At 40.9% G+C, this 72089-nt stretch overlaps 1 protein-coding gene across 1 annotated transcript; it reads right to left on the bottom strand.

Moving 5' to 3' along the window:
* Positions 1 to 25361: 25361 nt before the first annotated feature.
* LHX8 (LIM homeobox 8) lies at positions 25362 to 52291 on the bottom strand. The gene is made up of 9 exons (XM_004369066.1): positions 52225 to 52291; positions 50427 to 50513; positions 49875 to 50036; positions 46029 to 46150; positions 43753 to 43973; positions 43131 to 43234; positions 38028 to 38123; positions 29894 to 30077; positions 25362 to 26082 (listed from the first exon to the last, which is right to left on the bottom strand). Exons 2-9 carry the CDS (start codon positions 50499 to 50501, stop codon positions 26006 to 26008), a joined length of 1041 nt encoding a protein of 346 aa, XP_004369123.1. The 5' UTR covers positions 50502 to 50513; positions 52225 to 52291; the 3' UTR covers positions 25362 to 26005.
* Positions 52292 to 72089: the final 19798 nt, after the last annotated feature.

Here is a 72089-nt window from a genome sequence, read left to right as displayed (position 1 = left end):
ATAAGGAATCTGGGAAGAGCTAATTTGTAGAGAGACGATGAGTTTGGTTCTAGCTTCAAAGGCAACAGGTTTGGGGTTCTTTTTGTTTTGTTTTGTTTTGTTTTTTTGATTACTTGCTTTATTATGGGGCAGTGTATCATTTTGTTGTACATAGGGTCACCATGAGCTGGAAATGACTCAACGGCACCTAACAACAACAACATTACTTGCTCAACTGCAACTTTTTCGGAAGAAGAAAGAGTAAAGAGGGACGATCCAAATAAATATCCAAAGATATTTATTTTTTTATTTCTATTTATTCTTTGAGTTTTTAGGGGAGAATTTTGCAGTACCTCCTGACATTATCCACAGTGTCCACAGTTGAGGGGACCACACAAATGGAGTCAGGAATCCCTACTGAAGATACTCAGAGGAAATTCTAACTTATTTTTAAGGGATTGGGGAAACCATTTTCAAAGTGCATCACGTAGAAATAGTCTCAGCACTGACGTTGTCAGCAACAGTGGATAAGTGGGGGCCTTTAAACAAGCCACTTAATGAAACTAGTAGGCCTCTCAGTGGAGTTTCTCAATGAGGCAGGAAGGAGAATAAAAACAAGCTCTAATCACCAGAAAGTCTTTAACTTGTTGTATTTTTATTACATGCTAGAATTTGACACTAAATTGAACTTAGGTTAATGTAAGTAAAAAACTACTGTATCAACCTAATGTCATTTATTCTACAAATTCTGATGAAATTTGAAAATCTCTGGAAGGTTGGGGAATAATTGCCTTGATGCTGAAATCTTGCCTTTTGCCACCCTGTCAATAAATTATATTGTACATACCAGCTGTACATGCCACATGTAGTGAAATCAATAGAATGGACTCCTAGTCCCTTTTTCTTATTAAGACTTGCATGCTATTTGAGTTATATTTATAATGATAGTTTATAAATTAATGGTTTGTTTGGCTGGCCTAGTAACTTGCATTCAAATCATCTGAATTTTGATGGCAAACTTTCTTTTTAGAAAACTAAATACAAGAAAACAAGGAGAAAGAAAGGATCATAATTTTGTTTATTTGCTGGTGACTTGTTTTCCTTTATCCCAAGAAAGAAGAAACCTGCTTATGTTTTGATACTGCTGTTTATCTGTCAGATGGTGCAGGCAGGAGCCAGCTGTTTCCCATAAAGATATCTTGGGAAATAGCAATGGAGCTGTCTACAATGGCAGTTGCTAAGTTGCTATCTGATACCATTTCTAGGGGGTAGTTCCTGTTGAAACGTTGTAGGAGGGTTTTCTAAAGAATAGGCCAATATGCCAAGAAAGGTTAGTGTTGATACATGCCAAAGTCAATGCAAAATAAGTAGAGAGAAAAAGAAAATCTTCTTTGAGGGAGGAAGGAAAGGTTCAGAAGATGGTTTAGACAATGTCCACGTACTTTGGGAGGGGAATTGGTTAAACAGGTCTGGTATTAGGGATGAAAGTTGAGAGCTATGGTTACAGCCACTGATGCCCAGATCTTAGCAGATGTTTTCATAACAGCAGAGGTGCTTGGGATTTGAGCTTGACGACGGAGGGAAGAGAAAGCAAAGCTCAGAAGATCTTACATGCCTTGGAGCTGAGTAATTTTACCTAGGTTGACTTTCCACTGAAGAGCATTAAGGAATTCTCCCAGGAGTCACCAAAAAAAAGAATAATGCCTCCACAAATGGAGCCCTGGACACTGGTATGGCCTCCATATGGCTGGAAGAAGGTAAAACAAATGTAGCAGTTCCAGAGGAGGGAGCCCAGGGAAGGGGAACACTGAAACTATGTTCCATGAGAAATGGACTTGGAGAAAAAGAGTTCACGCGAGACAGGACAAGCTTTCCCCAAATGTTTTAAGAGCTATCATGTAGAAAGTCTTATCCTATGAGTTTCTGAAAACTAGATTATAACACACAGGAAGAAGTCACAAGATGTAGATTTCATCTGGACAGAAGTAAAACCAATATGTTGGAGAAGCAAAATGTGTGGGTATAAACATAAATGAAAGTTTACTTTTGTCCCCTAATGTCTCATTAAACCTGCTCATTGGGAGCAATCATTCCCTGCCTTGAGTGAAAATGGGCAAGTGCATGACTTTTTGGTCCCTTTTAGCTAAAAGAAAGTTCTACAGACACTTAAAGTCAAAAGTACAGTCTCAACCCAGTAATTACAGTGGTGGGGATATTGAAGGGAATGGCACTCCTCTATTTCTCTGTCTCTTGCTTCTCCTTCCCCAGCTTGTTCATTGTGGTTTCTGCAAGGCAGAAGCAAAGGAAGGAAGGAGTGGTGAGGGGGCAGGAAAAGCCATACTTGGCGCTCTGTTACAACAGCTTCACACTGTCTGGGTCTGTATGACTCTTTTGCGTGTTCCTCAAGGGTCCTTCCCCATTCCCAGTGGTCTCATGTCTGCAGTTCCCTTTACTTGGGTGAATGCAATCTAGTATGGCAGTCACTCCTTTCTCCTCTGCCCTTAGGAAACTACCTCCAATTTCTCTTCTGTTGGGGGCCTAGTGTCTTTTTGTGGCCCTGTTGAACAAGACCTAAGTAAACACCCACACCTGCTTGCTTTTACACACACACACACACTCTGAAAATGCAGGTCCTTTTCAATGGTGCAGCATCTTTCCTCTGCTCCATTGGCAAAGAAGCTGGCGAAGCTTTTCTCTCTTTGTCCTCCCTTGATGGAGTCTGACTCCTGCCCACTATGCCCGCCAACTAGAGGAAGCAAGTGTCCAGCTCTCTAAGTGGACCAATTGAAGCCCCTTTCATTTGAACTGAAATGATGGGAACGGAGGGACCCTCCAACTCTTTCCCCACAAAATCCTTTTCAGTAACCAACAACTTGATCCTTTTATGCCCTCTATGTTGCAGACAAGTCATCTAACAATTTCTTGGCCATAGGGTCTGTCTCATAACTCATTTTGGAATGTGGCAAGAGAAACTGAAGTAAGAAGAGTTCCATGTTAATACTTTATTACCCAAAGGGGAAGTTTTTCATATAAATAATACAGTATTTATCATGTTGAGTTACGGGCTGGATTCAATTGGCGGTTTCCAAACTATATGTTGGTCAAGTTTTGCAATTTTATGGTAGTGCCTTGGGGACAGCAGGGAGCCTTAAGTAGTGCTCCAGCTCCTCCACCTTCCTTTCAACTGAAGCAAGTCTGCTTTTATCTGGTTTGTATGTTGAGTTTTTATGTAACATTTCATTGGGAGTGGCTGCAAACCCAGCAGAATCATCTTGACCAATTCATTCACTTATTTGCCAGCTACAAGCAGGCACCAGGCTGAGCCCTTTCCCTCCGATCCTAGGAGTTCAGAACTGCTATGTCAGCTAATCAGAGTTTCCAATTACAATCAAAATAGACCTTTTTAGATCAGCCACTTACTGGAGGAACTTGAGGGAGTTACTGAAATACTCTATATCTTAGTTTTCTCATCTGTTAAATATCTATCTAGTAATATTGTTTTTAATCGTGCATGTCAATTGCAAAACATAGTTATCAATTGCCTAACATAGTTATCATCATTGGTTCTCAGGAAATCACAGTTATGTGGCCTTTCAAGGCTGTCTTGGAAATTAATGAGCTAAATTCTCAGAACCATCCTCTACTGTGTCACTGGTTTGAAGGAATCTGCTTTGGTGACACCTGTGCCAAGGGGGTTCTGTGTTCTCTCAAACTGTTCCCTTCTCCTACTCCCTAAGTGAGAGACTAAAACAGAGAGTTTCCTTGGAGCTTTTTACCATGAGTACAGGGCACAAAGGGCCCAGCTGGGCAGCTGTTCCTAACCAGAAACCTGAGCAAACCTCATTCCTGGATAGCCCAGAAATGTTCTCCCCAACTTAAGTGCAGACCAGCCAAAAGGCATTAGAAGAAAGCTCTATAAAGATAAAAGAAATTAACAACTGTTAAAAATTCTGCTTGGAAATTGCAGTCACCTCAAGTCTACCAACTCCCAACATCTCTTAGTGCCTCCAGGCAGTAATCTCCAATACATAACTCCCAGATGAAGGATGGATCCGATCTTGGTAGCCCTCACAGTACCTAACACAGTGCTGAATTGCCCCTTCTTGGGTAGGGCTGATCATTCCTTGGACATAAAATATAGCAAAAGTGGCAAAAAAAATTGGGCTTATCTGTAAAAACACTGCCCTGGATTTGACTCTGTCCTACCACTTACTATCTGTACCAGGCTCATCTTTGGTGCTGCCTCAGAGCTGCACAGCTCTGCCCACCTTCTAGGCCACTTGACCTACTTCCTGCTCTGAGCAGCTCAACAACATAAAGCCCAAGGTGTTCCCTTGTGACACTGCCTGTGGTCTCTGCCTCCATTGAGCCCTCTGTGGCAGAACTCATAACTCCAGACCCAGGTCTTTTCCAAAGTGGTTGCCCATAGGGGACAGGTGACACAAACTGAAGTGCAAGATAATTAATGCCCAGATGTTGATCAAAGTGACAGGAGATAGGAAGGAGACATCAGATAAATTGCTTGCTCTCCCTCCCCGCAATGGGTTGTTCCATTATGCAGTGGTTCCAAAGGGTCTCTGCAGAGACATCCCATGTGACCAAGACAGCTGTGTCTTCTGGAGTAGCTGTGACCAGCTCAGGAAAACACCACCTTGAATTTTCTTTCCTTCCTTCCTTGCCTCACTTCTGCTTTTCCTTCATTTCTACTTCTCTGAAATTGCACCCCGAATAAAGTGTTAGCACGTACGTTTTGTTTTCTAAGGACTTGGAATAAGACACTAGTTTTGTGATCTTAGTAAATTACTTAACCAATCTCAGCTCCAAATTCCTCATCTTTAACATGGAAACAATAGAAGTACCTTCTTCATAGGGATGTTTTGAGGATTGGATGAGATAATGTACAGACAATCTTGGGGGAGTTTTTGATCAATGATAGCTATTACTGTTGCTCCTCTAAGCAGTGTTAAAGAGGCATTCCCCACATAGTGGAGGGACTAAAGCTTTCCAGTGCTGCCTGTGACCCAATGGCTTAATTTGTCTAATTCTGTGGTTCATTAATAGGAAGCTCACTGCTGCTGCACAGCTAAGCCAAAGTCAGCAGAGCAGAATGCCTACTCCCAACAGACAGCTGGCTTCTAGAGAAAGCAGAATGAAAAATTAACCATTCCTAGTATCTCTCCCAACCTTACTCATCAAGTATCTCTATTTCTGTAGGGAGAAGTAAAGGGTGGGACACGAAGACAGAAGTGTTTATTAGAGAAAATTCTTCCCCATGAATACCAGCAGTGATTAAGACATATTCTATCTGCTACCATGCATTGTAACACTTTATTACGTCCCACCTTGAACAACAAGTTGAGGTGGGAGGAGATATCTCAAGAGGAAATGTCATTTATTCTGGAGCAGGAAATAGGGTGACTTTTGAGGCAAAACTTCAGGGTTAGGGAAAGGAGTTAGTCCTTGGCTCAGTATACAGGTAAGATTGCATACCTCTCCAGACCATTGCAGATGGGTGGGGGAAATGACTGCGGGATATTTGTGTGTGTGTGTGTGTGTGTGTGTGTGTGTGTGTGTGTGTGTGTGTGTGTGTAAAATAGACAAACTATAGAATATTGCTGGGAACTCAGGTTTATTGGAGATGGAGAGAGACGAAAGCTGAACATACCCAGGGTGTGGTGATCAGAAGACAGACATCCTCTTCTCCTTTACACTTAGAGAATCCCCAGCTGGACCAGAGGAAGGAGTGGGGGCCTGATGTCGCCAGGGCCCTTCCTCATTAGACTGGGGTTGTACCAAGCTTTAGAACTGCCAGGTTGGTGGGAACGTATGACCAAGTCACTACGTTTCTGGAGTTTCAGTGACAGACACTATGTGGCACCAACAGCAGCCAAAGAATAGGAGTCTTCAGTAGAATGAAAAGTGTTCTCTCTTCAGAGCCATAGTTATAAAGACTGACTCCTTGGACTGAGGAAATGTAACGGTGATTCTAGAAGCTGCCATGATAGGGAGAATCTCAGAGAAGGAAGGATACACTTGTGCTGGTTAGGATGAGGTCTCAGAGTTACTTCATTTGAATATAAAAAAGAACAGGTCCTTCTTTTTCCCTCTGAACTGGTAAATTAAGATGGTTTCTGGCTTACACCATTGTTTTTTGGAGACAGGATAGCATAGTGATTAAGAGTATGTATTCTGGAGCTCAACTGCCTGGTTTTAAATCCTGGATCTGCACTTGGAAGCCATGTGACCTATGATTCAGTCTCCTTAAATGTGAAATAGGGGTGGTAGTAACTAACTCATGGGGTGCAGGGAGGATTGAAGAGAGTTAATACATGTAAGCACTTGGCACAGTGCCTAGCACATACTAAATGTCCTCTAAATGTCAGGTGTTAGTATTGATATTGCCTTGGTGCTTTTCCTAGAAGTTCAGCCTTCCTCAGTGGAAACGGAGGCTCCCAAAGGGCGTCCAGAGCAGGCTGAGCACACTCACAATCAGCACTTAATGACTGAGCCCTTTCTTCAAAAGAAAGAGACTGAGCTAAAAAGAAAGAGAGTGCCAGAATTCAGAGTTTGACACTAGGGTCCTACATTTCCAGCTGAGAGTTATTTTAAGGTCTGAGCAGGGAGTGTCATGAGCACTTGGGAGCAGCTCTGTAACCCCACAGAGAGACTCCACGGGCATGCAAATCACTGAGCAGAGCCCAGCCCAGCGTGTTCCTCGGAGATTCAGGCAGGGGTGCCCAGAGTCGATGATTTTTGTTTCCATTTCTAAGGAGAAGCTGGAGGGAGGGGAATTTGGATTCAGACAGTAAAATGAGGGGATTGGCTGAGATGATCTCTAAAGACTGTTCCAGCATTTTGTAAGGCACTGAGTCTGTAAGCATGACTAAAAGAAGGGAGATTAAAAAAATGTTCAAGGCAGGAGACTTCAGGCAGATGCTGAGGAAAATACGTCCCAACCAAATTCCTGCTGAACCTCAGAATACCCTGGTAAGGGAAATGATGCGAGTCTCACACCCGGAGTTATGGAAAATAAAATGAAGCCCATAAGGCTGGGTGAAAATCTTACACTGGCAGAATATAAGCTACTTTATCCTGCCAATCTCTCCTCATTTCACCATGGCTAGAAGTTATGTTTTGTCGAAGAAAGCTTCAAGAGGATTCGGATGGACAGTTTCAAGCGGCTACAATCAAATTATCCCTATTCTCTTTTGAAATCTCCTATTTGAACAACGGTTATTAGGCTCATTAACAGGGTAAAATAATTTGTGAATTACATTCAAGTTGTGACTTTCTGAAGATCTCAGCACACACATAATGGCCATGTTTCTAAGAAGCAGTCCAAATAGCTGTGATGTGCAGTACAGTTTGCGTATTACAAAGTCATGAAATTGGGCTGTAAAACTCCATTCAATGGATAAGGATATTAAAATGGAATTAAAATATTGTTGCAAGAGAGGAATTCTTGTGCCTCAGGAGATGAAAGATGTGGGAAACTTTGGCAACAGCCAGGATGAGACGAGCAGCTGCTGTACAAATCTCCTTGCTATTGTTCTACCAGAGAATCCCTGAAGTTTCCAATCCAGGATCTCTTGCCCTACTACACAAGCACCAATTATTCTGCCAGGATGTTGGCTCAGCACTCAACACAGGAGCTGAAGCCACTCTAGCCCGTCCACCAGCAAAGCCTTAGGCTCACCATGCTTGTTCTCTGTTAGCCATTCAGTCTACGATGGCCTTTGTCACCCTGCTTATCATTCCTTCTTTGATGGAAAAAATAAGGAAAGGGAAGAGAAACTGTATGAGATATCATCTGAAATCCGAGACGACGGTCTTCCTCTAGTGCTGCCTATGCCGCTCATGCAGGTTTCAATGTCGTCACACCCAGCACAGTTTAGTAGCATTAATGTTAAGGCTCCACCTAGGGCAATCCTCTCTTGAGACACAGAAGACATGCCTATTAGCACAGATTCCCTTTATCTCCAGCTGTCAGACTCTTCAGGAAAGGGATCCTCATATGAAAACAAAAATGAGCTCTAACAACACCAAATATATCAAGTCTTTCCTATATGGGGGGAGTCCCTGGGGGTGCAAATGGTTAACACACTCGGCTGCTAATCAAAAGGTTGGAAGTTCAAGTCCACCTAGAGGTGCCTCAGAAGAAAGGCCTGGTAATCTATTTCTGAAAAATTAGTCAATGAAAACCCTATGGAGCACAGTTGTACTCTGACACACAATGGTCAGAGTTGACTCCAGGGCAACTGGTTAGTTGGGTCCTGTTTCAAGAAGAAGCAGCCGCATCCATGAAGGTTAGCACTCCAGGCAGTGGAAATATAGCCCCCAAAACAATTTGTTGTCCCCATCTCTTGGTCACTCAGTGACTCAAATTTCCCACCTGAAAATTAAAAAACTTAGGCTCAAGCCAGTGTCTCTGTGACCAGCCAAAATGCCTGAATATTTGAAAATATGTGGATGCAGGGTACCAAGTGCACTCATCCAGATGACTGACTCACATTTTGGCAATAGCATAATGCCAAATAGCATTTCGGTCAAAGATTTCATGGAATTAAAAAAAAAAAACAGCAAAAGGAATTTTTGGTGTAAACAAAATAGACCCAATTGTCTGTTATAATTTTTTGAACCCCCAGGGCTGGTTTAGCTCTGAGTGTATCTTGGTTCATTTGCTCCCAGGCCACCTTCCTCATTCTTCCTCAACCTTTACTGTAACATGTGCAGTGAAAAGAAGATCAAAGACCTGAGTTCAAATCCCAGCCTACTATGAAAGCTTTTTGGCCTCTCTCAGCCTCAACTGTATCATCTGTAAAATGAGAATGAAAATAACCTATCTTGAGGCATTCGTTGTGAGAAGTAAACGAAATGTACTTTAAGTCTCCAGCTCACAGCAGACATTCAATAAATAAACAGTAGCTTAATGAGGACAAGCCCAGCATGAATTAGCACCTGAAGAGGCAGAATCATTTATCTTGAAGCTGCAGTTTAAGCTCCCTCCACAATCCCTTTGAGCCCTGGTGGTGCAGTGGTTAAAAGCTCAGCTGCTAACCAAAAGGTTGGCAGCTTGAACCCACCAGCTGCTCGTTGGAAACCCTATGGAGCAGTTCTACTTTGTCCTATAGGGTCGCTATGAGTGGGAATCGACTCAACAGTAACGGGGTTGATTTTTTGGTTTTATGATCCCTTACTGTCTGTGCTGTGATTAATTACTTTTTTGTGTGGCCTTTCTAGCCATGGTCTTGTAACTCCCACCCAGGTGAATGTGTGATAGGGTAATTGTGGCCTACCAAGAAGATTGGTCATTTTTGCCTTAAAAGAGAGCCAATTCCAAGGCAGAAAGGAGGAGTCCACCGTCACCAAGGAAGAAGAAACCAGCAGGAGAGACAGGGCAGAAGTAGACAGCACGGTGGGCTTCAGCCCAGAGAGAGAGAAAGCTGAGTGCCTTTGGGCAGAGACTGAGGGCCAGGGAGAGGCGTGCCTGCGAGCATGGCTGGGAAGAGGCTATCCTGATGGAAGAACTGTATCCTGAGTGTTCTTGAGCCTGAATTGTAACTGTTACTTCCCTAATAAACCCCATCATCATCAGTATGGTCTGTGAGTTCTGTGTGGCCATTGCAATGAATTATCGAACCCAGTAGAGTGTTGTGGGAGGGACGGTTGGTGCCAGAATTTACCGGTAGAGATGGCAGAGAGAGGAGGTATGTCTGACCCGCGCCTCATAGGAATCAGCCTTGGGCTGCTGATCTTGATTCTCCCTTCCCCTTGTGAAGTTGGAGGAGGTCAGAACTGCCCATAGGGTTTCTAAGGCTGTAATCTTTACAGAAGCTGACTACCACATCTTTCTCCTGCAGAGCAGCTGGTGGGTTCCAAACTCTGATCTTTCAGTTAGTAGCTAAGAGCTTTAACCACTGTGCCACCAGGGTTCACTACTATCCTAGTGTTTCTCAAAGTGTGATCTCTGACCATCTGCTGCAGAAACCCCCAGGCAGCTTATAAGAGATGAGACTTCTGGCATCCACCCTAGATGTGGTGAATCAGAATCTCTGGGAATTACCATTTCTAACATCTACCCCAGCCTCCAGATGACTCTTGAGTACCCTAAAATTTGAGAACCACCAAGTTAGAGTACTGTTTAGATCTTGTTGTTGTTGGGTGCCATCAAGTCAATTTTGACTTATAGCAACCCAATATGACAGAGTAGAACTGTCTCACAGAGTTTTCTAAGCTGTAATCTTTATGGGAGCAGATCACCAGGTCTTTCTCCTGCAGAGCTACTGGTAAGGTTTGAACCTCCAACTTTTAAGTGAGCAGCTGAGTGCTTAACCATTGCACCGCCAGGGCTCCTTATTTAGAACTTATTACCTTTTTTATTCATTTGTTTGTAAATATGGGTCATACGTTTCAATGACTTTTAAACACTCTCTATAGTTCCTGAGTCCCAAGCTCTACAGGTCCTCTGAAACACTAGGTAATATGGTCAGTTGGGATAGTTCAAAAAGCCAGTTAAGGTAGTTCATAGAGAAACTCTTTTTTTTTCCTTGACTTACTAGCCAACTGAGTAATTTTGTGCTCTCTATCATTTAGGCACAATATGCAACACTTATCTAATTCCCTGGCCTACTAAACGTAATTTTATGTTATTTACTTATTTAGCTTAATAAAACCCTAACTACTGTAGAAAGTGTCTGGTCTAAAACCACTCATTCTTAGACTTGATGATCTAAGAGAAACTCCTGACACAGGAGCACTGAAGTCTTGAGCTGACAGTTGTATAGAGAGAAATTATTCAGCAGGCATGAGATATTGGGCTAATGTGGATACAGGTTAGTAAAGATAAGAATCCGAGTAGCAAAAGCTGGCCACTTACTTGGTAATGGAATAATGCAGCCCTGGGAGTAACCAGTTTAATCAACCAATTACTGTGGAGTTGATTTCAATTTATGACAACCGCATGTGTGTTAAGAGTAGAACTGTGCTTCATAGAGTTTTCAGTGGCTGATTTTTCGGAAATAGATCACTCAGCCTTTCTTCTGAGGTGTTTCTGGGTGGACTTTAATCGCCCACCTTTCTGTTAGCAGCCAAGAATGTTAAGCCTTTGCACTACACAGGGACTCCAGCCCCGGGAGTATGTGCTGAAAACGTAAAAACGGAGCTGGCAGAGCTGTCAGGCTGCCAGAGTGTTCATCTAGCAGTGAAACCAGGGAAGCACTTTGAAGCCTGAAAATTAAGTGAACCAATTTCTCTGGCAAAGACTGGGAGCCCCCTTTCAGCATGAGTGCAGCCTTTAAGAAAATGGGCCCCACAGCTGAACTGTGATATGGAGAACTTGGAGAGAGGCCACAAAAGGCAATCAAGATGAATCAGGCTTTGGAGGAATGAATTCTTCTAGGGACTGGTCTTCAGACTAGAGTGATAGCACTGTGGGCTGGGAGGGTGGGTGTACAGGGGAGATTAACAATGCTTTTAGATAGTAAGCAATAATTAGGAGTTTCAATATTTCTATTAAGAACATCAAAAGAAAAAGCTTGGGCTGAACTTCAACAGAAATTATGCTTGAAACTGAAAGACTGGGAGCAAGGGAGAGTGTTACTGTGTTTTATGGAAAGCTTTAATGCTGCTTTCCCACCTCAGAGCACCCAATTCTCTCTGCCTTCCACTCACCTCACCCCCTCACTCTAGTAGTACCACTTCTTTATTTAGGGTTGATCATATGCCAGAGTCTCTGGGTGGTACAAACGGTTAATGTACTGAGCTGCTAACCAAAAGGTTGGAGGTTCAAGTTCAAGAACAAATCTGGCATCTTGGAAGAAAGGTCTGGAAATACACTTCTGAAAAAGCAGTCACATATAGGGTCAACATGAGTCAAAATCAACCTGAAGGCAATTGTTTTTTTTGTTATATTCCAGATACTGGGCTGATTGCTTTATATTTATTATCCCATTTAATCTTCATGGTATTAAATGTGGGTATTGCAAGGTTAAGTATTGGCATGCTCATTTATAGAAAACAGGCTCAGTGAGATTATGCAACTTTCCCAAGGTCACATGGTCAGAGAGTGGCAGAACCAATCTGTCTCACTCCAAGTCTCTCAACACTATTTTATCCTGCCTACTTATCTGTGGCTTACATTTCTTGTTGAAAGTGAAGAGGACTTGAAGTACTTACTGATGAAGATCAAAGACTCCAGCCATCAGTATGAATTTCACCTCAACATAAAGAAAACAAAAATCCTCACAACTGGACCAATAAGCAATATCATGATAAATGGAGAAAAGACTGAAGTTGTCAAGGATTTCATTTTACTTGGATCCACAATCAATACCCATGGAAGCAGCAGTCAAGAAATCAAAAGATGCATTGCATTGGGCAAATCTTCTGCAAAAGACCTCTTTAAAGTGTTAAAAAGCAAAGATGTCACTTTGAGGACTAAGGTGAGCCTGACCCAAACCATGGTATTTTCTATCACCTCATATGCATGCAAAAGCTGGACAATGAATAAGGAAGACTGAAGAAGAATTGATGCCTTTGAATTATGGTGTTGGCGAAGAATATTGAGTATACCATGGACTGTCAGAAGAATGAACAAATCAGTCTTGGAAGAAGTAGAACCAGAATGCTCCTTAGCATCAAGGATGGGGAGACTTCATCTCACATACTTTGGACATGTTATCAGGAGGGACCAGTGCACGGAGAAGGATATCATGTTTGGTAAAGTAGAGGGTCAGTGAAAAAGAGGAAGACCTTCAACAAGACAGATTGACACAGTGGCTGCAACAATGGGTTCAAGCATAGCAATAATTGTGAGGATGGCACAGGACTGGGCAGTGTTTCATTCTGTTGTATGTAGGGTCGCTATGAGTCGGAAATGACTCAACGGTACCTAACAACAACACTTCTCTGTGGAGTCTGTAGGTGGCTCAAACAGTTAAACACTGAACTTCTAGCTGAAAGCTTGGCAGTTTGAACCCATCCAGAAGCACCTTAGAAGACAGGCCTGGCTATCTGCTTCCAGAAGGTCACAGCCTTGAAAACCCTATAGAGTGCAGTTTTACTCTGCAACACATCGGGTTACCATGAGTTGGAACTGACTCCATGGCAACTGGTTTGGTTTTTTTATTTTCTGAAACTATGCTTTTTGTGTGTGTGTATGTGTGTTTTAGATGAAGGTTTACAGAGCAAGCTAGTTTCTCATTAAACAATTAATCCACCACGTGTTGGTCAGTTTGTTGTACTGTAGGGGCTTGCGGGTTGCTGTGATGCTGGAAGCTATGCCACTGGTATTCAGATACCAGGAGGGTCACTCATAGCAGAAAGGTTTCAGCTGAGCTTCCAGACTAAGATAGACTAGGAAGAAGGACTTGGCAGTCTACGTCTGAAAGGAATGAGCCAGTGAAAATCTTATAAATAGCAGCAGAACATTGTCTGATACACTGCTGGAAGATGACCCCCTCAGGTTGGAAGGCACTCAAAAGACGACTGGGGAAGAGCTGCCTCCTCAAAGTAGAGTTGACCTTAATGACATAGATGGAGTCAAGCTTTCAGGACCTTCATTTGCTTATGTGGCACAAGTAAAAATGAGAAGAAACAGCTGCAAACACTCATTAATAATCAAAATGTGGAATGTATGAAGTATGACTCTAGGAAAATCAGAAATCATCAAAAATGAAATGGAATGCATAAGTATCGATATCCTAGGTATTAGTGAACTGAAATGGACTGGTATTGGCCATTTTGAATCAGACAAACATGGTCTGCTATGCTGGGAATGACAAATTGAAGAGGAATGGTGTCGTGTTCATCATCAAAAAGAACATTTCAAGATCTATCCTGAAGTACAATGCTATCAGTGATAGGATAATATCCATAAACCTACAAGAAAGACCAATTAATATGACTACTATTCAAATTTATGTACCAACGACTAAGGCCAAAGATGAAGAAGTTGAAGATTTTTTTACCAGCTTCTGCAGTCTGAAATTGATCGAATATGCATTCAGGATGCATTGATAATTGCTGGTGACTGGAATGCAAAAGTTGGAAACAAAGAAGGAGGATCCATAGTTGGAAAATATGGCCTTGGTGATAGAAACGATGCCGGAGAGCCCGTGAGAGAATTCTGCAAGACCAAGGACTTCTTCATTACAAATACCTTTTTTCACCAACATAAATGGGAACCATACACATGGACCTCACTAGATGGAATACACAGGAATCAAATTGACTACATTTGTGGACAGACAATGGAGAAGCTCAATATTAGTCAGAACAAGGCCAGGGGCTGACTGCAGAACAGACCATCAATTGCTCATATGCAAGTTCAAGCTGAAACTGAAGAAAATTAAACAAGCCCATGAGAGCCATAGTACGACCTTGAGTATATCCCACCTGAATTTAGAGACCATTTCAAGGTTAGATTTGATATGTTGGACACTAATGACCAAAGACCAGACGAGGTGTGGAATGATATCAAGGACATCATACATGAAGAAAGTAAAAAGACAGGAAAGAAAGAGAGGACCAAAATGGATGTCAGAAGAGACTCTGAAACTTGTTCTTAAATGTTGAGTAGCTAAAGCAAAAGGAAAAAATGATGAAGTAAAAGAACTGAACAGAAGATTTCAAAGGGTGGCTCCAGTAGACAAAGTAAAGAATTATAATGACATGTGCAAAGAGCTGGAGATAGAAAACCAAAGGGGAAGAACATGCTTGGCATTTCTCAAGCTGAAAGAACTGAAGAAAAAATTCAAGTCTTGAGTTGCAATAGTGAAGGATTCTCTGGGGAAAATATTAAATGACACACGAAGTATCAAAAGAAGATAGAAGGAATACACAGAGTCATTATACTAAAAAGAATTGGTCGACATTCAACCATTTCAAGAGGTAGCACATGATCAGGAAACAATGGTATTCAAGGAAGAAGTCCAAGCTGCACTGAAGGCACTGGCGAAAAACAAGCCTCCAGGAATTGACGGAATATCAACTGAGACGTTTCAACAAACAGGTGCAGTGTTGGAAGTGTTCACTCATCTATGTCAAGAAATTTGGAAAAGAGCTACCTGGCCAACTGACTGGAAGAGATCCATATTCATGCCTAGTCCCAAGAAAGGTGAGCCAACCAAATGTGGAAATTATCAAACAATATAATTAATATCACACGCAAGTAAAATTTTGCTGAAGATCACTCAAAAGCGGCTGCAGCAGTATATCAATAGGGAACTGCCAGAAATTCAGGCCAGGTTCAGAAAAGGACGTGGAACCAGGGATACCACTGTTGATGTCAGATGGATGCTGGCTGAAAGCAGAGAATGCTAGAAAGGTGTTTTATCTGTGTTTTATTGACTATGCAAAGGCATTCGACTGTGTGGATCATAACAAATTATGGATAACATTTCGAAGAATGGGAATTCCAGAACACTTAATTGTGCTCATGAGGAACCTATATATAGATCAAGAGGCAGTCGTTCAAACAGAACAAGGGGACACTTCGTGGTTTAAACTCAGGAAAGGTGTGTGTCAGGGTTGTATCCTTTCACCATACCTACTCAATCTGTATGCTGAGCAAATAATCCGAGAAGCTGGACTACAGGAAGAAGAATAGGGCATCAGGATTGGAGGAAGACTCATTAACAACCTGCGTGATGCAGATGACACAACCTTGCTGAAAGCGAAGAGGACTTGAAGCACTGGTGAAGATCAAAGACCATAGCCTTCAGTATGGATTACACCTCAACATAAAGAAACAGAAATCCTCACAACTAGACCAATAAGCAACATCATGATAAACGGAGAAAAGATTGAAGTTGTCAAGGATTTCATTTTACTTGGATCCACAATCAACATCCATGGAAGCAGCAGTCAAGAAATCAAAAGACGCATTGCATTGGGCAAATCTGCTGCAAAAGACCTCTTTAAATTGTTGAAAAGCAAAGACGTCAGCTTGAAGACTAAGGTGCGCCTGACCCACCGCATGGTATTTTCAACTGCATCATATGCATGCGAAAGCTGAACAATGAATAAGGAAGACAGAAGAAGAATAGACACCTTTGAATTGTGTTGGTGAAGAATATTGAATTATACCATGGACTGCCAAAAGAATGAACAAATCTGTCTTGGAAGAAGTACAACCAGAATACTCCTTAGAAGTAGGGATGGCGAGACTATGTCTTACATACTTTGGACATGTTGCCAGGAAAGAAGGATCAGTTCCTGGAGAAGGACATCTTGCGTGGTAAAGCAGACAGTCAGCGAAAACGAGGAAGATCCTCAGTGAGATGGGTTGACACAGTGGCTACAACAATGGGCTCAAGCATAATGATTGTAAGCATGGCGCAGGACCGGGCAGTTTTTCGTTCTGTAGTACATAGGGTCACTATGAATCAGAACTGACTCGACGGCACTTAACAACAACAAACAATACATACAGTGTTGTGCGACATTGGTTGCCAACCCCACGATGGACATGTCAACACTCCCCTTTTCAACGTTGGATTTCCCATTTCCATTCGTCCAGCTTTCCTGTCCCCTCCTGCCTTCCTGTCCTTGCCCCTGGGCTGGTGTGCCCATTTAATCTCGAATACATTGTTGAGCTACACATATTATTGTTTTATGGACCTGTCTAATCTTTGGCTGAAGAGTGAACTTCAGGAGTGACCTGAGTACTGAGTTAAAAGGGTATCCGGGGGTCATACTCTCAGGTTTTCTCCAGTCTGTGTCAGACCAGTAAGTCTGGTCCTCTTTTGTGAGTTTCAATTTTGTTCTACATTTTTTTCCAGTTCTATCTGGGACCCTCTATTGTGATCCCTGTCAGAGCAGTCAGTAGCGGTAGCTGGACACCATCTAGTTGTGCTGGACTCAGTCTGGTGGAGGCTGCGGTAGTTGTGGTCCATTAGTTATTGTTTTTTTCAGCCATCTGTAGCCCAAGAGGCCAGTGTGGCTGGAAGCCAGTGAGTGAGTTGGGGAGAGGATCAGAGATGAGGCCAGAGCAGTAATGGGATGAGAGTGTAGGTGGCACCCAATGATAAGTGCCCTTCGAGGCCACAGAGGATGTTGGCTTTTCTTCTGAATGTGAAGGGAAGCCATTTGAAGGGCTTTGAGACCGAGAATTGCTAACTTAAGTTTTAAACAGATCTGTGTGAACAGATTTCGGGGAAGGAAGGGTAGAAGCCAGGAGAATAGTTGTACTGCTATTTTAATAGTCTAGATGAGAGGTGGTGGCTTGTATCTAGGTGTTAGTTGTGAAGACGGGGAGAAGTCAGTGGGTTATAGAGATATTCCAAGGGTAAAACAAATACTCTGTGCTGATGAATGATAAGTGATATGCCCAAGGTCACACAGCTAGTAAGCGACTGGGCTGGGACTGGAACAAGAGTTTGACTATCTGAAACCAAACCCTGTGATCTTGCCACTAACTTCTATGAGCCATGGCCACAAGTTACAGAGAAAGGGATTTCCTATACCTAAGGCCAAAATATAAGACGTTTCCAGCATGTGATATTTATAACCGAGGTGTGTGTGTTTCCTATATGTCCATTGCCTCTTCTCCTCTCATACAAAAGAGAGGAGAGCTGGCAACAGATTCTTCAAAATACAGGTATAAAAACAATTACTACCCAAACATTTTTTCCCAGCTTGAAGACTGACGGTACAAGGCCAGCTGCTGGCCTAGAACAGCTACCATGGGTCTTGGTGAATGGTGAATTTTATGTTTTAAACTGTTAAAATGGTAGAGGGTGATAGGAGTCACTCAATAAATGAAAGACTTTGTGGCCACATTTACACAGCAAAAGCCAAGTGGAAGACTGAGCAATTACCTAGTAACTGCAGGCTGGGGAGTCATCCAATTTGGGTAACTCAGATAAAAGCATGTGCCTTGGCTGCTTCTCTCACCTAAATTACTCAATAATGGTCCATCTGTCTGTTTTGCTTAGTTGTAGCGAACAAGAAACAGGTCTATCCCAGTGAGAAACCTTCCATGGGTCAGAGTGTAGCCCAGGCTGAGGGAAAGGCTGCTCTCAGGATAACCTGCCTCCAAACTGGTATGTGATTGTTAACTATGGTAAAGAATCTGCTCTGTCAGTGCCCTGTGCTATTGTAGGTTCTAGAGACCCTGAGATGAACAGTCTCTACTCTGATGCTTCTCAAAGTCTAGCATTGAGATCAACTTGAGAAAGGATAATTATATTAAAGGTTATTAAACCAAAACCAAACCAAACTTGTTGCTGTCAAGTCAATTTTGACTCATGGTGACCCTACAGAATGCAGAACTGCCCCATACGGTTTTCCAGGAGCAGTTGGTGGATTCCAACTCCCAACCTTTTGGTTAGCAGCTGAGCTCTTAATCACTGTGCCACCAGGGCTCCATAAAGTGTATTAGGTATAGAGATACCCTTTGGAGATATGATGAGAACACAAAGTGGGGCAAATGGTTAATACACTCAGCTACTAACTGAAAATTTTGCATGTCCAAGACCACCCAAAGATGCCTTAGAAAAAAGGCCTAGCAAACTACTTCCAAAAAATCAGCCATCAGAAATCCTACAGAGTACAATTCCACTCTGACACAGATGGGGTCACCATGAGTAGGAATCAACTCAACAGCAACTGGTTTTTAGTAGCCCACACTGGGGTGGGACACTGGGTGGGGAACAGGTAGGGAAGGCTTCCTGGAGATGAAGCCTGGGTTGGGTCCTCGAAGATGAGTAGTTATTAGCCAGGAAATGGGAGATGGGGGAGGGAGAGGGAAGGCTAATGATGACTGGTGACATTTTTTCCTCCGATGGTAAAGAGTTTAGCAAATAATAGTAATTCAGGTTTCATTATGCACCAGATACCTTTCTAAGCACTTAGCATGCATTATCTTATTATATCTTCACAATAATCATTTGGGAAAGGTGATAGCATTATTCACTTACATATGAGGAAGCTTATGCACAGAACAGTTCGATACTTGCCCACAGTCACACAGGTGGGATGTAGCAAAAGCAGGACTCCAGACTTGTGACTACAAAGCCTTTGCAATACTTCTGCTTTTCCTGCCTTTATCTTTAATGCAGCTTCTGCAGCCCTGGTGCTGCCATGCAGCTTCCACAGATGTCCATGACAGATTAAGCTCATGCTTCTCAGAGGCCAGAAGTCTGCTCTGAGTAGAATCCTAGCAGAAGACTGACCCATAGAGGCTGCCAACTCTGCCTTTGACGGGCCTGCTCCTGCGCCAGCTCAGCACGGCCTCAATTCTGCTCTTTGGCCCCTAGCATCTCGTCCTATGCCCCATGAGCTCAGCGGGCTCCTTGTTGTTAGCTGCTAGTGAGTCAACCCCAGATCAGGGGGCTCCTTAAAGCTCATGAATTCCCTGCAAAGTCTGGCTGCCTGGACTTAGTTTCACCATGGTCGCTCTCCTTCCATTCTTAACAGGAGGATCCGTGCCTTTGTTAGAGTCTTCCTGAGCCCTCTCCCACCCTCCTTCCATTACTGATATCCTACAAGTGCCAGGCTCTATGCCAGGTGGTGAAGAGCCTGCAAAGCTAGCTTTGCCCACAAAGAATCCTGAGACATGCTTTTTACCAACTGTCATAAAATACACCAATATTCTGAAAGATAAATGATGAACTAGGAGAGTTGCACATGGTCTCGCTTGGAGGAGTTTCAACCAAAGATGAAATTTTGTGGTTCTGAACCATTCTGGCAAAGTAGCAGACTCATTCCAGTACATCCGAAAGAAATGAGCTAATAACTAGTAGTGGTTCTCTGGAGACTTCTCCCTGGTTCCGGGAAGTAAATATTTTGAAATTGAATTTGTAACCAATGGTTTCCATTTTCAAATATGGTATCATAATTCCTTTGGGCTTAATTTTTTTTTTTTTTTTGTGAACATTCAAGTCACCTCTGCAAGTTAAACTATATAGAGACTTTCTATACCCAAATTACAGAAGGTGACAATCTCTACTTGCCTGAGTAACTCTTTAAAATCTGAAGGGAGCTTACGCGGGTAACAAATAGATGTTTTCTATCTATACTGTTGGGATAAGAGAAAAACTTCAGCTGAGAACATGGAACTCATTACCAGCACAGATATTCCACTTCCGACTTTATTTAAAGAAATGGACAAAGCTCTGTCCTCCTGGGGTAGGGCAGTTCTTGCCAGACTTCTGGTGCTCCAACACAAGTCCAGCCTTGATATGCCTGATTGCCTGCCACTAGCCCCACCCTCCTAAATTAATATATTATGTCCATGTCTTTTCCATTCAACATCTCCCTTTAGCCTCGTAAAAATCTTCCTTGAGGAAATCAGCATCCAGGGAGGCTAGATGTCCTTGTTACACAGTTAACTGGCATCAGAGAATATGCTAAATTCCAGGTGTCCCGTGTTTCATGCTGAATGATGTAAAAAGAATATAAATTGCCATAGGTGTACAGAAGATATTTGCAGAAAGAAAGGAGAATATTTTCTTTAAGAATTGAGAAGAGCTCTTTTAGAATTTCAAGTAATTCTAGGATGCTCAACTCAAGCCAGGAGTATTATTCTGATTGTTCTACTGCCCTGACAATTAACTCATTCAATCAACAGTATTAACTGAATGCCTACTCTGTGCCAGGCACTGTGGATGCAATGGAAAGCAAGAGACGTAACTTCTACCCTCCCAGGCAGTGGTGTCACTAGAGTTGCATCACCCAGTGCAGGAACTCATGGTGTCACCTCACCCCCATGGACCTCTTCCCGTACCAGACTATACCGAATCCTTAGTAATGTTAATATCAATTTTAATCATGTGATAAATATTGTTGTAAACTGTAATATTTCTTAGATTACATGAATACTAACAAACTTATTTTGTAAAATCTTTCCACAATGAATTATAACATTATTAGTAATAGAGCAGAAGCCTTTTTTGGTTTTTCACCCTCTTTTCCTTTAATTACTACTTCATTCTCAAAAGTTACTGATGTAGGTTCACAAATACTAATTACCACAATACTGTAGCTAAAACACCACAAAATTTGACAAAATCAGCGACTATAAAAACATGGTAGCAACGAAAACAACAGAGTGTGCTTGTAGCAGGGGCAGAAGAAACCATGTGATTCAAAAGCATTGCTGTAATTGGGTAATGACAGCTCTGACCAGAGAACATTAGAAGGTTCATAAAGTAATTCAGAATAGAGCTTTTAGCCTTGTAGGTATATTGATACAGTAGTCTCCTCCCTTATCCACAGGGGATATGTTCCAAGACGCCCAGTAGATGCCTGAAACTGCAGATAGTACCAAACCTTACATATGCTATGTTTTATCCTATAAATATATATGATAAAGTTTAATTTATAAATCAGGCACAGTAAGAGATTAGAAATAAGCTGGACAAAGGGATGATGCACGTCCCTTTGTCACGCTACTCAGAATAGCAGGCAACTTAAAACTTACGAATTACTTCTGGACCACAGCTGACCATCAGTAACGGAAACTGCAGAAAGCACAACCGAGAATAAGGTGGGACTACTGTGGGGTTGCTATGAGTCGCAATTGACTCAACGGCAACAAGTTTGGTTTTGGTTTACTGTACATGTAAGCTGGGCTTACAAAAAAATTTTTTTGTTACAATTAACTACAGGGATATTTTTAATAAAAAAATTTCTGCTGAAACACTGCACAAGAATTTTATAAGAGTCATTTTGGTGTCACTCTGACAGTGTCACCCAGGGAGGTCCACACCTAGAGACGTCACTGTTCCCAGGACTCCCTATCCCTTTTTTATTTCTTAACATTGCTTCCTCTAATGCCTCCCCTCCTAAATCCCACTCTCAGCCCACCTCCAGGTACAGATCATTGGTAGATACTTGGTTAAGTATTGCACTTGTTGATACCACTTAGAAAGGGAAAAGAGGGTTTCCTGCAGTGGTTTTCACATCCTCTGAGCCTGTGGAAGTCTATCTTCACTAACTTTGAGTTGCTTATAAAATCCAAGCAATCGGGAACCACCTATGAATCGATTCTCCTGATACCTCTACACATTTTTAAAAATAATCTGGTGCTCTGGAGTACCTTTGCATATTAAAACTAAATGTCTAATTATATTAGTCAAAGTTCTTTAAATTTAAGTTGCCCTGTCTGTTGAATGGGGACATGATGATGTACAGGAAAGCATCTGAGAAGTGTGAAGGGCCATGTAAATACAAAGTACTGCTATAACCATCAACAAAGCTAATATTATATGATGGTATAAAGATTTCTAGTCATTAAAGTAAAATATTTAATATCTCAACGGCACAAATTCCAAACAATGTCCACTTTAGCCATGTATACAGAAATAGCCAAATAATGGTACTTTTGGTATGAAGGAATAAAGGTCACAATAGTGATCACTTGTGTTCAACTTTACCCCCTTTACAAGAAACTAGTTCTTTAAAACATAAAATTTCATATCAAGTAATAAATGCAATATAAAGTCTTTTAAAAATTACCTTTTTCACTATCAAGTTGGAAAAATAAGATAATAAGATTTGACTGGTAGGCAGGATAGAAAAGGACTCTGGAAATAACTCTTCTCAAACTGCTGGTGGAGATGCAAATAAGTAAAACATTCTGGGGGCAGCTAATGAATTTAAAAAGTAAAGCTATGCATGCACATCCACTCCACTTCTTGGAATGTACAGTAGAGAAGGGTGGGAACAGAAATAGAGCTATGAAGATGCTCATTACAGTGCTATTCAAAATAGCAAAGCATCGTAAGTGTAAATAGTAAAGCATTGTGTAAACAGTAAAGCAAGAATGTGGTGTCTGGAGCCACTAAGCTGCTGAGTGCAAACCCCGGCTTTGTTGTCACTGGGTATCTAGAAAACTTTAACCTTTTCAATCTCCACATTTGTAAAATGGAGGATTTGAGAATAAAACCTATTTTATGATATAGATGTGACTATTTAGCAAAATACAGCTAAAGCACTCAGGACATACTGACAGTGCTCACGATGCACTACAGTGAAAAATTGGACACAACTTATCTAACAAATCGTTTCATCCAAGCAATGTAATGCTATTTATAAATTAGAATAATGTTGTAGATGAATGTTTGACTTGGACAGATGTTTATTTTGTATTTACAATATGATTGAATCCAAGCAGATGTTTATTAGAAGTTATCCAGTGTACCTGAACTTGTTTCAGGTTGAATCCATTTCTTTATCTGAAAACTGATTTGTATTTCAAAAGTCCAAAAATAAAATAGCACTGATTTCAAATCCTTTACTTCCTGGCATAGGGGCAATTGAGAATTTTTTCTGGGTTAATATACTTTTGGTACCTAGTGTACTGCAATCCAAATGACTTCTGTTATAATACAAGCATTTCTTTTACTAAAAGGTAAAGTCCTCCATGTTATAACAAAAGCCCAAGATCCCACCAAGTTTTGTAATGCTACTACTTACATATTTTACCAAGTCAAGAAATACAGCTATCAGCTTTCAAATGCCTGCAACAATTTTTAGAAGCATAAACTGAGATTCTACCTAACAATGTTTATTTATGGCATATTCAAAGCAGATGTATTTATAATATACAATAAGTAATGTGGAACTTTGAGAACATTTGTAATACACAAAATTATTACTACCTTGTCCTACTACCAAGAATTGCTTAAGGAGGACTTAGTGTGACCTCTGCATCAGAAAGTTTCAGCGTTTGAATAGGATTCTTGATTTGTGTTGCAAAAGTTACCTTTACCCTCTTACAGCTCATAGTTCTCTTAATGCAGAAGAGATGACTGTTTGTAACCCAGGTGTTTGCTATTCCAACAATAAATGTTTCTTCTTCCAATCCTTAAAAAAGTCGTCTGACCACACCTCACCCCCACCCCCCGCCCCAGTTTCAATCAAATAAGTATTGTGTCTGCGAGATTACAATGAATATCAGTAGCATGGAAATACTTTTTAAGTTATAAATTTAGGACCTCTGATTTCCACCAACAGAAATGAGAACACAGCTCTACGTTTATATTATATGCAACTTTTAGTACCGTCACATCTATCTCATTTCACTACTGATGTTAACAATTTTATACGCAGGGTGTATAAATCTCACAAATTTTTAATGAGAAACTATTTGTTCTGTAAACCTTCATCTAAAGTACATTAAAAAAATTTTTAAAAAATCTCACAAATTTTGACAGCTTTGAACCTCTCTTATGAAGAAAGTTCTACTTCACTTTGGGCATTCTTTTTTGGAACTAAAAAGGGTAGTAATGTGGTTTATAAAAACACTCCATATAGTCACAGGACGTTAAGCGCAAAAAAAGACAACAGAGAGAGGAGAACGAATACTCATAGCAGGCACCTCCTGAGCTAAAGGATGCCAATTATATCCAGCTGGGAAATGCTATAAGCTGCTAACAGTACAGAGCTTGGCTCGACTACAAGAATTTCCTTCAACATCTGGTAAAGGTAAAACTGACCTTACCACTTCATGCCTGGGACAGGTAGACAAAAACCCAAGGAGATTAGCATCAATCTCACAAGATCAGGTAAAGTGACTGTTGGCAAACTTTGTTTTTGGTTAAAGGATCCTAACTGGAGTAGCAGGATTAAAAAAAAAAAAAAAAAAAGTTAAAAAAACCCACTTTCCCTCTTTCCTCCCATAGTGAAACTTAGATTTTGTTGCTTCTGATTTGAGGCCGATAGGGAGTTTACTTATGTCCACATGATTGCTTTCTGGTTGCATTTACGATTACTAGAATTACAAATACTCCACTGTTACTTCTAGTCTTCAGCCATATGTGAGTCTGCTAAGTTAATGGAAAAAAAAAAAAAAATCTCAAGTTTTTGCTTATCTTTTTTTCCCTCTGACTGGCATATGAAAGACAATGATTAAGTTCCTTAAATTCAAAAATTAATGAGGGTGCTGTTACTCACTTTTGTAATTCAGAGTCAAGAGTCCACTGCTACATAAGCTAAAGTCCTGAGGTCTAGGTTTCAGCTCTCAGAAGCATGATCATTAAAGGGTATTCACTAGAAAGAAAAAGTTGAGTCCCAGCTCCAGCAACATCACTCATAAACTCCAATATACTTCTAAGCTCTCCTTTTTCACTCCTGAAGAAACACATTCTTATGGCCCAGAGTTCATTTCTGGTTTGGGTTGCCCCAAGGGTCATTTTGGGAAGTGTTCTGCCTTTTCTTCCACATTAATTTTATTAGCTAAAGAGATGATTTGCTCAATCAGACGTTTTCACATGTTCTTTTACAGAGGAAATGCAATCATCTACAAATAAGTTTCCTATTAAAATGTAGTACTCACAACACAGTTCAAAAACAAAATGACTTTTTTTTTTTTATTAAGAGCTGTTATTTATAAAGAGACTAACTTACTGCTGAAAATCCCAAAAAGGACAAACTGGTTGAAATTTTCACAAGAGTGGAAAATATTTAATAAACTTAGAATGTTGGGCTTATTAAACTACAGTGTTATTTACAACCATAACATATCAACCACAAACACAAGAAATGTGTTTGCATGGCATGCTACAACAGAAGCTTTATTCAGTTCATTCAGAAAACATTGGCAAAATAAATTTCAGTTGCAAATTCACAGATACAAGCTTCAAAGTATAAAGTCGTATATAACAAAAAATACAGGTAATATTTTATAACAATAACTTACAGATACAAACTAATGATAAACTACAATTTCCACAAAGGATTGTAAACATTTTGCACACTTGTCAGTCCTTTCTTTTAGGCAAAGTGCTCTTTTGATGACAAATAAATTAACAGATACACACTAGAGTGAACTATTTCCAGACAATACAAAAAAAAATTTGTTTTTTTTTTTTCTTGTAAACATAAATTTTACGAAAAAAATGAAGAATCAATAAAAGTGTCTTGCAGGCCAACTACAGATACATACCTGGGTAGTAAAATGATGTTGGAAATGCTTTGGGTGTTAAATAGAAAATTAACATCAATAACTTTTCAATGATATTTTATACATAATAAATGACAAGTTTATATCCTTAATCATTTCTATCCCTGAATAAAGGAATTAGGTATGACTTATTGGCAGTTGTGTCACTGAATGGGGTAACAAGGGCTGGAGTCCAAGAGTTGTTGGTGAATGAGCTATAAAATAGAAAGAAATTTGTGGATCAGCTTTGGAGGGTGAATAAAACAGAATTTAAAACAAACAAAAACAAACCAAGGCAATGTGTTTTCATTACTCATTATAGCTGAGGGCACCATGCGATACTCACTCCACTGACCTCAGCAGAGCATTAACTTATTCAGAATAGTGAAAACAGGATTAAATAAGAATCTAGGAATGGTTTTACCCCAAATCTTTATTGGGGACCACAAATTTTACCACTTTAATGTCCTCCATCCATACCCCATTCACTGCACTTCACCCTGCAGCAAAAGACACATGAGCTTTGTCTGTAGAGATGTTCTCAGCTTTAACATGAAGGTGTATGTATAGGATAAGCCTTCAAATTCCCATTCATTAATGCTTAACTGCCTCCTCCCTCAACACACTATTAAAACACACTTGACTCAGACAGCACTACAGCCTTCCACGTGAACACACAATTTTAATACTAGTGTAAATAAATGGTGACAACGGTACAGGCTCTGATTTATGTAACCAAAACTTAAGATAAGTTTCCACTTTCATTAAGGCTATGTCTCTTTAAACCAACCCTCATTTCAGAAGAACTAAAAAAAACTGGACAAATTTTTTTTTTAATCTACTTGAAGTCATCAAAAAGTAGTGAGAACTTGCAAAGTTAAGTACCAAAAGAGGGAAAGAAAATGAGACTACTCTTCCGCCACAAAGTGAGTGCCAGTTTCAAAAGAAAAAGGAATGCCTGAGAGACTGAGAAGTTTAGCAGAGCTTTCAGGAGTTAGACCTTGCTGGGTGATGGGGAAAAAAATCACAGATCAGAACACAATGAAAAAGAGAAGCCCTGGTAAAACACCCCAGGCTTTCATTTGGGATCCCAAAGGGCTAAATCCAAGGAGTAGTGAATGAGAAATATACCAGTCCTCAAGAGGACTGATGCCTGATTGGATTAAGCTGATCTTCCCCTAGCCTAAATTCCTGCCAGATAAAAACTAAATCCTCTCTGGTGGAAGATATCATCCAAAGCTTCAAATTATTTCTACAGTTCTTCATACCCAACATCAGCAATACAAAAAAAGAAAAATTACCAGGCAAAGAAAAAGACATGATTTGACTGAAAACAAAGAAGAAAAAATGAATAGATCAGACCCACAAGAGATCCACATATTGGAGTTATCAGACATGAATTTTAGTAAAACTATAATTAATAGAAGAATAATTTAGTTAAGGGAAAAAATGACAAAACAGATAATTTAAATACAGGACTGGGAACTACACAAAATAATACAATGGAAATTCTAAAATTGAAAAATGCAATAACTAAACTTAAGAACTCAGTGGATGAGTTTAACAGCAGATTACATGTAGCAAGAATTAGTGAACTAGTAGATAGGTCAAAAGAAAGTACCTGGATGAATTATGGAAGGTCATAAGGCTGGAAAATGTGAGAAAGAGTTTGAGATATGTGGGAAATGGTAACAAAATCTAACATATATGTAATTGGAGTCTGGGAAGGCAAGGAGACAAACAATATTTCAAGAGACAAAAGCTGAGACTTTTCCATAATAAAAGATATCAAAGTACATATTCAAGAAGCATGTATAAGTACATTATAACAAGAGTTCTAAAAACTGAATAGAGAGAGAAAAAGCTAGGGGGAAAAAGACATTTACTTTCAAAGGAGCAAGAAAAAGACCAACACTAATGATGTCAGGTCAGTTAGCTATCCATATGCAAAATATCAAAAACAATGGAAGCCAGAGACAGTATAATCACAATGAAATACTGAAAGTAACTGCCAACCTAGATGTCTCCATCCAAAGAAAATACTATATACAACTGCATCAAAACAAATACTTAGAATAAACCTAACAAAAGATGTACAAGATCACTATACAAAAAACTTTAAAACATAAAAGAGAATTTGAAGATGACCTAAATAAAATGGAAAGATAAACTATGTGCATGGTGTGGAAGGCAATATTAAGATGACAGTTCCCTACAAACTGATCTATAGATTTAACGTAATAGACTGCATAAAAATCTCAATAGTTTATCTTTCTTTTTTTTTTTTTTTTGGTGGAAGTTAGTAAGCTGGTTAACACTTACGTAAATGCAAATAGCCAAGATTAGGCAATACAATCTGGAATAAGAGGAAAGTAGGTAGACTGTACCACTGGACATCAAGAATTACAGATCTAGTGTAATTAAAATGGTTGGGTACTAGCACAAGGATAAATAAATACACCAACAGAACAGAATAGAGGGTATAGAAATTGACACATATAATATATGGACTCTTGATTTATGACAACTGTGGCACTACAGAGAAGCTTGGAAATTGGTATTTCCATCAATGCATCAGAAAAACCTCACTCCCTATCTTACACTACATACAAAATTCAATTCCAAAAGGATTTTAAATCTAAATGTCAAAGGTAAAACAAAATTTCTAAAAGATATCATATATAACCAGCAAAACGTTTACTTAAATACCGAATATATCAAGAACTAAAATAAGGAAGGAAAAAAAAACTCCAAATACGCCAACAGACCAGCAAACAACAGACATTAATAGGCTCTTCGTAAGAAAGGATGTACAAATGCATAATGAAAAAACGCTCAACATCTCATCAGTCATTAGGAAAAAAACAAAAAAATAAGATACCATTACACATCTATCAAATTGGCTACAATTAAGAAGTTAGACCATATCAAGTGTTGGCAAGTATTCTTCTGGGCAAAGTGTAAACTGGTTCAATCACTATGGAAAACTTGTTTGGCAGTATATACTAAATTTGAGCTATGTGCATCATATGACCTATGTTCTATTTCTAGGTACATACCAAACAGAAGTGTGAATTAATGTGCACCAAAAGGCATGTACAATAATGTTCATAGTAGCATATTCATAAGAGCCAAAAATGGAAATAATGCAAATGTCTATCAAACATAAGATGGATAAATTGTGGTATACTGCTACAGTGGAATTTTATACAATGAAAACAAACTACTGATCTTGCAACAATACAGATGAATCTTGAAGAATAGAAATTGAAATTGAAAGAAGTTAAATATACAAGAATATATTCTGTATGGCTCAATCCATATAAAGCTAAAAACAGGCAAACTAAAATATGGTTTTAGAAGTGAGGGTAATGTTATTGGAGGAAGAGGATAATGACTAATGATCACTACACACCTGTCAAATTGGCTAAAATTAAAAAGTCAGACCATACCAAGTGGTGGCAAGTATGTGGAGCACCTTTTGTCCAGGGCTGGTAGGTAGTTACTTGATGACACGAGGGATAAAGGGCATAAAAGAGGCTTCTTGTGTGTTAATTATGTTTTACTTCTTCATCGGAGTAGTATTTACATGGGTTTGTTCACTATATACCAAGCTCTATACTTACTTATGTGTGCACTTTTCTGTATGTATGTTTTGCTTCAATAAAAAAGTTTAACAAAACTCAGTAAACCCCAATCTAAAAATCTGAGTGTGAAGTGCTACTGTCTCTGATCATAAGAAAATTATTTAAATATTTATCAGGTAAAAAGCAAAAAATAAAGTACAAATCAAGCAATAAGAGTCACCACTGTATTTTAGCTGTAAATGGGGTGTTTAACTTCCCTCTTAAAATGTAGTCACGGAAATAAGAATGTTTAGGTAGTTCCCTATTGCACCCTCCCACAATATTTTTCAGCTACTACTGAGGTAATATTTTGAAATGTAAATCCTATTAATAATCTAATATTAGAAGTCATCAGTTATTGGTTGCTTGGGGGACAGCTGTTAAATGTTGGGATACCTACCATCCATATAACTATGCAGCGCAGTTAGCATTGTCCCGTCTTGGGGCACGTAGGCAGAATAACCCATTTCATCTAACATAGGTGGAGACAGCCTGGAGGGTGGGACTGCAGTGACTGGGGCAGAAGATGAGTGATTAGGACTGACGTGTTTCTTGTGGCGTGCTCTACAATTCTGAAACCATACCTGAGGGGGGAGAAAAGCAATGCAGCTATGTCACATATCAGCTACTGAGCACATTACCAACTCGGTTTAAAAATGACATGCAACCTCAATTACTCCACAGCATAAGCACAGTATAAATCTAACTAAGCTTTTTAAGAGTTCTGTAGACAGAAAAATAAAAAAAGAAAAAACTTGGCCCAAATGACAATGATCATCTTCTTTGTTCAAATAATAACTCTGGTGATTTACTTAAAAGCTGAGTCTATACTAAAAACCAGGGCCTTGGTGGTGCAATGGTTAAGAGCTGGGCTGTTAACCAAAAGGTAGGCAGTTCAAATCCATCAGCTACTCCCTGGAAACCCTATGGGGCAGTTCTACTCTGTCCTATAGGGTCACTACGAGTTGGAGCCAACTTGATGGTACATAACAACAACACATTAAAAACCAGCTTCAAAAAAAAAAAAAAAAAAAAAAAGGCTTGAGAATTCCAGGTTTTACTACTGGCATTTGGGACAAAAAGAAAAATAGAAAAACCCTTTTAATCAGAACTTAAAAAAAATCTACTAAATGTATTCTTAGACACCTGCTGGACTTATTTTAATTCCTTGTTCAAATGACACCCCCACTGAGAACGTAAAGCTTTCTACAAACCTCTTGATTCAGTTATTCCAGTCACATTTTTAACCTGCTGAGCTCAATTTCTCTTAGTGAATACACAGGCTATTCCCTAAGATGCATGTTAAGGTCAGGACTGTAATAAGAAAAAAAAAAAAAAAAAACAGTAATGCTAAAGTAGAATAAAATCCAAACACATTCACTGGTGAAATAGTTCACAAAATGTAAAGAGCTAACCAACCAGCTGTCTACTCTATCACAGAAATAAAGGAAGCAAATTTACATCCAGGTCAGGGGAAGGCTAGCCTGACCACAATGCTTCCAATAACTAATCTGCCTGTGTTTGAATTCCCTGCTATCAGATAAACCTCTGGAGTCACTGGGAGGTGCAAACGGTTAAGCACTTGACTACTAGCCAAAAAGTTGGTAGTACAAACCCATCTAGAGGTGCCTCGGAAGACAGGCCTGGTGATCTGCTTCCAAAAGATTACAGCCTTGAAAACCCTATGGAGCAGCTCTACTCTGCACACACAAAATCGACTCGACTGCAACTAACAACAATAAACACTGACTGTACAGTGTTTCTGTATTAAAATATCACTGTATCATTTATTTGCTATCACTCCAAACAACTTGTCATGAGAAGAAAGAGAAGTGGAGGGATAAAAACTTTGAAGGAGTTAGGACAGGCACATTTTGCACTCAGGGGAGAAGGCCAAGTAAAGGTCAGAGGCATAAGACTGTCCTAGGCCAGTAGGTACTTACTTGATGGCACAAGGGAATAAACTCATTGCGAGTCAATTCCAACTCATAGTGACCCTATAGGACAGAGCAGAACTGTCCCAGAATTTTCCCCTAGAGTTTCCAAGGAGCACCTGGTGGATTCAAACCACCGACCTTTTGGTTAGTAGCCGAAGCACTAAACCACTACGCCACCGGGGTTTCTGCACAAGGGAACAGAGGGCTGATTAAAGTGGAACAGAAGGATGCAAGAAAAGAATTCAGAAGAAAAAAACTGACCTTCTTTCAGAAACACACCCTGCACCCCAGGCTCAAAAATAGAATGCTGGCAAAACAAACTCACAGCATTAAAATTAAAGGAATAAAAATAGTGACCACTCACGATTTAAAAGGGGTATGTAATCCTGAGCAGGTGGCTGAAAGGTGGCAACCAAAGAGTGCTTCAGGGGCAAGACTTAAGCAAATTATCAAGGAAAAGGAGTGGCAGTCACAGCCTTCTCCCCCACCCTCTGGGGAGTTAAGACTCTCAGATACCTATACAGCAGCCACTACCCAAAGTCTCTGCCACACTTGTGCCCACAGACTCTGTGAACAATAGGCGCCACTGCTGTCACCAGAACCACCCAGCCAAGCTGACATACTCACACATCCTCTTGTCTGTAAGGGGGAACTGCAGCCGTCTGCCCTTTCCCCTGACAGTGCCCAGAAGACTCAAACTACAGGGCCACAGAACTACATATAACCTAATACACACCACACTACAGTTCCCAGAGTTTCTTCAAAGTACCTTTTTGTCTCCAATAAATTATATACTGATTGGAACCTACCTGTTTTTTAAAAAAAAAAACAACAAAAAACCTCATCTTTCTATTAAAATAAAAAAGAATGACAGATTTGGAAATAAAAATAAAGATGGTATATACACAAATAAATATAGTGTACATAAACAGCAGAATAACTACCTTAATACTAATTAAATAGCTCTTTGGAAAGGTCATTTATAAGTAATCACACAGACTGAGGTTTGCAAACACAGCATCATGTAACCTGACAGCAAAAAATACTAAGGATTCCAGACGTCAGACGGGAAAAAAAAAAAAAAACTTTTTACGTTGAGTGCTACCCAGCTTCGAAATGCTAATACATGTCCATTTCCCTTTTCTCACTGACCTAAAATTTCCTCCTTCTATTTTGGAAATCTCCAACAAGAGTTAAAATTTCCTTTGAACAACTTTGAAAATTTTAAATTCTAAATCATAAACTACATATGTTGAAAACGGACCATGCAGATATTCTGCCAAAAGAAAGAATAATTTATAAAATGAATCTCTTAGCAAGTCCAGACAAAGAACTGGATATAAGAATTTAGTGTATGAAAAAGATGGAATTTTAAATTGTTGGGAAATCATGACTTACTACATGATTTAGGGAAAACTTGCTAATCATCAGGGAGAAAAAACAAATTCTTACACCTCACGTGTAACCAAAAATCAATTGCACATAAATTAAAGTTTTGGTGAAAATAATTAGAACCATAAATATTTAAGGAAACACTGGTATAGTTTCTAGATGGAGAAGCACAACAAAGGCCAAAACTATTGAAGAAAATATTGAGAAATTTGAAAACAAAAAGTATAAGAGTTCTATATGGAAAAAAAAATGAAATTGATAACCATGAAAACTTAACATGATACGATTAAACATCCATAATAAAATCAGTGAGATGGAAAGAAATAACACAACAGAAAAATGGGATAAAGACATACAATTATAAAAATTACAAAATGCAAACAGATACTTGTACACCAATGCTTACTGCACCACTATTCACAATAGCCAAAAGGTGTAAACTGCTTAAACGTCTGTCAACAAATAAAAGAATAAACTGAGAAAGATGTAAAAGAATGACAGTATTCAGGATTTGTGTAGGTTGGGGAAAAAGGAACTCTTGTATGCAGCTACTGGCAGAATAAATTCATACGAACTTTCTGGAGGGCAATTTTTATACTATCAGTTAAAAGTTCTAAAAACTGTTTTACCTTTTGACTCAACAATCTCACTTTTAGGAATTTATCCTAAGGAAAGAATTCAACAAGTGTGCAACATATATGTTTGTGTATACATACATATGTATACACACACACATATATATACTGTTGTTCTGTGTTGTCGATTCCAACTGTTAGCGACCTACGGGACAGAGTAGGTATTCTTTACAGGAGCAAATCACTAGGTCTTTTCTCCTGCGGAGGCACTGGTGATTTCTAACCGCTGACTTCTGGTTAGCAGCCAAGCACTTAACCATTGCACCACCAGGGTTCCATACATGAACACACACATACACACACAATGTTGCTCACTGCAGTATTGTTTGTAATAGTGAAAAACTGGAAACAAACTAAACTGCTATGCTAGATGTATACAACCATAAAAATGATGTAGATCGAATATGAAAGGGTATTCCCAGTATAATGAAATAAACAGCAATACCTTTATTCTATTTCTGTAAGATACACAAGTAATAAGTCATATATGTGAAAGGGTATGTGAACAGTAATTGTATCGAGATACAGAGTGTTAAAGAAAAGTAAAATCGCCCATCTTTTATTCTTTGATTTCAGTACATTGATGATCTGCTGAGGTACGCAGTCTCACTAACTAGATGTATTAGCTAGTAAAAGTGAGACTGTCTCCATGTATCAGACCATTGTTTCCCCCTAATATTTGGGTAATTTAGTTTACATACTAGAATCAAGGCCTAGTAATCAAAGCTCTTTTCTTAAACTTTTCTAAAGTGTTGTGCCAGACACTCGGAAAGAGTCTGTGACAGAGAGGTTATGATTACTATTTTGAGATCACAGTAACTAATTCTTCAAAAATACTGTGAAAGATTATACATCTAAATTATATACATATATGCTGCATATGTATACAGGAGCCTGAGCCCTGGTGGCACCGTGGTAAAGAGCTCAGCTACTAACCAAAAGCTTGGCAGTTTGGATCCATTAACCACTCCTTTGAAACCCTGTGGGGCAGCTCTACTCCGTCCTACAGGGTCACTATGAGTCTGAATTGACTGGACCGGAACAGGTATATGCATATAAACTATATGTATATTTGATGCCAATGCTCCTTCTTTTGCCATCTTATCAAAAATAATTTAACATTCAATTCTCACATATTAAAAACCAGCATTCAAAAATACATTCTCCTACTGTTAGCGCTTGAAATCAAGTTGTTGCTAGCTGCCATCCAGTTAAGGAGCACAACGCAGCTTAACAAAATGCTGCCCGGTCCTACACTATTCCCATCATCAGTTGCGGATCAGACCTTTGTGATCCGCGGAATTTTCAGTGGCTGATTTTTGGAAGTAGGTCATCAGGCCTTTCTTCCTGGTCTGTCTTAGTCTGGAAGTTCTGCTGAAACCTGCTCAGCATCACAGCAACACACAAACCTTCAGTGACAGACAAGTGGTAGCTGTGCATGAGGTGCACTAGCTGGGAACTGAAGCTGACTCTACTGCATGGAAGGTGAGAATTGTACCACTGAACCACCACTGCCCCCAGAATCAAGTTAACTTCTTCCAAGTACCCATTAAAACCCATTGCTGTCAAGTCGATGCCGACTCATAGAGACCCTACAGGACAGAGTAGAACTATCCCGTAGGGTTTCCAAGGAGCGGCTGGTGGATTCGAACTTCTGAACTTTTGGTTAGCATCCAAGTGCTTAACCACTACACCACCAGGGATCCTCCTCAAAGTACTGGTGAACTAAATACCTAGAGATAAGCCCTGGTGGTACAGTGGTTAAGCGCTCACTTGCTAACTGAAAAGTTGGCAGTTCAAACCTACTAGCCGCTCCTCGGGAGAAAGATGTGACAATCTGCTTCCGTAAAGATTTACAGCCTTGGAAACCCTATGAGGCAATTCTACCCTGTCCTATAGGATCCCTACGAGTCAGAATCGACTCAATGGCAATGCATTATTAAATACCTAGAAATTACATGACAGATACAATAGGTCGGTACACCTTCCAATAATAAGAAAAGCCCTCAGAAGGCCTTCCATTCTCCTTTGCTTCCAATCATACAGGAACAATTCAGGAACTTCAAAATAATCTACAACATAAAAGCCATGAATTTGACCTACCTGCAGCAGTTATCTTCACTGAATGCACAGTCTTAAAAGAAGGAACTATCAGACCATTGCATCTAAAGTACCTCAACACAGGAATATTTACAGCTTCAGGTAGAGGAAGATTCACTTACAGGCACAGGAAACTCACTACCTCCAATGTAGCCCATGCCATTTTTGTAGCCTTTTGTGCTGAGAAAATTCTCCATCCTTAGTGAAATCTGCCTTTCTCTACATTCTTTTCCAGTCTTAATTCTGCTCTTGCAAGACAGTCTTTCACGTATCTAAAAGGTACCCAACTCTCTATACGTAGAAGCCCTGATGGTGCAGTTAAGTGCACGGCTGCTAACCTAACAGCTGGCAGTTCAAACCCACCTACCAACTTCATGGCAGAAATTCCTGGAGATCTGCTTCCGTAAAGACTACAGCCAAAAAAACCCTGTGGAGCAGTTCTACTTGTCACGTGGAGTCGCTATGGGTCAGAATCGAACCAACAGCACCTAAGAACAACTCTGTATACCAGCCCTTCCCTTACCATCGCCTAACCTTCTTTTCTCTAGATAAATATCTCTGGTGCCTTTAATATTAGCACACAATTTCTAGATCTTTCAGAATCTTGGTAGCCTTTCTTTAAAGGCTTTTCAGCCTTTTCAGAGTGGTTTCTTGTCAGCCTCTTTTTAAAATCTGGCACTCTGAAATAAACACAATACCTTGCCCATCTGAGGTGCTGAGTGATGGGACTCACCTCATCAGAGAGGCTCCTCATGTTGCAGTCAAACAAAACCTCTAGTACCCTAGGTCTTTATAGGAGATACAGTACAATAGGGTCTTTATCATCTGTTACTTTGTACAGATGATTTGGTAACTATGTCAGGCTTAATGAAAATAAACACCTGTTTATCCACTGCCCAGAGTCCCTGGGTGGTATAAATGACTAACAGGCTCAGCTGCTAACTAAAAGGTTGGAAGTTTGAGTCCACCCAGAAGCACCTTGGAAGAAAAGCCTGGTGATTAACTTCCAAAAAAATCAGCTACTGAAAACCCTGTGAAGCACTCTGACGCATATGGGGTGTCTCTATGAGTTGGAGTCACCTCTATAGCAACTGTACTGGTACCTACCACCCAACTTAAGAACTAAAACATTATATACGCAATGTAGGGCTTTACCTTTTTCCCTCCACTGGATTTTATCTTGCTGGTTAGGACTACTTGCTTTTATTCCTTAAACTTTTTTGAACCTTGAGTATCGCTTAAAAATTACTTTCCATTTTCCTGATCTCTAACATCTTGACCCAGCTGGCCATCTCCTTTTTGAAACCAACCCGCACCCCTCCGGAGCGTGATGCTTCTGCACCAGACTCATTCTTTGGTTCTGGCTGTTACTATGTCCATTCCAACAGTATCTTTTACCCTGCTCTCTCTCTAGAATTTATTCCTTATGTTTTGCTGTCTATGATCTCTTGGTAAAGGATCGCATCCAATTTCACAGTTTTAGCCCTCTTTGCCTGAGTCCTGTTCATCCTTTCAAATACCTGTTTACATGCCCAACTGCCACTGTCGCTACATAATTAGCATAACCAAAAGAAAATTCATCTCCCTCACCAACTACTAAACCAGCTTTTCCATTTTGACTTTAGTATTCCTCTTAATGGCACCGTTCCCAGAGAGTCATCTCTGACTCTGCTTCCCAATTTTAGTTTCCAAGTTGCCTCCACCCGCCCCTTTTTTTTCTTTTTTGCTCTAGCATCCAGCACCTGCCATTAGGGTAGAGTCAATAAAAAAAATGCTTCTTGAATTAATTCCAGGACCACTACCCCACCCCTAAGGCTCTTTTTAAAGATTACTACTTGCCTGGGAGCCTAATTTTTCTGTCTACCTCTATCTAGCCTCTCCCATCTCTAGTTCTTCCTATGTATGGTCTCTCAACTTTTCTTCTAAAATCACTTATCGTGGCTTTCCCTTGCTCAAGACTGAATTCTGCATTCATAGGCCTTTCCACATTAAGCTCTGACCATTTTATCTCCTATCATTTCCAAACATAAATCCTACGTTCCAATAAATCTGTTCTAATTCAACCTTCTCTAGCTTTCTTCACACTACTCCCTCTACCTGGATCTTTTGTGATCACCATTAAAACCCCCTACATGTACACACACACGCTAACTCAATCATAGAAAAGTAGAAATCGCACCGGCTCAGAACCAGATCTCGTTTGGAAATACAGTCGTCTTTTTTAGCCTGAGGATCTTGGGGTTGCTCACTACAGTGAAGTAACATGTGCAGAGAGTCATTTGGCAGAGTCATGACAGCCTAGTCTAAGCAGGCTTGTCATAAGGTTTTTAAAAATTGATTTAGACTGTAAAAAAACCTAAAATGGAAAGCTAATGTTTAATATTTCTTCACAAAGAAAAGCAATGCACTCAATAAAGACCTAGAATTAGAACTTGTAGTAGCTCTGTTGGTTAACCTTTAAAATAATCACCTGTATCACACGTCTGCTCAAGCCTGTTCTTTCTGCCAGTTTCTGGAGGGTCTGTGCATCGGGGTTGTTGTCCTGAGCAAACTGTGCTTGCATAACCTGTTTCAAAAAATGTAGGTAGTAAATGGCTGAAAATAAGCAGCTGTCTTCAGCATTCTGAAGACGCAAGAAGACACATACAACAAAATGAGATACTTGTATTTTTTTACTTGAAAATCACATGGAGAAGTTTGTGTAAATGATAAATAATGCATACCTTGTACATTTACACACAAGTTACTGATGCTTAGTTCTTTAAAAAATACATTTCTACATAAAAGCTTGTTTCAACTATGGTGTTAAAAACACCTTCACCTTTTCCTTCTTATAAACCCACAAATAGATCAATAGCTTAAGTCTATTTTTGTCTTTTGTTAAAAACCGCCGCATTAGAATGCTTACTAAAATACAAAAATCATATCACACTTATCTCTAACCTCCACAGAACTATGGAGCCTTCAGTTGTGTAGAGAATAACTGTACTCTCCACTATGTTCCCCATATAATACTATCAAAAAAAAAAAAAAAAAAAGAGTAGAACTGCCCCATAGGGTTTCCAAGGAGTGCCTACTGGATTCAAACTGATGACCTTTTGGTTAGCAGCTGTAGCTTTTAACCACTACACCACCAGGGTTTCCCTAACACTATCAAAGCCCCTAATATAACCTTAAAGGAGCCCTGGTGGTACAATGGTTAAAGTGATCAACTGCTAACCGAAAGGTCAGTGGTTTGAAACCACCAGCAGCTCTGCTGGAGAAAGACGTAGCAGTCTGCTTTCATAGAGATTTACAGCCTTGGAAACGCTATGGGGTCACTATGAGTTGGAACTGATTCGATGGCAGTGGGTTTTGGGAATACAATCTTTATTGGTCTGCAAATAGTACACAACCCAACAGATGGGGTTCACTTTATTGTAATGACTCTGATTGTTTTGAGCATCTGCTGTACGCAAAGAAATATCTGGGTTCTTAAAAAGAGACACCCATCAGCCCACTAAGAATTTCCCAGTGCCCAAGCATTTATAACTGAAAAAGCTCCCAGGTGATTCTGATGTGATCCTTTGGATTGAAATACCACACTAAGTGCTATGAGATTCATGGGAAAACACAACTGTCCCAGTCTCAATTTCCTAGGAGAAAAATGCAAACTTGCCAATAACCACCCATAATACAAGGCAAAAAGGGAAATGCAGGAAGGGAAGAACTGGCAGGGTGGTGGGGGTGGGGTGGGGGAGATACCATAATAAAAGCACAAATCAAGCACTTTGGACTTACTCAGAAAGAGAATCATTATGGGAATCAAGAGGGATACTTGAATTTTACTTCTTGAAAGTTGATCAATCAGGGAAGTATTATAAAATGTAAAGACTGTTTTATAAAGAATGAGGGGAGGGGAGTCCGGCATCCAACATGACTTTGCTTGTCTGCGCCATGGGAAGGGAGTAACCAACCTACCTAAAGACCTTATCACCACTGGCCTCTACACCCTACCCTTTCCACCAGGCAAAATTAATTGTACTCTTCACTGTGTTCCCCATAATCCTATCTTCTGCCTGCACTTGTCATACGGTAGTGAAATACAGTACTTTGAAAGTCTAGCTCTACACAGCAGAATGTGAATTATTCGATGTTTAAGGGAACATCTTAATCTGTATATCCCTAGAAGTTAACTCTCCCTTCCTGTCATAGTGTGTACTTTGTGACAGAATAACCTTGAGAATGAGGGAAATCTAAAGACAGTGTGGAGAAGACAATCAGCGTTGCCCTGGGAAACCTTATTAGGTTTACAAATTATATATTTTTTCAACTAAATTATCTCTAATTAGAGACTCCTAGATTAAGGTATTCCTGGCATCCTATCCAGCTGCATCGTGTCTACACGCTTAAACAGTATTGTATGGATTTTTGCTTTAAAAACGAACAGAATCAGCTTGAAGTTTATAATCTTTCTCAGTTCACTTCATTCTTCCTTGTCTACTCCAAACGTGTTACTTTAATATCTTCATGTGTTAACAGAGTTGTATTTATACGTAGTTGAGCATGTAACATTCCAGAAAGCAAAAGAATGAACAAATTACGTCTTTAATTTTTTTTTCCAAAGAAAAAAGCTAAACATGTATTTAGGGATTTGATTGTAAGGTCATTATTGATAATTTATAAAAACAAAAACAGCATGCTTTTCACATATGCATTTCAAATTCGTAAGTTTAATAATGTAACCAAATCACAGTAAAGCAACTTTTCTTAAAGTGTAAAGCAAAACTTAAACCAACACTGACAGTTTTGAATTTGGATATAATGAAATAAAAGTAATATGTGATCGCTTGTCTTTTAATAGTGCTAGGTTTTGGTCTCAGAGAAAACTGTTTAATTTCTACTTAATTTCACTATTCTCCAGCTACTAATGCTGCTGAAATCCACCCCATTCCTTTACTCAGCTCTTCTAATGTGGTCAGTGAATAACCTCTGCTTTGTAAGGCCAGAAGGTCTACCTGAATCGTAAGCAGTCTGCATGGTAGTAGCTGACCAACTAGCTGGGAAAGTAGATTAAATCAGCTGCTAATCTTGGCATGCTTAACATAGCAATCACTGAGCAAGTACCTCCCAACTACAATAAGGAAACCACAATATTCGCAGGAACTTCTTAAATATCGCTTCTGCAAACAGGACAGTATTCAAAATATTTTTCCACCACATCCTGTGAGTATTTTTTCTTCTCATAAGTTTGTAAAGAAGAATTTTGGGAAATTATTTTATTTATTCCTCCCATTTTAACTCTTTCCCATGCAGATACTTCATGAATAGTCTTGACTCACTCATTGCTCACCTATAGTATTTTATTATTTTGCTAAATTCAAGTACTACTTGAATACATTCAGTTTTCAGGTAAGACGATCTGACAATAAGGGTACAGTGCCTGACTAGAAGATCTGGCAAAAAATAAATTATTCAAGTTTTTAAAAACTCTACAGCTATCCCAGATTCCTAAATTATAAAGAACTCCTTGAGGACTGTTATCTCATTTGTTTCAGTCTTCCCTGGCATAAGATAGATGCCAATAAACATCGAATAAATGAAAGCATGCTTTGAAAGCGTATCACGTCTTTTTTTTAAAATCTATAATTCTGATAAACAATTTTAAAAACTTATGATTCAGATCACATTTTCACACAATACTCCATGGCTTAAATATTTTATGCATGTTTGCAGTTTAAAATTACAATGCTATCTACAAGATTCAGGATCTTGCTTGTTGTTTTAGCTGCTGTTGCCATTAAGTGGAGTTTTGTTAAGGTTCATTTCCGCACATGGTCTCCTGGGGTGGGGGACCATATAAAATGAAAAGACCATGAAATGAAAAGATTTGGGAAGAAGGGTCCAAATCTCTTCTTGTTCATTCCCTTGGTGTCCTACCCTGAGAAGTGAGTTCCCATACCTCTTGGATACGTCTACCTACCTCAAGAAATTGTTGCAAGAGTTAAAGGAGATAATGTTGATAAAACGCCTGGCATAAGACTTACCACACAAACACCTCAACAATTATTGTTTCTTCTTATTTAACTAGCATATATAATTATATCTCTATGAAGTTCATATATGTACCTAAAGTGGTTTCAGAAATTCATATTTTTTAATAATAAATTTTTAAAGTTATCAACACTAATTATAGCTAGACCTCCGTAGAAATAACCCATTATAAAAATATATTTATATTAGGGATATTTTAACTCAGACACCTTTTAGCTACTGGATATTTTGCCTAGTCTCCCACATGCACTCATATCTTCTAACTTAGCACTTTATGTGATCTTCATTAGAACCCAATGAGGCATCCTCAAAAGCCAAGTTCAAACAGAGATATTTCTTTAATATGCCTCGTCTTTCACTTGCTACTTATTGACCATGTATTTTATGCCTAAATTAAGAAATCTAAACCAATCATCTATTTGGAAATTTTCTCCAATGGATCTAGATTTAATGCTAGATTGCCTTCCAACGCCAATAAGTTCCATTGGAATATTTGTGTCACGTCAATGTTTCATTCCTAATCATTCTCAAAGTAAAAATTCTCTCTTGAAATACCTTTATTGTATTCATCTTAAATACTATCAGGTCTCTGAATACTACATGTGGTTTTTCAAAAAATTATTTGTTAACATTGCATAAATGTTCTGAGCTAAAATGGATACTATGTATAAAGCACCCAGCAGTGCCTGGTACATGGTAGATGCTCAGTAAATGTTACTTTACTGTAACATAAAACAAATACCCTAGCCACATTAATCTTTTAGAAAATGTGATTTCGTTATCTGAAAAAACACCAAAAAGAATCATTATATGTGCAGACATAAAGATAAAGCAAGGAGTAATTACTTAACTACTTTCTTGACTATTTGTATAAATCAAACTTATGACAACCATAGTTATATTTAGGGTAGACGGCAACAGGATTAATGGGTTTTATACTGAAAATAATCCCTCCTTTTTCAGGGGCTATAATCAACCTTTAACATCAACTTATAAAATTGCTCCCTCTACCCCTTTAAAAACAAGAAGAGTCTACTTGATTGGAGTCAACCAGCAGGTTCCTGTTTATGCTGAGGTATATTCAATTATTTCCTACTCAGAAAACATACAATCTTGTCTATTAAAAGGCTGATTGCGGTTTGTTTAAAACACCAACACATCAGTGTCCCATAGACTCACGTACAGTAAGTCTTTTCTGTTAGGAGTCTCAAAACACTGTCTTCTATTGCAATTATATGTAGTAAATGCTTGGGTTAAACTGATTTTATTGGGGAAGTCAAGACAGCTCAACATTTTGTTTCCACTTTAATGTTGATACTAACAGACCCCAAAGAAACAAAGCTTGAAAGACTAGTTTATATCATGACTCTGGAAATACTGGCAAACATTTTAGGGTAATAAGTATGTTTTCATACATTCACGAAAGCACAGTCTAACCTTTTACAAAACATAAATATGTTTTTAGGTAGTAGCATGGAGATTGTTGGGGTTTTTTGGGTCAGGAAGGGCTTCCAAATCATAAATTCATTGTCACGTCTACCTGGAGCTGATCTGCTGTAAAGCTGGTCCGAGCTCTTTTTGCTGGCTTTGGATGATTTACATCTTGCTCTGTGAGGAGGGCACCTTCCACACTAATCCCATTACCTGCATTTAAAAAAAAAAACACAAAATACCTGTTGGTAACTCAAAATAGTCCACCAAGCATATGATAATAGGATTCTTGCATCTCTCAGCTTGGTGTGAAACTGTATATATCTTCTGGGTTGCAAAACCCTGTAAGTTCTAAAACAAACTACAAATATTCCGCGGAAACAATATTCCATTTATAGGCTTGTATATTTAGTCAAAAGTGAAAAAAGCTAGAAGTATACATTTAAAGCCCCATCCTTAGGAAAGCAAATACAGGGAAACAACTGGTTACATAAAGAAAAGCAGGACCCTAAATTCAAGGCTGCTGCCTGAGAATATGGCACAAGGCTAACAGACACAGCACAGCTTTCCATGTAAGTAAACAGATGGGGATTATCACTAACAGTGGAGTACTTAATGAGTTTTACCACAATTACACACCACAAAACATAATATATTTAAGCTAACCTTAGGAAAAATATTTAATCCCTGTATTCACAAAAGACTTAAAAGTATTTTAAATATATATTTACCATTTTCCACTTCTCTTTTTAAATTATCCAGCATGCAGTCATAATGAACTCTGCAGAGAACTTTCTCTTCCACCAAAGCAAACTCCTCTCCCGTGGAAAGTTGCCTTTTGCAGGAGAAGCAGGCAAAGCATGCCAGGTGATAGACATTTCCCTTGGCCCTCCGGACCCAGTCAGTAGAATGGATGTGCCTCCCACATCGAGAGCAGCGAGTTCCATACCTTCTACAGTAAATAGAAGGACAGGAGGCAAAGACTGTAACGCTTGGCAGGATATTCCTCAGTCCAAGATTAAACTAACACATTGTGTTACTCATTGGATTAACCTACATATTTAAATCTGTTGAAAATGAAACAGAATTCAATTCCTCTAAAAGTCAATATGGTAAGCAATTAAGACATGGCTGCATCACAATTCAAAACTATTTTATAAAAACAAAACTTTATTGTTACCCTAAGGGAAGACTGGATTTTTTTCTTTTAAAACAAATGGAATATGAGTCTCAATCTCTCGTTTTAACAAATAGTGTATTTATAAGTTTACATGGCGATTCAAGATACAAACCATACATACACTCCAGGTTGAAAACCTGTAATTGCAAAAATATACCAACTGAAGATGAATTTTACAATAACAACTTCTTAAAACCAAGTTGAGATTATTAGAAAACACTGTGTGTGTGTGTGTGTGTGTGTGTATAAACATTCAAAACTGACAATATCAAACAATGAATAGAACAGAAGTTCTTCACCCTGATGCCTCAGGAAGGAAAACTCAGAAATATTCCCTTTGGTTGAAAAAGCTATTGCATTGGGAAAACTCAGAAATATTCCCTTTGGTTGAAAAAGCTATTGCATTGCCTTCCACAGCGAGAAAAATGTTTATCTAAAACTTTCAGACATATAAAATGCAGGTTAATCCTAACAAAATGTCAAAGCTAGTTGTAATTATTTTTTTCCTCCCAGTCTTAGTGACTAGAGTCAGTTCTCCTACCACAGTTGCAGACGTGGCCTGACATACCCCGATCAACTGAGATTAGTACATGTGTCTGTTCTCTGTTCATTAACACATGTTTAAGGTTCATTTTTTTTTTAAAGTTACTCTGAAAAACTGAATCCTAACAATAAGTTTCAGAATATAAAAATATGAAGCAAGCATTAAAATGCCTGAAGAACTAGACTTTCAATAAATCTTTTAAAACTAAATCTTTCAAACGGCTTTAAATGACCATAAAAATTAAGATTAGTACATCTTAAGTGAAAAAGGAGGCAAATTGCTATTATTGTTGAAGAAATGGAAAGCAAATTGATTAGAAATCTGTTTTTGGTAGTTACAAAATTCTGTGTCTTTATAAAATAATGGACTCTGGGTTTAATGCAATGCTTTAAATTACTTAGCAATTTTATTCAATTCAATAACTCTGAAATCACTTTTTGAAATGGAGTATAAAACAACTTAGTTTTACAAACTTCATTATGTATTATTAATTTACCTATTTCACAATTAATGTTTTTTGTTTATTTGGAAGTGCAAATAAAGAAAAAATAATTTTAAAAAGTCATGGTTAAGAATGATTTCAATTTCTGGACAGCTGTCCATGAAGAACTAAATCCTAGATGAAACATCACAATTAAACAATTATAAAGAGATGGCACAGAGAGTATGTTACACTTAAAATCGTATCCAAATATAACCTCACAAAACAAAGATCAAAGAACAGACAAAAGAAAAGATTTTTAGGAAGAATAATTAGGCTTGGTATATTTATGATACTGGTTCTTTTGATTAATATAATTTATCACAGTCTCCAAACTGCTGGCATTTTATAGATGTATAACTAGGGAACATTCAACATCATAAACTAGTAAAAGCTTAACGAAATCTTGGTATTTTGCCCCCTCGATGATTTTGTCTTACCACCTCCCCCCAAACAAGAGACTTTATCACAATAAGTCATCTTGCATTTCATACTTTGTACCTGGGCACAGCAAAAAAAGGTTTCCTTATTTTAGTACCTAAAATTTTCATTCCCAAAGTATTATTTTAAATTAGTTTTAGTGTACTGAATTCCTAAAGGAGATAACATTCTTATTTTGTCTTAAAATTATACCTCAAAAAACATGAACGTATTCTCATTTTAAAAATTCACTATATAGGAAAAACTGGACTTCAATAAATAAAACTGAAAAAGAAAGCCTACTTACAAAATTTTCTCTGCATCTCTTTGGGATGAATTACTTGGAGGGCCTATTTTATGAATAAGCAGTTTCATAGAGTACCTGAAATAATCAAGTTTGCAGAAAATGTCTTTGTCTTTAATATAACAGCTGGTGTGCCTTCCCAAGGAGGTTCTGCAGACACTGCAGGAGAGACACCGGACATGCCAGCACAGGTCATTCACCTGGGAAGGGAAGAGGGGGTGGAGCAAGAAGCCATTCTCATACCACACCTGAGGATAGCATGCATTGGTTTTGGTCTTTAGGCAATTTAAAAAGCTGAGCCCTTAATATTTTAATATGTGCTCTGAACATTTTCATCTCAAAGATGATTTACATAAATATACATCTAGATATATACATAATTACACTAGCATATTCCACACTTCAATTTTTTTTTTAAAATTCCTTTGAGGAATTTAGAGTATTCTCTTCTAATATGAACCTCTATGAACATAGGAAAAATGTGTATCCTAAATACAGGTTTTTCTTACACTAAACTCTCTGCACCATGAAACCGGGTAGCTAAGGAAGGCAAGCCACACACCTTCTCAACCTACTTCTTGGCCAAACAGCTATTAAACTGTGGTTAAACAGAGAGAGAGAAAAAGGCAGGTGGGGTGGGGGGGAGGCCTTTGTAAAAGGAATTCTTACCTTTATAAGGAGGTCACACAACCATTTCCCTAACAAAAATTGCTAAGGTAGATTTAAATATGGACAGGACAGAAGCCCTAGTCCCTTCTAACATTAAATAGCTGTACAGAAATAGTGAATCTTCAGAGGAGTATCGTTTAACTTGATCTGATTACTGGAGAAAAAATTAACCTGATTATAAATGATTCTAAAAAGGTATTCGACCATTAAACGGTGTTTGATAAAACAGTGATTTATACTTTCTAAATAGGAACAATTCAGGGAACAAATCATAATTACCCTCACTTTAAATTGTTACCTCTGTACTATAAGTACAACTTTAGCCTTGCTTGAAGAATGAAGACGTGTCTTAGACTGAACTGGACTACAACACAGGCTCCTAAAGTTTGCTTTTGTTGAATGGACAGAGAACTAGGTTTGCATTCGATTAAGTTTCATGAAACAACATCAACGGTGCAAAAACACTAGTTACACCCTACAAATGGATCAAACGCCTAAAATAGGAAAGTAAGTTATTGCAAAATATGGCTTTTGCAATACTATTTCATAATAAAAATCTGTTCAATGATTTTGTTTAGTACTGCTCACGTTTTTCTGCGATATGAAATATAGTTACAGAAGCTGAAAGAAAAAAATTCCATTGTCTAATTAAAATTATGTAAGTATTCATGAGTGTATCACTTATTAGTAAAATTTTTAAAGTTTTTAAGTTTTGGTCTTGCTCTCAAAGAATTACATGCTCACTATAGAAACTAGCAAAGAAATAATTTTTAAAATCTGAGAAAACTAGAATAGAAAAATATTGACAATGTGACATTCTTGTCCTGGAAATAGAAATCTATTTTTGTTCTATTTTTTCCTAAAACAACCCAATTGTGATAACATTTATAATTACAGACTTTTTAGGTTTCCACTCTTTAGTGCCTCTCTGTATTTTGATCTTATCCATATTTGTTTGTTTGTTTTCAGCAAGGGTAGATTCATGCTTCAGGGCACAGCCATGGCCTCCCTCTAACTCTCTGCTAAAGTCAGACCTAATGTCTGGTTTGGCATCTTTTCTCAAAGTATACTTTACAAAAAGATGTTCCTTTGTCTTCCATTTCTTTGCCAGGGAGGAAAGTAAGGCGAAAAGTGAAAATTCTGGAGGATATAATCCTCCCCTGATAACTGGTATTAACTTTGTATAAGCCTAAACCTATGAACAGGACCAAGCCAGAAATAAACACCAGAACAACAGGGCACTGAAGTATTAGATGGGGCATGATTACATCTAACTCATCTTTTTCCGTTCTAACTCCATTTTATCTTAAGACATGATATCTATATAAACAGACTCGCACACACAATATCTACACTAGGTCAAACAATTATTTTTTACCAGTGACTCAAGTTGAATCCAAACTTACCTGGAAGAATACTCAAAATGCAAAAAAAAAAAAAAAAGTCTATGAAATCTAGAAATACAATCATGTTAAACTTCAGTTAGAGCTAACATACTAATATGCACAATAAATGGTAAAATAAAATTGTATGTAGAAGAGCTCAATGAGAACATTCCAGTCCTGTTACAAAGGAAGGCTTTATATATCTTAGATATTTTATAAAATTAAGATGAACATTATAAATAATTGTATCAATTTCACAGTGTGTTAAGAATCACTTGGGACATAACCTTTATCTTTTCTGCTATAAGGTACTAAAAACCTTTATAATCCATTGAGAATCATTCTTAAAGATCATGCTAATTATCAAGAGAGCTCACTGAAAGCAACAAGATCCAAAAGATGGTTTTGAAATATTCAAAAGATTCAGGTCTAGAAACATTGAAAATGAAATCGTCTAAGAATGCAGATTTAAAGAGAAAGCCAAGTTAAATTGCCAGCTTTAAGAATCACCCACCAGTCAACATTAATCATTTTTAATGTTTTTATTAAAACTTCTTTCAGCGCTTTATTTGGGTTGTAGCTATACGGTATTCATTCCCATTTTACAGACAAAATTTCTGCTTTATACCTTCAGAGCCCTGGTGGTGCAGTGGTTAAGAGTTCAGCTGCTAACCAAAAGGCTGGCATCTGGAATTCACCAGCTGCTCCCTGGAAACGCTATGGATCAGTTCTACTCTGTCCTATACAGCCACTATGAGTCAGGCAGGACTGACTGGTTGGCAATGGGTTTGGTTTTGGTTTTACACCCTCAGTTAGAAACTTAAAGAAACTCATTAACTTGCTGTTTGCAACTCACACTCATAATTAATCCTGTTGAAAAACTGGGAGAACAGGGGACATAGAAAGTGAACTGGCTTGCTACTAATTCAGTAGGAGAGACTATTATTTTAAACAGTGGTTTTAAAAAGCTACTGAAGTTGAAAAACCGTACTAGGATTAAAACACTGCAATGACAAGAACTGTGACCTCAGAATTTCTACTCCAAAACTCCCCCACAATATTCTAACAGAAAAGTAGAACAAATTAAGACAGTCAACTTTCAAACCACCACTTGAAGTACTTCATCCCCAAACTTCTTTTTTTTGTTTTTTCCCATCAATTTCCATTTATTTTTCGAGCAATGGCGATGACATTAAAAGGAGCACTGGGTGATCTTGTATTAAACCTTAAGTGCAGAAAGGTACTAAATTTTTAATTAAATGCAAGTCTATAAATTTTTACTTTGGAAAAACCTCTGGTAACTGTAAATAAACATAAGAGTATGTTTAAAAAAAAAAAAAAAAAAAAAACTCCAGAGAAGATCATTGAAAGGCACTTTACGGTTCTGTAAAGGAGATACCGCAAAGGGAAATTAGTTAACCTAACACGCCGACCTGTAACTTTTATAAGCCAGCAGAAACTTGGACGCTACGGGGTTGTAGAGACCACAGTCACTTTGGCGAAACAAAGATTTAGTAACGTAATAAGCCGGAGCCCAGATAAGCCTCTATGTTTCAGATTGTATAAAGGTTGTCCCCACTTCCTTTTCCCTACAAGTCGGTGGCTGACTCCAGCACATCCACCCAGAAAATCAGCACTTCTAGACCACGATGTGTCGGTCACACGCAAGCTGCTTGGCAACGACATAGGGGATTCTAAGATTTCTACTCACACCCTTCCCCACCGCATGGAATCGTCCTAGACTGGGACGATTTGTTCGAGCATGAACTTGAGTGAAAAGAGGGGAAAAATAAACTTTTCACTTTTCCCCAAGCTCCCACGGTAGGTAACCCTGCACCCCTTGGGCCTCGCGGCCGCGGCACCGCCCTACCTTGAGAAGGTACTTGTCCACGATCTCCAGGCCGCAGCTGTTGCACACACACTTGCTAGGGGGGCAGCCGGAGCCCGAGGCCATGGACCGGGGCGAAGACGACGGGGACAACGGGGCCGAGGAAGAGCACGAGTCCTCGTCCCCCGCTCCCTCGGGGCTCACCTGCAGGAGGCCAGGGGGCGCGGTCGCAGGAGACTCTAGACCCCTTCTCATCCCATCTTCCCACGGGGGCGCCCCCACCGCCTCTCCTCTCTTCCCACAGGCCACCTCCCTCGTTAAGCCCCCTCTCCCCCGCCCCAGGTCCAAGCTCTGGCCACGCAGACGTCGGCGCCACCGACCCCTGACCTCGAGGACCCGGAGCGCCTCCCGGCCCTGCCCAGCCCACCCCACCATCCAGCTCAGCGTCCCATCCTGCCCCGCCCCATACCCTCCCCTCCACCCGTTGCCAGTGAGGCCTGTCGAGCCGGGGAAGGAGCACTGGGACAGCGGCCTTTCGTCCAGCATCCCCTCCCCAAGGCCAGTTCGTCAGCTCCCAGGTCCCTCCCCACTCACCAGTACCCCTTCCCCGGCGCCCTTCCGAGTCCTCCCGGCCGCCAGGGCTGCAGTCCGCCCGCACTCCTCCGACATGAGCCCCGGGCACTGCAGGGTGGGAGGGGGAGAAAATGGAAAGAAACAGAGACCAGGAGTTCGGCGCAGGCAGACACGCACAGCTCGAGTCTCGGCTTCACGGCACAGGAGGCGGGCTAATGAAGGCCCCCTGCGCCCCGGGCCGCGCGTGCAGCCGTCAAGGCGCCTGGACTCGGACGCCACGGACGCGCAGCCTCCCTCGGCGGCCGGCTGGCGGGCCGCGGCGGCGCAGCTGGAGTTCGCTGGGAGACGGCCACCCGAGCAACGAAGGCTCGCCGGGCAAGCTTGGGCGCTGCCCGGGCTCCCGATCTCCAAGGCACGCCGAACCACACCGGTCCCCTCCCCCCCGCCGGGGGTAACAAGTTAATAACAATCATCTTGGCACAAAGCGTTTGCTTGCTAGACGTCAATCACGGCGGAGCGGGGCTCACCCGGCTAAAGAGGATGCGGGGGGAGGAGGAGTGGGAGAGAAGAAAAGAGGACTGAGGAGGGGGTGGGGAAGAAACTTGATTTAATAACCTCAATTAAAAGAGCAAGACATATATATTTTTTAAAGGGGGGCTTTTAAAAGGTGAAAAGGTTTAATAGGATACTTGAAAGCTAATTACAGCGGGATTTAAGGAGCCTGGTGTTTGTTCCGATGACAATTTGAATGAAAATGCTTCAGATTAAACCGAGCCAGTAGCTCTTTCGTAAACTTACAGCAATTAGAGCCGCGAGTGATTTACACTCGTTTCTTTAAGGTGTAAATTGCCACTTATTGCTCAGTAAGTCAACATTTGAGCTACTAAAGGATTATTTTTAACCAGCGTAAAAAGCGGCCGAATAATGGAAAATATCCAGCTGAATTTAATTTGTACCATTTAAAAAAACTCACCCAAGCTTGGTCAAAATGTTCTAAAGCAACATACGCGTTACTCAAGTGTTTCCAAGCCTTTGCTGGAGTTTTGTTCTTGAACGAAAACGTAGCCTCTCTGGGCCTTTTCTGCCTTCGTTTACGAAAACTCTAGCTTGAGGGAAGGGATTGGGAGACCCCAGAACTCGAGTGCCTACACCTCTGCATTTCTGACTTTTCGTCTCCCTCCACCCCTTCCTTCGGTAGCACCAGGCAAGATGCCGTCTGAACCCGGGGGTCTCCCGGACCCTCTGCCCGGAGCCCGCGCAGTTGCGCGAAGGCCACGTCCTCAAAGAATTTAACCAGAAAAGCCTGCGTTCGTCGGAGTTCCCTGCAGGCGTCGGACTTCTCCGCAGGCGTCGGAGCAAAGAGATGGCGGTTCCGGTGCAGATCCCGCTGAGGCTCCCCAAACAGGCTACAGATGATTTCCAAACTTAAAACGAGAGACACCCATGGGTCTCGCCTCCAGAGTGAAGTGAGAGCTTATCGGTTTCCCCCATCCACTCTGACGAACGGTGTGACCAGTTGCTTGCCCTGGGGTTTGCTTCTTTTGGTTTTTTAGATATAAATGGCCTTCCTGGCCCGCCCTGGAAATCCCGGGGCCTTCTTATACCCACGTCTCGCTCAGCCTACCTGTGGGCCGAGATCCCGCGGCAGCACCGGGCGCCCTGCTACTGGAAGCGTGCCTCTGAGCCCGCACGTGTCCGCAGGCGAAGGGGCTCACGGAGCCGTGTCTCCATTTGGTCCCACCTGGCAGCCGCCCTGTCCACCCGACCCGTTCTCCTGGGCCGCCAAGACCACAGCGAAAAGAACAAAAGCACGACCCACAAGGACCCGAGAGCGCCTTAGGCACGAAGCTTCGTCTCCCACATTACAGTCTCCATGCCTCAGGTTAAGTGAGCTTGTGGGGAGGGGAAGCAATGATTACTCACTAACGCCATTAAGTGATACTAATAATAAAAAAAAAAAAATGCCAGGGCTGAAGATGAGGCCGCTTACAGGTAATTTCTGAACGTCTTTTAGGAGCCCAAACAGCTCACGATTAAAAGAAACTGCGATTCAGCTAGTCTGGCCAAGCGTCGGCTCGCTCACCTTCTCAGGGGAAACTGCCAGCTCCGGCACGTCCTTTTCTTCTAGTTTACACACAAACATCTGATCGCTCTTCCAATACATGGCACTGCTAGGGCTGCTTATCACATACCAACTCCAGAGGGTCAGAGGCTGTCCGTGTCTGCCGATCTCCCCCTCCCCCGCCCCAATGCGCTCATAAAAGCTGACACCAAGGAGGATAAGAATGCTACAAGGAAGTCTTCGTCCAAAGAGGCCGCTGTAGCCGTACCACTCTCTGATGGACTGTTCTTCCCAAACTTCACTGAGGTCTGTCCCACCAGGAAAGGAAGAAAAAAAAAGTTTTGTTTTCTAGAGGGTGGAACCTTACATAAAGGGAGGAAAGGGGGGTGTGGGGGAGAGTCTTTTCCTGGAGGAATAGCCTCACCTCCTTAAGGAAAACCCGCCTTCTCTACATGTTAAGATCTTTATCAGGACAAGCCAATTTACTCCAGGTTTAGTATTAAGGGGAAAAAAATTGGATATGGCCTGTTAACTTTTGACTTTAAAAAAAAAAAAAAAAAAACTCTCTGCATTTGCCTTAGCTTTTTAATTCTCACCCCCCAAGAAAAACTAAACACAGATTCAGGTTACATTTCTTTCTGCAGCAAGCAGAAGGGAAAGCGGAGGTCTGGGTGACTTGAAGGTTTTAGTCATTCTCCTGAAACTTGCAGCTCTCCTCTCTAGCTGAGGCACGCGACCGCTCCCTGGCAGCCTGGGAGCTGGTTTATTTATCTAGAGGTTAGTGCTCCCTTTGCGAAAAGTTTTCTCATTAAGATAAAGAAGGAACATCTGAGCAGCACAAAAACTTATTTGCGACTAGATCTGAAATCAAGGCAACAAGAAAGAAAAAAGTATGTTACTAATGAATATTGCTCTTTCATTTCATCCTAGACAAAATTTAAAAGTCCTAGAAGCAGCCCTCTGCTGCCTAAAGTTTTGGCTGGCGGTGAGGGATTGGGGTAGGTATTCAATATTGTCATTTTGGTTTAGGATTGGAACCTGTGTTTGTTTAAAAAGCTTCTTTATGGTATATATTTTATTTCATTATTTAGTGTATGAAAGGGAATTTGGTAAGAGACTTTTACAAAATGGATTTTTAACTTCCAATTTTCCCTTTTTAAGAAACAAAAGTAATATAAGAATATCTGGGAGTCTAATTTTTAAAGACCTCTAACAAAATCATGAAATGCTGCTTCAGTTAAACGGATATATATGTGTATGTATATATATGTGTGTGTGTGTATATATATATGTATACATTGAGAGAGGGGCCCTGGTGGCAGTGGTTAAGCGTTTGGTTGCCAACCAAAACGTCGGCAGTTCCAATCCACCCACCCTCCTTGGAAACCCTATGGGGCAGTTCTACTCTGTCCTATAGGGACGCTATGAGTCGGAATCGACTCCACGGCAACGGGTTACATATATATACACATATATAGAATACATGTATATATCCTTGCGTATTTGTCTAGCAGAAGCAGTTCGAAGTGCTTGAGGAGATAGGTCAGCAGCAGCGCTAGCCGAGGGGCAATGGGCAGGGATAGGTAGACTTTACAGTGATGAAGTGAGCCTATGGAGCAGCCTGGGGCCGAGCAATGACTGCAAGCTTAGTTTTTCCTCAAATGCATTTTTCTCCCCAAAACACGGAAGTCCTCGGAACTTTTCCTATCGCCATTGTTTTCCTTTCTACGCAGCTGCGCACACGTTAATGTTAGCCATCCCCCTGTCGGTCCTCTTTGGGGCATCGCGCTTAAATTTACGGAGTTTGGGCGGGGGACCCTACGATTAATTAATAACATCTTGTTTTAAGGAATTGAAGGCTTGGGTTTCTCGAAAACCTAACTGCGTAGGGAACAGAGAGACTTGTATTTTTGATCAAGCATAAAAATCAGTATTTGGGGAAAAAAATCCACATAATGCATTACCATGACGTAGCATCTGTCTCGAAATGGCTCTTCTGAACAGAAAGAGTCGTGCAGAACGTTGGCTCCATCAGGCCGTGTATAAAGTACCATTGAAAATAGAATAAAAATAAAGGTCTAGTTCGGAGATTTAGTTGCAGTTTCTTTTTGTGAGGGCTTGCAAAGTGAATCTGAGGTACTGTTTTGGCTACAATCCTTAGAATTGATCGCGCGGGTCATTTGAAGATCCCGAGAGCACTGGAGCTGTTTTGGGAAGTAGGGCGGGGGTGCAGGAGTTTACGCGATCTTTCCACCCACCCTCGCCTAATCAGGCGGCTCTCAATCAGGTTTTCAAAATACTAATCTTGATCTAAGAGCTCCTATCTCTGCATAAGTGGAGGAAATGATTCATTTTTAGAGGTTTCTAATCTTAGGGAAAAGGAACGGGCGTCAGACGTAAGCAGAAGACCTAAAGGACTGGTCTGGCGTCTGCTTTCTTCTAGGCACCCAGCGGAACGCGGACTTTTCCCGCTGTGTAATTGCGCGCTCCCAGCCTTGCCCTGTAGGCCTCTGGGCGGTGAGTCTCTTTCCGTTCCCCGGGTGGTGTGAGCCTTTGACTGGGGGGTCGTGTGTGGAGGCGGGAAAAAGGGGGTGCACAGGTATTTGGTATGAATGCCCGGGCTGAGCCCTCCTCCGAGCATGGGCCCAACGACTTTCTGACCCTTCGTCAGGGGCAAGCGCACCGAGGGATCACCCCTGCGCAGTAGCCCGGCTCCTCGGAGCTCCTGACCCAATTCTTACCCACGCTCCTCCTCAACTCCGGAAAAGGAAAAGTTCGCCTGCTGCTGCGTAAAGTACGTCTTCCCAAGTTGGGTGCTTACGCTAAAAATTAGAACTCTCTTTTTTTTTCTTCTTGGTCTTCGCGTTGAGACTCCAACTGAGACCAATTTTGGACGAACGATGACACACCAAAAAACATCATCTTGCATATCCGCAGACGGAGGAGGAACCGTCTGTGTCGTGGCGGCGCCTACTTAATAAAGTTTTAAATTTACAGACGGCCACCTCTCTTTTAGTGAACCTGAAAAAGACTGCACGGACACCCAGGGGAGCGGCTGACACCTCTGGACCATAGGGCGCTTTGCAAGCCCAGGAGAAAGAGAGCCAGGGACTTCGGAGTTCGTCCCGTCGCGGGCTGTGGGCCGGCAGGGGGATTTAAGAGGCGCTGGATGGGTCTCCCTGAAGCTCGAGGAGGGTAGGGAAGGGGTCTGGGTCCCGCGAAGCTAGGCCTTGACTGGAGGTCGGGGGCTGGAAAGAGGGAACACCAACCCGCCCTGACTCCCACAGCTTCCACTCACCGCGAAGAGCTACCTAATTGGGCTGTGAGCAGCTGCGAAATTTGTAATCGCCTAATAAGCCTTCCACCTCGGTAGTTCTTATCAAAAGGCACAAAACTGATATTTTCACACTCGGCTCGCACCGCAGGCGCCGTTTATAAACATCCTTCATCAGTGGGATGAAATTAAGCCTGCATTGACAGAGGTCTCTGGAACTCGATATTTAAAAGCAATAGATCCGAATTAGCAAATTATTAGTTTAAGTAGGGAAAGTCCCCACCAACTTGACTATTGAACACTTTGCCTCTGAGCTCCTCGCGGTGAGTAACCACATGTTTGAGAGAACTTAACCTGGAGGTTACGCAGTGTTTAGGCAATCTCCGAAGTCTCGCCTCCCTGAATCCGCTTTGGCTCCAGCTTCCGGCCCTCCAACCCGCCCGCAAGACCGCGTCCAGGGCAGACCTGTGGAGACCTGGGCCTGGTACATCTGGGGACTGGGAGAAAATACGGTCAAACAGGACGCGTCCAGGCGGGTCTGCAGGCTCAAGGCCCCGCGTTTCCGCTGGTCCTGCAGTATTGCCCCTCCCCTCCAGGCCCCGTGTTCTCCCCCTCTCGCGGCCTTCGCTGTCCGCCCCCCAGCTACCTGTGCCAGCGGCCGAGCCCGCTGGAGGACTCAGTCGCGTTGGAGACCTCCGCACCCTCAAGAAGGCGCAGTTTCTGGTTGATTTTGGTGGTGACGCCTACGTGCCCTAAAGGTGAAAAGTCAGCCAAGAGCACTGAAACTGTCTCCGGAGGTCACACACTTGGCGCTCAGGGTTAGGGGAGCGTGCCCTTTGATTTTCGTCCACACAGTCTAACCATTATTAATATTAGTCTGGAACGGGACTGGAGGTCCTAGCTTCCAGAAGCTCTTCTTCCAACTTGAGCAGCTCAGAACCTGCGTCACCCCTCAGAGATTGCAGAGCTGGAAACGCACTCACTTTGGGACTTACTGGTCCCAAGCTCCTCAGACCTTGTCACCCACCGTTTCCGAGGGAAAGGGTTGGGACGCGTTTATTCACGCCAGTGGAGGCCGCAGAAAGGTGGCGAGGGCCTCCGTCTGGGGGCCCCCTGGTCCCTCCCTTACTGCAGGCCATGGCCTAGGGTTGATGGGCTTCCCCAAAAGGCTTGAGCGCTCGTTGCTGGACACCCGAGAACGCACCGCGCGCAAACTCGGTCCTGCTATCTGGCCCCGTGGGCGCCTGTTTCGCTAACTACAGCGGGATGCGCCCGCTGGGGCCACTTGTTTCGAGCGGCTCAGTAAATCCAACAACCAAACCCAAGCTCTGCGCCCGAGAGTGTGTACATTGGGACTCGGTGTTTCTTTTCAGCGCTGCCCTCGCTCCTCAGCGCCCGGGTAAACTCTCCACGCCCACCACGAAAAGAGAGAGGGCAAGTGGTTCTCGCCTGGACCGAACTCTAGCTGATAGGAGCGATAATAGTATTAGGCTCCACACAGAGCCTGGAATTAGGCAGGGGGCTAAATGCTATTGCGGGAAGCGCAGAAGTTCATTCACTTATTTTGACATCTTCAAGCCAACAGTATCGCCTCAAGCACGCCTGTGGTTTGGGGCTGCGAGTTTTAGATGCATTTAGCGTTCGGAATGAGCAATACTGCAGGACCAGCAGAAACCTGATTCTAACCTGGTTCCTCAGATCTTTGCCCGCGCAACTCTGTGAAAGCCAAACTACGAGAGGTGGAGAGAAAAAAAACTAACAACCCTCTAAGTGTTCCCCCAAACTCCGCGTTTCCCTACATATTTTAGGCGCGCCGGGCGGATCTAGTTTGAAGCTCACGAATTTATAAAGTAGACGGAAACCCAAGCCGCATGGGCTTTCCTCTGTTCACCAGGGATCCCTGAGAGCCGAACCAAAACCCTGCAAGGGTGGCAGGAAAGCCAAACTTTATCTGAGTGCAAAAACAAGGGCGCCAAACTGTGTTTTCCTAGTAGGTGGGGTAGTGGGGGCGGGCTGGGGATGGCAAGAACCAGTGTGAGCCTCCTATTCCCAAGCTTCGATGCTGTTGTGATAAGGGAACACGCAGCTCCGTGTGAGCTCCAGTGTGACTGCGCCACACGCCAAGCCCACGCCATCCCGTGCAAAACTTCAGTAACGACGTTTCTCCACGGCAACAATTCCACGTCTCCTAGTTACTTATCTGATGTATCTTGTAAAATGATGCTTTAAAAAAAAAAGTCTGCGGAATAATCTTGAGCCACCTTTTTTTTCTAAAGTTAAATAACTTTTTATATGCATTTCTGCTACTGGAGACTAGTTCTTGTAACTGTGGTGATGCTTTCTCTCCCCTCTTTTCCTTCTCCTCCTCTCTTCCCTTCCATCTCCCCCTCCATCCCTCCCAACCTTCCCTGAAGTTAGCTAAACTTGTAGTGGAATTTCGAACGATTTATTTAACTTCTTAACACCTCGGTTTTCTCATCTGTAAAATAGAGATGACACCACTCATCACATAGAAATCGCAATGATGTTGGAATAAGTGGTTCACCAACATATGTTGCATCAGTGAATGCAATCCTTTTGTGCTCCTCCCAAGTCCAGCTTCACCGCCCTAGAGGTCTGCATGCAGAAGCATCCCTGAAGGCTTCATTTCCCAGGTGAACGGGCAGTCTGATGATCTTCAGTGACAACCTCGAGTGCAGTTGGCCGTTTTTAGGGGTTCACCAGAATAGGTTGCGGACGACAGACGCTCCCACTTGGGCCGCTGAGGCTCCAGAGAAGTACGCGCAGCCGTAGCCGCCTCTGCGTGGCATCTTGGCCCAAGGACGCACAATGAACAACTTCTCCTCCTTCTTTATCGCTGATTTATTTTGTGGTTAATTTGGTCCTTGGCACACTGACTTCTGTCAGTTTGTGCAACCTTCTGAATATTGTGACAGTGGCGGCATCACAGCTATCGTTTATTATTGGTAAACGCCTCACTGACGCTATGGCGCATAACTCTACTTCAGTAACTTGTCCAAGGCCACATCTTTGGTACATTATAAGGCTGGGTCGGAATTCGAACCCAGATACCAGAGGCCAACTCCCGGCTTTCTATCTTCTTTTTAAAGGCCTGACTTTTAATCACTCTATGTTGACCTCTTTGAGGTGAGTTCAGAAACGGACACTTTAAATTAATGAATTCACTAAACCCAACTCGAATGGTTCTTCACAGCGCCAAGTCGACCTGGGTTTCGTCTCCAGTATAGGTGGTCCAGCTTCCTGCCTCCTGGCCCCGCTGGCTTCCGGCTGAGCACAAAGCTGCCAGGAGCAACTGCAGACCTGTTACAGGTGGGAAAGAGCGCCCCCTTCCCACCACTTCTCTCTCTGAGTCGAGGGTAAATAGCATAGTATGGATTGAGGGCGTTAAATAAAGCAGCCACTGATGGATAAAAGGGGGTGCGTATTTAAATTGACGGTAAACCTTTTTCTCTGCAAATTACAGAATCCGATGAGAAATCATCAACGAGTGTATCAAAACCCGCATTAACCAAACAGCAATCCGCTTTCCCGACCGGATCGGGTTCACAGCCGGAGGTGAGTTCTGGAACTCTCATTGTATCCTCTACCAAAATTCCGATCACTGCGCAGAGTCTGCAGAGGCCACGGTGCGCGGTTCGGCTGTGGATAGATCACCGCACAGCTCCTTCTACAATAGCTCGGAAAGAGCCTTTAGAAATATTTCCCGCCAAAAACGGGAATAAAGTCAACCCCAACATGTGCTTCCCACAGCTTCCAGGCTGCAGTCACCCTGGATATAGGAACCGTGTGCTGTTCAGATTCTCTGGAACCTAGTTGTGTGTCTGGCACCGAGCAATAAAGGCTTACTTTTTCAATGAATGAATGAAAGTATGGGCCCGCGTGGAACCAGGGCAGGACTGGGCAGAGGTTTTCATGCCTTTCTCTGCCTTCTTAGTTGTAGCGCTCACTACCTCTTTGCATTGGCACCTTCTTGCTGAGGACCTTTATCTTTTAATCCCTTGAAGTAGTCGAAATAAGGAAGGGCTCGGAGATTCTGACAATTTGAGGGAATTCTGAGGGCTCCACTTTTCGTCCATGGCAAGGGGCATGATGCTTCATTTCGTCCCACCACGCTAGTCCTTCAGACCTCAGTGCTTGAAACTAAATTGGACACCTTCTCTCGGGTGCCTAAGAGAGACCACCCTGGTCTGAACCTTACACAGTAGGATGCTGTCACGGATTAGAGCACGAAGGATTACCAGACTCTTAGAGGCCTGCGTAGGCCTCCACGGACTTACTTTGACTGCACTCATGGAAATACTGTGTGTGTTGGCCAGATGTTGACATAGATTTTGGCTTGTCCCAGTTAGGAAGGGGATTCAGTGTGGGAAGCCAGGATGGGTGCCCAGGTCACTCAGAGGCAGGTGATGCTGCACGCGTGCTGCCCTGGCCTGAAAGGGGAGAACGTCCGGGTTTACGCTCTGTAAAGTGTAAAAAGAACATGGAGAAGACACGCGGCGGAAGATACAGTTTCAGTTCTGAAGTCTAACAATCCTCGCCCTAGCCAGGTCACAGTTGCATGTCCAGAATGCCTCGGCAGCTCTGCCTGGTCTGTATGCCGACCCAGCCCGTCCCAAGCTGGAATAGGTACACGCGGCAGCTGGGGTCAGAGTCCTGGAAAGGGCAGAAGAGGCCTCTTGACCTGGAATAGTTGTACCAGCCCCAGCGGTGTGAATTTACCCCAATATTAAGGGTGAAAGCACTAGGGCTTTATCCTGAAGAATCTTGGCAGATCCATCAAGGAAGTTTGCAAACTCAATCACAGCTGCTGCAGGTTTACAAACGGGGCAAAAATCGCCCTGCAAACGTGTTTAATTCCACTTATTTCCTTCGCGTAACCACCCCTTGTTCTGGAGGAACTAAGAAGGAGATTTTTAAAAAGGGCATCTTCACGTCGCATCACCTTTCAGGAATAACGCCTTGCCCTGGCACTGCGCTTTACAGTTTGCGTTCATCATTGCTTTTGAGTCTCAAAATCACCAAAAGAACAGGCAGCAGTTTTTTTTTTTTAAGTTTTTAATACATACAATGTCTTTTCAAGGTTTCTTCCTCCTCCCCGCCTTCAAAATACTTGTGCCCTGTTTCAATAATTTTAGTGATGTTGTGGGGAAAAATACCCTTACATAAAAAATAAAAAATCTGGATCAGTACATGTATATATGTCTGTAAAAGTCCAGGGTGGAAAAAATAGGCAGTTAGTAACTATTCCATAGTTTTCTTCCTTACACCGCCTTTCCTCTCCCCCAGGCTGAGATTTGTTTTACTGAAATGGTTTGTATTTTTATAGATGAACGTATACACGCATGTGGCTAGCTACCCTTTTATAATAAGAGGTACCACTGATTGTTTAACGTTGCCTGACTTTTCGCCTATGTTGTCACGTATGTTACTCATAATTGTCTATGAGGTAGGTATTATGCCCGATTCACAGATGGGGAACCAGAAGCTCAGAAAGGCAGCTCAAATTCTCACTGCTAATTAGCGCTAGAGGCTGGATGCAAACCCATTCTAGAGTTTGAACCATTGTGTTATATGTAAAGAATACTTTTGAGAGCCTTGCGAGGTCCCCCACTCTGGCAGGTTGGACAGGTGGCTCCATTCTTCTTCCTGGAGTCACAGAAGGGGCAATTTTCTTAGGAGCCTGTGGGAGTGGAGGAGGTGGGGGCAAGGTGGTCAGACGAGGCTTGAGGGACCTGCACCAAGCGCATAGTCATTTATCTATGAGCTTAGACACCCGTGTGGGGCCCTCGCCTGGGAGCCAGGGAAAGAGATGCCGCTGGAGGCGGGTGGGGGTGGGGGAAGAGGATCGCGTGCTATGCGGACACTTTCTCAGCGCCTGCTGGTCGTAAATATTGTTGCATTTCCTTGGTAACCCCACGCCCGAGGCGGAGGCTCGCAGGCCGTCTCCTATGGGGGAAGCAGCTCTTCCTCGCCCTCCGCCGCCTGAGATGCGTCGGTCGGCTCAAGCCCTCCGAGACTAGCTCTGGAGCCACACACGTTCTTCCAGACCCCTTGGTTTTCCGCAGCAGCCGGGCTGGAGCCCCGAGGCGGGCCAGGAGCGTTCTCGCGCGGTGCAAGCCGGGAGGCGTCCAAGGGTGTAGGCTTAAGGCCCGGCTATAGAAGGGAGCCCCCAAGGCGAACGCCACGCGGAAATATGCGCTGGTCCGAAGGCGGGTTCGGGCACCACTCCATCACGAATCCGAACTCGGGAGAAGGCGGGCAGGAAGGTGGCCGCAGCTTGGAACGCCCGAATGCTTACCTCAGGGCAGGCTCTGAGTCAGGCCGGTGGCCCGTGTGGGTTTGACCACCGCCCCCCTCGCGCCCTTTTCCATGGGCGACCCAAGGGCGGAGGCTTGGGTTTCGAATGCGAAACATTCGCCTACTGGAATCAGATCTGGCTTCCAGAGGATGGAATGACTTTTCTTTCCTGAGAAAGTCGGCCCTTGAAGGAGACCCAAGACTTAAGCCCTTCTTCCCCTCATCACTACCTGCCATAAATAGGTAGGTAATTCTCGCTCAGCTCTTAAACGCAGAGTGCACATCCTAGCACCCCACAAAAAGATAAGAGAAAACCCCAAACCCCAGCCAGCAACAAACAATAGGGCGATAGGGGCAAGGCCTGACTAGGCCTAAAACAATGTGAGCCTGAGCAGTCCGGTAAAGTGAACTGGTCCGGATACCCGGGTCAGGAATAAAGCCAGGAGCGGAAGAGATACGGACCCTAAGACCCGCTGCAGATTCAGAGTTGCTTGGCGGACGCATCTTCTTTCCAGCGCCGCGCCAACACCCGCAGGCCGCGACCCTGGAGGGCGAGGTGCGAAGCGGCGTCAGGCCTGACTGTGCTCGGGAGAAGCGCGGTGGCAGTTTCAGGAGGGCCTCCCCTAGGGATTCGAGTTACTTCTACTTGGCGTAAATTCCTTTGCCAGCCATAGACGCTTGGCCCCGTGTGTGCTTTTAATACTGTTGTGGAACGCTTGGGCAAATATTTGTTAACTGATCGGGCACGTGTGCACAGCTCTTCTGAAAAAGGCGTGTGTGTGTGATTCTTCTGGGCTGATGAGAATATTTTTAGTTCCAAACGATGGGTAGGAGCCCTTAGATCCCCCAAAATTCATAGATTAAATCAAGGATTTATTTTCTCTTTCTATGATTAGCTGCTTTTAAAACAAGAAAAAACTTGCTTTAAAAAAAAAAAATCATGCTCTTAATTTTGGCCACCCTGATAGAGGTATAATACCAATGCACAAGAGGAAGCCAAAGGGAAAATATTTGTATGCCAACTTTGGTCTGGAAAAATATCAGTAGCATTTCTTATTTGACTAGGAAATGGCATTTGTTCAGTCTTTTTTCCCTGAGTTGGCAAGAGCATCGTTTTTAATGTATATCCCATGTTTATTGTTTCTGTTGGTACTTTGGTCATTTGGAGGACATCTGTTTCTGATATCGTTCATGTGTATAAGCACACACTATCGTGTTAGCAAGATTTTACACCATCTGTTTAAGAAAATTCTTGCCAGTGCTATTTGATGCCCAGTTGAACTTTAGCCAAACTTCTTCATTTTATACTGGTCTCTCAGTCCTGAGCATATATGATACACTTCAATGAAATCATGTTTTTTTGGTTGCTGGCAGACATCAGAAACACATTTGCCCAGGTCAGCAGCAGTTTAGCTAAGTGTTGGATGGGGGAACAATATTGAAATAGTAAAGATGTTAAAAAAAGAAAAATATTTGAAAACAAAACTATTAGAATAATCATCCAAATAAACAACTGCTCCACAAAATAAAGAATGCGTACATGGCTTTTGAGAGTTAGTGTATAGTTCTGATGATTTATGTATTTTTTCATTAAATATATATTAAACTTAGGAATTTGTATTTTTGACATTCTTCCCAAGGATGTAATAACTGATTTTAAGTATAATAAGGTATAATAACATTGTAATATGACTGTATCAAATATAATTAAATATAACACATACAGATAAACATAATCATTGAACCTAATTAAAGTGGCTACTCATAAATATTTTCTGCTGTGTTATCAAAAGCTAATAAAGGAAATGTTGCCCACTTCTGATGCCTTTAAAAGTAGAACTATTTATGACCATCCCCTCCGCTCAAAAATTCAACTATCTATTTGATGGCTAAGCACACATATCTAATAGTGGAATAACTACAGAGCTGGAATTGGCTTAAAAAGGTAATATTGACTGTTTTCAAGTATATCTTCTAGAATGGAATACTCCTGTTGGTACATTGACTTTTTTTTTTTAAACCCTATGTGTGCACCCTAGTGTAAACCTTTAAAAATGATAGTTTCTCATGATATTTTAGTTGTTGCCCAGAGATATCAACCCTGACTCCTGGTTTAATAAGCCTCTGACATTCATTCCTGGAAAGCAGTATTTTTCAATTGACAGTGAAGTTTTCCTTTGATTGAAATCTGCCAAAAACAGGTTGTCACGTTCTTTGGCTTGTTCCCTGGACAGACTGATTTTATTGCTCTTTAATTAGATGCTGCCGTTAAAGGTTTGTCCATTACATAACTGCTTAGAGGTGTGTAGTCATTCTGTTTGTTTCATTAAGAAAACAAATCTTTGTTTCGGTGTTTTAGTAAATAAAACATATCCATGGTAATGTGAGTAACTGACATTATTTATGCAAGGCAGTTGAAAACCGGTACCTTGTTACTTTCTATAATCTGGTTATAAAGAGGGATCCAGTTTTATAACATTTCTGTCTACATATACTTAAAAAAAATTATCAAGATCTACATATTCCTTAAACTGTTAATTTGGTTGTACTGAAATGTAATCTATAAATTTCTTTTTTAATAATTGATGTTACTAAAAAGCAAAACCCTGTGAATCTTTATATGCCTGGTTCCAATTAATCTGCTTATATTATTTAATGGATACAATAACAAACCTGCCTTACTTAATCTGGGGTTATGTACCAATTTTCTGTGTGCCTCTTTTAGATCTAATGCCTTTTACTATACATATTTAGTTCATGGTTATATGATAAAACCTGAAACTATAAGAATAATAACTAGATGCATTTTCTTTAAAATATTTTACAGTTATATCAGTATAAAAAGGCAGACAGTCACAAAATGAGGGTCAGTGATACTTTAAAGAAAACTATATACATGTATTTGAGTTTAATCCATTAAACATGATTGAGCACCTACAATGTACTAGGGTCCTGGGGCTATAAAGAAGAGTAAGACATGGGTAGGAGTCCCTGCGTGGTGCAGATGGTTAAGTGCTCAACTACTAGCTGAAAGGCTGGCAGTTCAAACCCACTCAGAGGCACTTTGGAAGACAGACCTGGCAATCGGCTTCTGAAAGGTCACAGCTTTGAAACCCCTATGGAGCAGTTCTGCTCTGTACACATAGAGTTGCAATGAATCAGAATTGACTCTACAGCAACTAATAACAACAGCAAGACATGGGTGGTCCTTGCTCTCAGAAAATTCTCAATCCAGTAAGAAGACTGACAAAAATACAACTAGCTCATCCCTGCAATTCTATAATAATTTCTATCTACTCCCCGGGTTCTGGATTGGTAAAGTATTAGACGATCTCATAACAATACAGTGTATATATTTTTAAAAATTTAATGCCTGTCATTTTTATGAAACACAGTTATTCTAATGAGCATTAGGATTGAACTACCCCAGAGGGTTTTGGGCATTAATTTATGGCTTCTGAGACAACCTGTACTTTCTGTACTTTTTCAGGTGTGGGAAGGTACAATGTTAACTTGCCATTACTAAAACAACAGTTTAATTGTTTTGAGTCTTGCATCACAATTATTCATTTAGTCTGTTGTAGAATCTGTTAAAAGAATAGTGGTTGGGTGAAGTATTCAGGTTAGAAAATTTTTTGGTTTGTTAAATTCTAGATTCTGAAACAGCTCATTTCCTTCCCTTTCATCTTCATTTTCCTACAAAATATTGTAATTTTATATTTTTATCACTGGAAATTTTTTTAGATGAGAGAAGAGCAGGGAGAGTTCTACAGATACTATTATTCAAAGCAATGAAGTCAGTATTTGCTATTTTTTTCCCACATATTTGCTAGCTTTGGGAATTTGGTTATCCAAAAACTACAAGGCTGAGTTTACTTTTCACATGAGCATATTGGGTTTAGCTGACATTTTTTAAAAAGTCAGAAAAGTTTTTGTTTACAGAAAGTTTTGGGAATTTGGAGTAAAAAATTCAGATACAGAATTTCTTTAGCACTTCTAAAAGTTACAGCCAAGGTAAATTTAACTACTATATTTAATACTTTTAGAGTTTAAAGTATATATTTTTTCTTTTGTGTACATATTGATGAAAAATATTGAGAAAGGACCAAATATTGGATTGAATTAGTTGAATGTCTTTTACCCTTGAGGAAACATTGCATTTTAGTTGTCTTCAGTTTAGTCATAGTTTTTGGAGTGTCTATATTGTGCTTTCCTCCTAGAAGTAATTGCATCTCATTTTCTCTCACCATAATCACGAGTCTGTTTACATGATCGATTCCTACTGGCTGTTGCCACACCTTTCATCTCTGATTCTCTTCATTTTCCTCAATCTCTTGCTTCTCAGAAAAGGAGAATGCTGAAGTGAAAGCTCTTAGAGACTGTTGATCTGCATTTCAGTTTCAGCTCCAACTTTATGAAACCTAGTTTCCTCATCTTTTTGGGAGATAAAGCTCATCAGAATAAGTTATCATTGCCCTTTGAAAATCTTTCTAGCTTTTAGCAGTAAACCACTGTCTCAGACTTTCAACAGCTTTTCTCAAACAAGTTCTGAATTTTTAGAATTCTTAGTTTACAGTCCTTTGGAGGGAAATTTTTCTTCATGTTATATCCCTATTGTTAGAGTACCATCATTTCATAGTTTATTTACTGAAATCAACTTGAGGGTGAACTCTGGTCTCTAGACTAGCAACAGTTCCTTTTCCAAACCTAGACAAAATTATCCTTAGAAATTAACTGACTCCAGCCCAGAGTATAGATTCAAGTCTAAGAAAATGAAAAATATATTTAATGTCATAGTTGGAAGCTTGGTAAATAAGAGCAAAAGAAGGGCATTCAGCTCTTAAAGCAAAACTACTCTGCAAAATTACTGAAATTGCAAAGATTAAGTGTTTTTATTTTTTCAATCTTGTAATGCTGAATTCTTTAAACATTTGTTACTAATTTGCTAATTGCTGCTGTTGCTAATCTGCTTGTTATAACCAATTGAAATATTTGCAATTTTCCAAACAGGCCAACCTTCATTCTCCCACTTTTCTCCCTCAACCTTTAAGGCCTGGTTTAAGTGTTGCCTTCTTCATGAGTGTTTCCACTAAAGCTGGAGGTGATTTCTCCTTTCTTTGAGTACCCATATTTACTGAGTTGGACAGTTGCTTACTTTTATTTAATTCTCTTCTACTGCAGGCACAGCTCCTAATGCTGTAGCTCTGGGATCTTATTTTTGGTGATTTAGCTTAGAGTTGGGTGTTAAATAAACTCCACTAATGATGCTGATGGGGCAGAGCTAGAAACTAGTAACTTGGTCTGATAAATCATTTATTAATAAGGTAAACATTTCTATTTTGTGTCCTTTATTTCAAGGAGACTCCTCACCCATCGTGAGTGTCACATCTTTTTGTTTGTTTGCTTTCTGGTGGTCATAATGGATTTGGACTGAAATGACCATCCTTTATTCAGATATCCTTAGTGGATATTTGCAAGGCAGTGTATCCTTAGTGGAGTACCGGTGGCACAGTGTTTTAAGAGTTTGGCTGCTAACGAAAAGATCAGCAGTTCACATCCACCAGCTGCTCCTTGGAAACTCTGTGGGGCAGTTCTGCTCTGTCTTATAGGGTCACTATGAGTCAGAATTGACTCAACAGCAACAGGTTAGTTAGTTAATAGTATCCTTAGTGGGTATTTGCAAGGCAGTGTACTAAAGTCAAAGGAGCTCTGGTGGCACAGTGGTTAAAGAGCTCAGCTACTAATGGAAAGATCACTGGTTCGAACCCACCAGCTAGAGAAAGATGTGGCAGTCTGCATCCATAAGGATTACAGCCTTGGAAACCCTATGGGGCAATTCTACTTTGTCCTATAGAGTTGCTGTGAGTTGGAATCTACTCGACAGAAATGTTGTTGCTAGGTGCTTGTCTTAGTCATCTAGTGCTATTATAACAGAAATACCACAAGTGGATGGCTTTAACAAAGAGAAGTTTGTTCTCTCACAGTCCAGTAGGCTACAAGTCCAAATTCAGGGTGTCAGCTCCAGGGGAACACTTTTTCCATTGGCTCTGGAGGAAGGTCCATGTCATCAATCTTCCCTTGGTCTGGGAGCTTCTGTGCACAGGAACCTCAGGTCCAGAGGATGCACTCTGCTCCTGGCACTGCTTTCTTGGTGGTATGAGGTTCCCAACTGTCTTCTTGCTTCCCTTTCCTTTTATCTCTTGAGAGATAAAAGGTGGTACAGGCCACACCCCAGGGAAATTCCATTTACATTGGATCAGGGATGTGACCTGGGTAAGGGTGGTGTTACAACCCAACCCTAATCTTCTTTAACATAAAATTACAATCACAGAATGGAGGACAACCACACAATACCGGGAATCATGGCCCAGCCAAATTGATACACACAGTTTTTGGGGGACATAATTCAATCCATGACAGTGCTGTTGAGTTGGTTCTAAGTCACAGTGACCCTATGTACAAGAGAATGAAACACTGCTTGGTCCTGTACTATCCTCACAATTGTTGCTATGTTTGAGCCCATTATTGCAGTCACTGTGTGAATCCATCTCCTTGTCTGTCTTCCTCTTTTTCGCTGACCCTCTACTTTTCCAAGCATGATGTCCTTCTCCAAGGGCTGGTCTTTCCTGGTAACATGTCCGAAGTATGTGAGATGAAGTCTCACCATCTTCGCCTCTAAGGAGCATTCTGGCTATATTTCTTCCAAGACAGATTTGTTCATTCTTTGTTCGATGGCAGTGGGTTTTTTTTTTTTTTTTTGGTTTGGTACTAAAGTCAAGGATAAAAATGTGGCCATGGAAGAGACTAAAGGGAACTAGGACATTCTGTAGACTTGGTCTGGAGCATGATAATCTATTTTCCAAAAATATATGATTAAAAATTTTCCCAACGTATTTCCTGATATTAATTATGGTGGTAATCGACAGTGCTTTTTTTTTTTTTTTTTAGGTGGTTGGCATCTCAGTAGCAACTGGGTAGAACAGAAGTCTCATCACCCTGTCTGGCTGGGATCCCTGGCCCATTTCATGACTGTAGGGGTTTACTTCCGTTTTCCCCAAGGTATAGGTTATCATCATGTAAAATAATTCTGTATATGTATTTTTGTTTCAATTCATATAGAATTATGTATAAATTAATCAAATTGATTATTCATACCCATCACCAAAATAGTAATGAGTGAGAGTAATAAACATTACAGTTAGTTGCCTCACCAACATCCATTTTCTTCATTATACCATTGTGTACTAGCCATGTGGTTTGATTGGGATTGACCCTAACCCCAGGTCTAGGAGTGGTAAACTAGTGGAGATAAACCAATCTTCCTTCTAACTATGATTGATTCAGGGGTGTTTACAGGAACTTAAGCTCCATAACGGTTGGGACTTATTTTGTTCATGGCTGTATTCCCAATGTCAAGAGTTTGGTAATCAGTAAGTATATGTTGGAAGAATGAATTAAGCAACACGGCCAATCAAAATGATCCTAGAGAGTTTTATTTGGTCGTCAGGAAGTTGTAGAGTACCTGTTTTCCCTGGATGTGTATTAGGAAGCATGTAGCAAGTATAGCCTTCCTGAGGCCATGAAGGAAATACCCAAGGGTGAAATTGACACACAGAGGAGGGAGGAGGGCAAAGCTTATAAAATGAGTGAGAGACAGAGCCACTGTGTTAACCTGTACCTGTACATTACCTCTTTGGTTTATTTGAATTAGATTTTTTTTTTTTTTCTGTTCAACTGAGAGCCTCCTAAAAGATATATGTACTGAGAATGGCTCAAGGTTTATAACTGTCTTAGGCTGGGTTCGCTAGAGAAGCAAAACCAGTAAAGCATATAAATATGTATACAGAGAGATTTATATCAAGTAAACGGCTCACACAATTGTTGAGGCTGAAATGTCCCAACTCCCATGGATCAGGATAGAGGTTTCTCTGGATTCACATAGCCGCAGGGGCTGGCGAACCCAAGATCGGCAGGTCAGAGAGCAGGGCTCCTGCTCACAGGCTGTGAAGATCTACGAATCCTAAGATCGGCAGATAAACTGATAGCTCAAGTCCCAAGAACTGGAGGTTGGACAAACAGGAGGCAGCTTCAGGATCAAGAGAGAGCAAAAAGCCAGGATGTCTGCTTATATTCGGATGCAGGCCACACCCCAAGGAAACTCCCTTTCAACTGATTGGCTACTCACAGCAGATTCCATCATGGGAGTGATCACATGTAAACACTGAGCTTAATGGCCCAGCCAAGTTGACAGGCAATCTTAACCATCAAAATAACAAAGAACAATTAGCACATTCGTTAGCTCTTTTTGTATACTTAGTAATTTTTGAGTTTAAGAGTTTAAAGAATACAGAAACTACCACATGACAGACTTTGAATTAGGATTTTTGGTAAAAAAAGACATTTGAAATCCAGTTTGCATATGTTGTAGTTGAGCCAGAGCTCCCTTTGTAAACTAGCAGTTGTAAAATTATAATTTAGTTTCTATCTAGAGGCTTAGTGAGTATTAGGTAATACATAGAAAACTTGAAGTGTTCCTTTTAAGTAAGTTTTGATTAAGTAGTTTTTTACCTTCCTTGAATTTGGTATAGGAGCTGTGTATTTAGAACACAATGGTACACATGGTACTTAATAAAACATTTGCAGTGGCTTTAATCTAGCTATAAAATAGAATATAATTTTCTTTGTTGATCAGAAATAAGCCATCTCTCTTATCTTTTTCATTACGTATTGAAGATCTGTTTTAAAAATTCTAAAAACTGTTTTAGAATTGTAGCCTTAGTGTCTCCTCCAAAACCTAATCACCAGTTTCCAACCTAAACCTGTAACGTATTGCAATCTAGAATGCCATTTGAAAACTGAAGTGAAAGACGTAATGGAGGCTTATAATATCCATATAATGATTGCCTTCCATGACCTGATGCCCATATTTTGATTTAAATGCCTGATCTTTGTGCTTGGCTGGCACTTTGTACATTCTACTGTCTGCTACCCTATTGTCCATATTGCCTTATGCGAGTCCCTTACTAGCTTAAAAACTTTTTGAGGGTGCTGACCATGTCTTATGGGATCTGAGATTCCTAGTGTCTCAGATAGTGACTGCACTATGTTTGATGAACAAATGGATGGATGGATGGATGAGTGACAGTTCCATTTGAGGAGATCTCAATGTAAGTAACTTTAGTGACCAGATAGTAATATAAATGTGGAAAGAGGCCCAATATAATATAGGGAGTGGTGGGCCTGTGATACACCTTGCTTATGGAAATTCAAATTGATTTTTGTTTTAAAAAAACTGAGTGTCAAGACACTTAGGAAGATTGCTAGTTTGCGATACCTGTATTAAAGCAAAAACCAGTTGTCATTGAGTTGATTCCAACTCATGGTGACCCCATGTGTATGTCAGAGTAGAGCCAACAATGGCTGACTTTTCAGAAGTAGATTGCCAGGCTTTTCTTCAAGGCATCTCTGGGTGGACTTGAACCACTACCCTTTTGTTTTAGCATCTGAGTGCATTAGCTGTTTGCATCGCTCAGGTACTCCCAAGTATTCCAATCCCTGCATTAGGTCTTCTCCCCCACCACCCGCCTTTTTTTTTTTAAACCTGGTCTTAGAATTAAAAGTCTCAGCTCTGCTACTTACTAGCCTTGTGTTTTTCTATGCCTGTTTTTTGTTTGGTAGATGGGGTAATAACAATTTCTTTAACTAACTTATAGGGTCATTGTGATGATCAAATGAGATAACGTGTTAAGATGTTTTTAAATTTTAAACCAATGCACAAATGTTAGGTGATGTTATGAATTTCATGAGCATGAATTGTGAGGGACATTTTTAAAAGAAAGACAAAAACAACAAGAACAATAACAAAAAGCAGTGAGATGGGCTCATTAGCACTTAGGGACCATAATGAGGAAGTCTGATAGTGGTTTCAATTGTAATTCCTGTCTGAATTCAGGTAGCTTGATTTTGGTGTGTATAGTGTGCAATCCAGGAATTTAAAACTTTCAAAAGTTTCGGGACTTTCTAAAGACTT

Source organism: Trichechus manatus, unplaced genomic scaffold (assembly GCF_000243295.1).
Source record: "Trichechus manatus latirostris isolate Lorelei unplaced genomic scaffold, TriManLat1.0 scaffold00003, whole genome shotgun sequence".
Lineage (NCBI taxonomy): Eukaryota > Metazoa > Chordata > Mammalia > Sirenia > Trichechidae > Trichechus > Trichechus manatus.
The sequence above is the reverse complement of the archived record's forward strand: the minus strand, read 5'-3'. Positions and strand labels throughout refer to the sequence as shown.

Excerpts from the sequence above, each read along its gene's own strand:
- LHX8 (XM_004369066.1), bottom strand. The coding sequence starts at position 50,501 with ATGTCGGAGGAGTGCGGGCGGACTGCAGCCCTGGCGGCCGGGAGGACT. Across the intron at positions 43,974-46,028 it reads TGCAAACTTGATTATTTCAG|AAGGTATGGAACTCGCTGCT; the intron begins GTACTCTATGAA and ends TATTTACTGTAG. Across the intron at positions 38,124-43,130 it reads TTACAGCAGATCAGCTCCAG|GTTATGCAAGCACAGTTTGC; the intron begins GTAGACGTGACA and ends TTTTTGAAACAG.